Source organism: Garra rufa, chromosome 17 (assembly GCF_049309525.1).
Source record: "Garra rufa chromosome 17, GarRuf1.0, whole genome shotgun sequence".
Classification (NCBI taxonomy): Eukaryota; Metazoa; Chordata; class Actinopteri; order Cypriniformes; family Cyprinidae; genus Garra; species Garra rufa.
In genome coordinates, this window is record NC_133377.1 from 29,844,016 (window position 1) to 29,908,045 (window position 64,030).

The 64,030-nt window shown below is 36.1% G+C and overlaps 5 protein-coding genes across 7 annotated transcripts; 4 read left to right on the top strand and 1 right to left on the bottom strand.

Moving 5' to 3' along the window:
* Positions 1-252: 252 nt before the first annotated feature.
* ngly1 (N-glycanase 1) lies at positions 253-7,329 on the bottom strand. Its single transcript, XM_073822019.1, has 11 exons — positions 7,176-7,329; positions 6,863-6,977; positions 6,521-6,760; positions 5,763-5,925; positions 4,629-4,848; positions 3,996-4,117; positions 3,662-3,918; positions 3,404-3,580; positions 2,821-3,009; positions 1,593-1,770; positions 253-1,427 (listed from the first exon to the last, which is right to left on the bottom strand). Exons 1-11 carry the CDS (start codon positions 7,274-7,276, stop codon positions 1,252-1,254), a joined length of 1,938 nt encoding a protein of 645 aa, XP_073678120.1. The 5' UTR covers positions 7,277-7,329; the 3' UTR covers positions 253-1,251.
* Positions 7,330-8,739: 1,410 nt separating this feature from the next.
* On the top strand, positions 8,740-12,138 carry nutf2l (nuclear transport factor 2, like). Of its 3 annotated transcripts, none has more exons than XM_073822269.1 (5): positions 8,740-8,787; positions 8,954-9,121; positions 9,288-9,359; positions 9,446-9,544; positions 11,798-12,138. In XM_073822269.1, the coding sequence occupies exons 2-5, from the start codon at positions 9,023-9,025 to the stop codon at positions 11,912-11,914; spliced, it is 387 nt and encodes a 128-aa protein (XP_073678370.1). In that variant the 5' UTR covers positions 8,740-8,787; positions 8,954-9,022; the 3' UTR covers positions 11,915-12,138. The 3 variants fall into 3 exon arrangements, with proteins under 3 accessions (XP_073678370.1, XP_073678369.1, XP_073678371.1); XM_073822268.1 differs by having other exon boundaries at positions 8,764-8,809; XM_073822270.1 differs by having other exon boundaries at positions 8,768-8,819.
* A 2,110-nt stretch (positions 12,139-14,248) lies between these two features.
* On the top strand, positions 14,249-21,090 carry adnp2b (ADNP homeobox 2b). Its single transcript, XM_073821974.1, has 4 exons — positions 14,249-14,554; positions 17,189-17,306; positions 17,437-17,529; positions 17,623-21,090. Exons 2-4 carry the CDS (start codon positions 17,199-17,201, stop codon positions 20,269-20,271), a joined length of 2,850 nt encoding a protein of 949 aa, XP_073678075.1. The 5' UTR covers positions 14,249-14,554; positions 17,189-17,198; the 3' UTR covers positions 20,272-21,090.
* A 1,226-nt stretch (positions 21,091-22,316) lies between these two features.
* On the top strand, positions 22,317-24,647 carry txnl4a (thioredoxin-like 4A). Its single transcript, XM_073821975.1, has 4 exons — positions 22,317-22,438; positions 22,676-22,852; positions 22,970-23,073; positions 24,250-24,647. Exons 2-4 carry the CDS (start codon positions 22,700-22,702, stop codon positions 24,419-24,421), a joined length of 429 nt encoding a protein of 142 aa, XP_073678076.1. The 5' UTR covers positions 22,317-22,438; positions 22,676-22,699; the 3' UTR covers positions 24,422-24,647.
* Positions 24,648-29,741: 5,094 nt separating this feature from the next.
* On the top strand, positions 29,742-40,326 carry cndp2 (carnosine dipeptidase 2). Its single transcript, XM_073821740.1, has 12 exons — positions 29,742-29,840; positions 30,184-30,285; positions 30,452-30,595; positions 31,854-32,016; positions 32,765-32,853; positions 34,121-34,321; positions 34,871-34,955; positions 35,246-35,406; positions 37,044-37,208; positions 37,319-37,460; positions 39,310-39,457; positions 39,673-40,326. Exons 2-12 carry the CDS (start codon positions 30,226-30,228, stop codon positions 39,737-39,739), a joined length of 1,425 nt encoding a protein of 474 aa, XP_073677841.1. The 5' UTR covers positions 29,742-29,840; positions 30,184-30,225; the 3' UTR covers positions 39,740-40,326.
* The last annotated feature ends 23,704 nt before the right edge of the window (positions 40,327-64,030 follow it).

The window sequence follows — 64,030 nt, forward strand, 5'->3', positions numbered from 1 at the left end:
GAACAGGGTCATTTCTATAAATTCAACTATTATTTTCTCTTGTGGACTATATGTAGATGTCTTTTATGTGAAATATCTTATTCAGGTCAGTACTAAATAATAAACAACATGCATTATGCAGATTCTGCAAGGTGTATGTAAACTTTTGACTTCAACTGCTTTGCTGGCTTGAGGGCAAGTACATTTTCAGTTTTTTGGGGGGTGACTATTCCCTTAGTCCAACTATAAGGTAATAAAGAGTTCATACACAACTGAAGAATTAAATAATTTAATGTATGGCTAAAAGGTCATATCATTACACTTATGAACAGGAAAGTATGATGTACAGTCAGTATGATGTATAACAGAGATGTTTAAAACTCTATAAAAAACTCTAAAATCTAGTTTAGGAACACTGCAGTATTCTTCATTTCCAAATCTGGTCACATCTAAAATCACATTTATTTGACATGTTACAATACAGTTCAGTTGAGTTTTTATAATCGACCAGCTTTCCAGAGTAATTCACAGTAAAATATTTCTGGCTAGTGGACGACAAATAAAAGAGTAAATCCACAAAATGGCATATAGTAAGAAGACATGCTTGGCTTTAAAGGGATAGTTCACCCAAACATGAAAACTCTGTCATTAATTACTCATCCTCATGTCGTTTCAAACCCGTAAGACCTTTGTTCATCCTCAGAACACAAATTAAGATATTTTTCATGAAATCGGAGGGCTTTCTGACCCTGCATAGCAATGCGACTGAAACGTTCAAACGGCCAAGAAAGGTAGTAAGGACATTGTTAAAATAGTTCATGTGACATCAGTGGTTCAACCTTAATGTTATGAAAACAAACCATTTTCTTTTGTTCTGTGTCAGTCTTTGACACACATTGAGGAGAGTACAATGATTCTCGTAGCGTCATAAAATTAAAGTTGTACCACTGACGTCACATGGACTATTTTAACAATGTTCCTGCTACCTTTCGGGCCTTGAACATTTAAGTTGTGTTGCTGTCTATGCAGGGTCAAAAAGCTCTTGGATTTTATCAAAAATATCTTAATTTGTGTTCCGAAAATAAACAAAGGTCTTACAAGTTACATGGAACGACATGAGGGTGAGTAATTAATGACAGAATTTTCATTTTTGGGTGAACTACGCCTTTAAAAGAAAAACCCTTGATTGCAGGGTTGCATCTAAAAGAAAAACTAAAAGCTTACCCATGATGAAAAATGTCCTAATGAGTACTTGCAAGAGCTGTGTACATGCTAAGACTCTTCCATCTCAACCAAAATTTCAAATAGAACTTTCTCCTCGTCTTTTAAACTCTGTCTGAAGAGCTGAGCATGTTGCCATGACGCTTCACCCTCTCCTCCTGTGAGCTCCGCCTCCACAATCAGCTCTTTGCCTCCGGACAGACTTGAAGAGGAGTGCAGTTCACCATCTGTGAAAACAAACCGATTACTAATATTATAATCAAGCTTAATTAGTGGCAATCATGTTACATTTAAAAAGCCATTTCAGAAATGAGCTCTTGAAGCACAGAGAGTAGTGATTCATCCTGGTACACAAAGCACAGAGCTGATGCATCAAACAGTGAGACTCATACCTCCAGGGAACTCTACGGTGGTCTCGGCAGAACGTAAACTCCAGCGCACGCTGCCTGAATGGAAGGTCTGGCTGAAGGCTCGGACCGAAGCGGACTTTATCTTCATTCCTACTGGAGCGCAGTTAAATCTCCAGCTTATCTTCCCAAAGGAGGAGCCCTCTGTTCGTGCCAAATACACCTACAATCACAGAACCAGCACTGTAAGTACTGCATTTAAACGCTAGTAAATATTTTTAAAGGGATAGTTTACTTAAAAATGAAATTTCTGTCACTAATTACTCACCGTCATGTCGTTCCAAAACTGTAAGACCTTCATTCATCTTCAGAACACAAATTAAGGTATTTTTGTTGAAATCTGAGCACTTTCTGACCCTGCATGAACAGCAACCCAACTGACATGTTCAAGGCCCAGAAAGGTGGAAGAAATTGTTGAATAAAGTTATTGTTGTTTTTTGCCCACAAAAAGTATTCTAGTAGCTTCATAACATTACGGTTGAACCACTAATGTCACATGGACTATTTTATTAATGGTCCTTAATACCTTTTAGTCCTTGAATGTGTCAGCTGTGTCATCAAAAAATATCTTTGTGTTCTGAAGATGAATGAAGGTCTCACAGGTTTGGAAGGACATGAAGGTGAGTAATTAATGATAGATTTTTTTTTATGGGTGTACTATCCCTTTAAGGGGACAATGGCTAAAATGATACAAAGGCCTTCAAGTAGAAATGCACTAAAGACTTACATTTAATGGCCTATTCACAACCATTCAAAACTTTAGGGTCAGTTAGTTTTTAATACTTTAATTTAGCAAAGTCAAATTACTTTCATTACGAAGTTTAAGTTAAAAGTGACAGTAAAGATTCATAATGTTACAAACGGATACCATTTCAAACAAATGATGTTCCTTTCAACTTTCAATTCACTAAAGAATCCTGAAAAAAATGTGTCATGGTTTCTATAAAAATAAGCAAAATAAGTAACGACTGCTGAAAACTCAGCCTTAAAACTCAACAAGTGATACTACCAGATTAATATTAAACAAAATTATAAATCAAAATAATAATTTAATTTAAAAAATATGATAATCAAGAAATGAAATGTAACATCAAATATGCCTTTTTTTTAAATAAGTAAAATTAGACATAAAAACAAAACAATGTATCACTAATATTGGTTATATAAAGAGAGGTAGTTTCTTCAAAAAAATAAACGACTAAATGAAACAAACCATCTGCCAGTCATGCTCTTCTTTCCTGAACACATTTTCTGTCTTCCAAGCACCTCTCTGCCATCCTGGGATAGTCTCTTGGCCATTGCTCCGTCTGAAGTAACAGTTTTTGGTCATGTTGTAGCAAATGTGGAATAACTTGTTTTGCTTTTCAGATTCTGAAGGAATGAAGACATGTTCCTGTTCATCCTGGAAGGAACCATGCATAAAAAATATGTTTATGTTCCAAGAAGATATTTTGTACATTTTCTTCCATAAATATATCAAAACTTAATTTTTGATTAGTAATATGCATCGCTAAGAACTTAATTTGGACAACTTTATGTCCTCAATATTTAGATTTTTTTTGCACCCTCAGATTTCAGATTTTCAAATAGTTGTATCTCGGACAATATTGTCCTATCCTAACAAACCGTACATTAATGGAAAGCTTATTTATTCAGCTTTCAGATGATGCATTAATCTCTCAATTAATAAATATTGACCCTTATGACTGGTTTTGTGGTCACATATAATAATATAAAATATCTCCAATGGCATAATCAGTAAAAAAAAAAAAATGTTTTATAGATGATCATCTCACCCCTTTAGTGTCACTTCCGTCAGTCTCCCCTCGAGCCACCCTCCAAGCCAGAGATCCTGAGATGCGCCCTCCCAGCTCTCCAGATGTCGGAGTCTTGGGAGAAATAAACTCCACCAGCTCCACCAGCAGTCTTTGCAACAGCTGCTGCTTCCTCTCTGCTCCTAGAGACTGCTGCCTCTACAGGTATGAAATGGTAATGACAGTCAGAACCATTTATTTGAAGGAATAATGAAAGGTGCTGCACTTTGGATGACGTACCGTAGCGTTGAGTCCATTAAGCGTATGAAGCAGCCATGTGTCCTGTACCTGTGTGCGTCTGGAAAGGACCTCTGGGTGTTTACAGGAGTACCTCCATGTCACATCCACAACCTGATCCTTAGAGAACGCCAGGATGTAGGAGAGTTTCTTCCCCCAGCCGATTTCATACAGTAGGGGTTTATCGCATGTGTTCTCACAAGAGTCACAGTGTAGCCAGCGATGCTGTGATTGAGAATAGACCTCGGTCCACACGTGATCTGAAAGCAGGACAAAACTGAGTGTTTCTATTCACTAATTATATCATTGTGATACAGTAATGCTGTATGATTTGTACCTGTGCTGTCCCAGATATATCTGGCCTCGAGGCCTAAGGCTCGGCAGAGCAGCGTGAAACAGTTGGCCCATTCTCCACAACGCCCTCTCCTGGTCTCCAGAAGCTTCTCTGGGTGATTATACCTGGAAAAAGAAATGTGCAACCATATTGACATGAATAACATTGCTCTTTCAGAGTCACATGGACTACTTTTGTCATTTTTTGTCCTTTTGTCTGAAACTGGATAAAGGAACAGGAAAGAAAGTCATACAGGTTTGCAGTGACATAAGGGTGAGTAAATGATGACAACATTTTGGGTGAACTATTCCTCTATGCCAATTTTTTAAAGGGAAAAGTCTGTCATCAATTACTCAACCTTATGTCGTTCCAAACCTGTAAGACCTTTGTTCATATTTGGAACACAACTGAAGATATTTTTGATGAATTCTGAGAGCTTTCTGAACCTGCATAGACAGCAACTTCCATGTTCAAGGCCCACAAAGATTTTTCATCAAAAATATCTTAATTTGTAAATAGAAGATGAACAAAGGTCTTGCGGTCTTGGAACAACATGAGGGTGAGTAATTAATGATACGATTTTCATTTTTGGGTGAAACTTGGAACTTGCTGATAGTAATGAAAAAGCAGATGTACCTTGGGAATCTAGTGGAGAGTTGGCAGGTGTGACAGTAATGGTTTTCTACACGGCCTGCATCCCAGCGTAGGTCATCATTTGAGGGAGGGAGGGATCCAGAAGCCTGGGTTGCACCTCCACATTGGCTACATGGCAGATTGTCCACCCAGGAAAAGAAGTCCCCTTTGAACCACTGCAACAGCTCTAGAACTAACATGTCCTCCTCACTTAGACTGCATGCTGAAAGTGGAACACAACACAAACACATGAGTCTGGAGTATTCATATCATCCAGGTTTGTTTAAAAATTTTAAATGAGGGGAAAAAATTCAGCAGGCATTACTGCAGTCTTTAGTTCTACAAGATCCTTCAGAAATCATTCTAATATGCTGATTTGGTGCTCAAGAAACATTTTTTCTTCTTATTAAAGGGATAGTTCACCCAAAAGTTCTGTCATAATTACTCACCCTCATGTCGTTCCAAACCAATAAGACCTTTGTTTATCTTCAGAACACAAATTAAGATATTTTTAATGAAATCCGAAAGATTTCTGACCCTGCACAGACAGCAACACAACTGACACGTTCAAGGCCCAGAAAGGTAGTAAGGACATTGTTAAAATTGTCCATGTGACATCAGTGATTCAATCGTAATTGTATGAAGCTACAAGAATACTTATTGTGCAAAAAGAAAACAAAAATAACTTTATTTAACAATTTCTTCTCTTCAGTGTCAGTCTTCACCCTGTGCTCATGAGAGCACCAATGAAAGCACGTCAAATTTCATCAAAAATATTTTAATTTGTGTTCTGAAGATGAACGAAGGTCTTATGTGTTTGGAACAACTTGAGGGTGAGTAATTAATGACAGAATTTTAATTTTTGGGTGAACTATTCCTTTAATATTTAAAAAGCAGTTGAGCTAATTAATATTTTTCTGGAAATCATACATTTTTTTAGGATTCTTTGAGGAATAAAATGTTTAAAAGAACAGCATTTATTTTAAATATAAACTTTTGTAACTTTAAAAATGTCTTTTGATCCATTTAATGCATCCTTGCTGAATAAAAGACTTCAAAATCACATTCTAAAGAATATCAAAATGTATTTATGTAAAACTATCAAACTGATGTAAAATGATAGGATTTCTTACTAACCTGGATCCGCATCCTTGGCATGTTTCAAGCGCTCTTTAGCCCTGGATCTCAGCAGTTCATGAGGTACGCACTTCAGAGCTTTCTGCTGCAATTCAGGGCTCTCGTATATCAACACATGTTGAAAGTTTGACTGCAGAGTCCTAAGAAATGTCACGCTGCTTGACTAATATAGCAGAAAACAAAAAGAGAAAGGTGAAAAGAGTATGAAAATGCTACAGTCAAACAATTTATTTTTCATATTATTAAAGGGATAGTTCACCCAAAAAGAAAACTCAGTCAATAATGTCGTTCCAAACCCGTAAGACTATCGTTCATCTTCAAACATAAATTAAGATATTTCTAGATGAAATCTGAGAGCTTTCTGACCCTATAGACAGCAACGCAAATACCATGTTCAAGGCCCAGAAGGGTGGTAAGAACATTATTAAAATAGTCCATGTGACATCAGTGGTTCAACTTTAATTTTATGAAGACAGTATTACGATGCATGATTTTATCAAAAATATCTTTATTTGTGTTCTGAAGGTGAACGAAGGACTTACAAAATAAGGTGGACATGAAGGTGAGTATTTAATGACAGAATTTTCATTTTTGGGTGAACTATCCCATTAATTTCCCTATTTTAACTGGAAGTGCAGAAAACTTAAGCTATAAACTAAAAATCAAATTTTTGATATTCTTAAAAAAAACAAAACACTCAAATAAGACCTTAAGACCTATAAAAAAAACTGAGTAGTAGGACGAATAAAAAGACTTACGGTGAATGGCAAAGCAGCTGGTGCAGGTGTAGGGACAGCAGTGGTAGAAGCACAGCTTGCAGAAGAAGCAGAAGGTAGTGGTGGTGGTGGGGCAGAACTTGGAGGAACTCTAGCACTTTGTTGGCTGGATGCAGCTTTGCTTGCACCAAGTCTCTGGTCCCTCTCAGTGGCAATTGTCTCCCGCACCTGCCTCAACTTCTCCACAGATGCTGACTTAGGAAACACCAGGTGGGTTTCAGCCTAACATGGACACAGTAAAAGCACATCTGACATGTTATGCTTTGAAGCCATTAAGGTGTATATATCTACATAAATAAACACAGTCAAATGCAAGGCACCAACCTCCTCAAATCCCATCTCAAAGAGACATTCAACTGCTCCTTTGATAGGTAGAAGCTTGGTGGAAAATGTTGGGTTTCCGATACGAATTGATCTGTATTTATCCTCATTTGGGTTTCTACAAAACATAGAAATGCGATAGAAATAATATGCAGTCTAGGTTTCGCGTACAATATCATGAGTGTAAAATAAGGAATTTAAAAAACAATATGGTTATACACTGTCTGGTGGACAGCAATCCCACATACAGAACAGACATTCAGGCATAACAACATTCCACCGGCTCTCTGGAATGTCTCCGGAACACTTCACCTACCTAAGAATATTGTCCGCGTATGTAATGAGCAATTTAGAAACATCCAGAAACACTTCCGTGGGATTTTCACACAAAGCAGTGACTCCTTGAGACCCAGACATGATTATGCATTTAACTTCTACAGCAGCAGTAAACACATCCGTGAGACAACACGTAGCCGACTTCTACTGAAAGTTGCGAATTCATAGCTGTCCGTATTGTGCCTGGTACATATATTCTATAAAGAAATACTGTCGTTTATATTAATTAGATTTTTAATTTTTCATACAACTGTAAAATACACAAAGGACTTTGAACATATTTTAAGAACACGTTTTGGCCCTAATCGAGCCGCCTGCATGAAATTATAGATGGACAGGCGATCCCAGAGCCCAAGCGACTTCAGAAATGATGGTAAAGTCTAGAAGGGATACAGCTATGGCTACTGGGCATGCGCACATCAGTCTAACGTTATTTTTGTCACACTGTACAACAATAATACTTTTTTTGTATTATAGTAAGGGCTAAGTTTAGGGTTGGGGTAGGTGTAGACGTTAATAAAACACAATCTAATAGGTAGAACAATTAATTTCATTGTTAGTTTCCGGTCTGAGCTGTATACCCTCTAGCCACAACCACTTTTATTATGCCATCATTTCTGGTTGTGGCTAGAGGGTATACAGCTCAGACCGGAAACTAACAATGAAATTAATTGTTCTACCTATTAGATTGTGTTTTATTAACGTCTACACCTACCCCAACCCTAAGTCCTTACCGGTCAACGCTCTTTTAGTTCTCTTTTATTAATTTACTATAGTTACAATGTGTTTGACATAAAAACACAAGACAAGGCGTACATTTCACATGATATAAACATATAACACAATCATTATAAAAATCGTACAGTATATTGAAATAATCTATATATCAATAATCTTACAAATGTAACCTATAATAATTACAATACAAAAATAAAAATGGATAAAAATGAAATACACTGTCAAATCCAATATTTAGCTGTGCTTGTGCAAATAAAGCAGCTATATAAATGTGTATTAGCAAAAGACAACGGATAGACATTAAATGGAAAATGTTTACATGGGTGAACTATTGAATAGACATGAATAAATATGTACAATAATGAACAGAACATATAATAATGATGATACACGCTCGGTTTGATGGTTTATTTATTTATGCTTCTACAAACATACAAAATGCTCCAATATTGTTTGAGGTTCCAAAAAAATTGTTAAAATTAGTTGGATTTATGTGTAAATCCATTTGCTTTTTTGTTGTTTTAGGTCTATAATATTATTAATTTTATATTACTATGAAGTCAAGTGAAATCTTTATTTTTGTTTGCATTGCATAAAATTATTTATACTTTAACAAAACATTAAAGTTCTTTTTATTGTGAGTTATCAATTGTCTTTTGTCCGTTTATGTTTATATGCATATAATTGTTGTGCATTCGTCTCGTATGACCCAAAAGAAATCATCCAGAATGATTCCTAACATCTGAATTCATCTGATTCACATACTCTCCTAAAAGCTGATCTCAGATCTGCCGTTGACTTTTCCATCGCTGCTTCTTGTTCCGGCCAATAAGGCGCGAAGCTACTCAACCCAGGTAGTGTTGCCGTCACATTGAGGTAGTTATTTGTAAGTTTTAAAATAATATCTACAGCAAGAATATTTTACACACAACATTATATAGAATGACAATTTAATAAAATAGTGGTGTACATTCGTTTAACTTTGTGATCAGACAGTTGATTCCCAGTGTTTGTTTGCAGATTCGACTACACGTGGAAATTGGTGTGTTCAAACTTGCACCGGATCTTTCAAAAAACACGGCGAAAACAATGGCGGAGAAACCGATGTGGGAGCAAATCGGCAGTGGATTCGTACAACACTATTATCAGCAGTTTGATACAGACCGCGTGAAGCTCGCCGATTTGTATGTAAGTTAAGTGGAATATTGCGAGTAAAATGACTGTCAGTGAACGCGAGTTTAGGTTCCGAACCCCGCCTTTATAGTGTTTTAGTTGTAGAATATTGTGTCTGTTGTGTTTTAGTACTTCATTCTATACTTGTCTATCTGATTATGTTACATTTTTCTTTCTCTAGACTGAGGCTTCCTGTTTGACATGGGAAGGGGAGGGATTTCAAGGGAAGACTGCAATTATGACCAAACTAAGTGTAAGTTAACTTCTTTTACATTTGTCATTACTGTCATGTACAGATTGTCTTCCTGATTATGTCTAATGGAATGTGTCTGTTCGCAGAGCCTTCCCTTTCAGACCATTCAGCACATTATCACCGCTCAGGACCATCACCCCACTCCAGACAGCTGTGTCATGAGTATGGTTATGGGCCAGCTCAAAGTAAGACCACATTTAATAAAACAGCACTGTTTCATCAGACAGCTGTCAAAATGTAGATTTAATTAGTAGACTTATACACTTTTGTTTAAGGAAAATTATGCTTTAACTGAAATTCACCCTCAGGCCATCCTAAATGTAGATGAGTTTGTTTCTTCATCGGAACAGATTTGCAGAAACTTTGCAGTGAATTGGTGCTGTCAGAATGACAGTTCACACTGCTGATAAAAACATCACAAGTAATCCACATTCCCCCAGTCTATCAACTAATGTCTTATTAAATGAAAAGCTGTGTTTGTAAGAAAACATTTTAATTAAGACACTTAATGATGAAAAATGAGCCCTCTATCTGCAATATTACTTTCTCCAGTGAAAAAAAAAATGTCATAAATTACGTACAGATCAAGCACTGTTTACAAGTAAAAAACAGTCCACAACTATTCTGAGGAAATATGTTAGTGTTTTTTTTTTTTTATATGAGAGGACAACTTGTTCACTGGAGGAAACGTTATTATGGATTATTGACTGGTATTTTGACCAGAAGCCATAATTTAAAGTTAAAATGACTCAAAGACATAAAATGATCGACAAGCATTACTACAATACCAATCTTTTTTTAGATTTTTAATGTTTTTCAAATGAGTCTCTTCTGCTCTCCAAGCCTGCAATTTTTTGGTCCGAAGTACAGTAAAAAAGTAGTCATTTAAAATAACTGCTTTTTATTTGAATGCATTTTAAAATGTAATTTATTCCTGTGATCAAAGCTACATCTTCAGCATCTTTACTTCAGTCTTCAGTGTCATATGATCTTTCAGAAATTATTCTAATATGCTATTTTGCTGTTCAAGGAACATTTTTTATTTCATTTTTATTGTTATCAATATTTAAAACAGTTGAGTAAATTTTTCTCAAGGTTCTTTGATGAATACAAGGATCCAAAGATCAAAATTAGTCTGAAATAAAAAGCTTTTGTAACGTTATACACTATACCATTCAAAAGTTTGGAGTCAGTGTATATATATACATATATATATATATATGTATGTATGTATGTATATATATATATATATATATATATATTTGTGTGTGTGTACTGTGTATATATCCCTGCTTCTGCTGAATTATTTTTATCCACGGTGGGGATAAAACGTCCCGCTAAGCCGCTCCTACGTCCCGATCTAAATCAAATTATTTGCGATACGTGCTTTAAAGTCATCTGAATCAAATGATTCGCCATACGCGCTTTGAAGTTGAACGTTCAATCAAATGATTCGCGATCCGATTGGAGTGCTGGAAACAGTGAATCTTTTTGCAACGCAGTGATTTACTGATTCAGAGTTTCCAAAAAGCTCTGTTGATACTTTGCTCACCTTCCCTATTAAATGTATTCGTTGTTTGAAATTAAATCATTACTATTAATAGGCCTACTTTATGATGTTTTGATTAAATTGTGATCACATAATACATCTTTCGTCATATTAAAAACATTACATGACCTGACACTCATTATCTGGTTCTTATCTGGTTCTTGCCTAAAACGACGGGTATATAATGCGCGTTATTAACAGATTACACTAACAGTTTGGTCAACCTCTGCCTTTGGAGAGAGAAAAAAAAAAGTTTTCAAAAGCATCCCCCCTCTGTTTTTTTTTTTTTTTTTTTTTTTCACAAATCGCACCCTATATATGTATATGTATGTATTATAGAAATGAACATTTTCATCTAGCAAGGATACTTTAAATTGATCAAAAGTGATGATAAAAACATTGTTCCAAGAGATTTCTATTACAGATACATTCTGTTATGAACTTTCTATGCATCAAAGAAACTTGGGAAAAAAATCTACTGAGGTGTTTTCAACATCATAATAATAAGAAATGTTTTTTGAGCAGCAAATCAGAATATTAAAATGATTTCTGAAGGATCATGTGCCTGGAATAATGATGCTTAAAATTCAGCTTTGAAATCACAGAAATAAGTTCAATTTTAACATTCAAATAGAAAACGTATTTTGAATACTAAAAATATTTCAAAATGTTACTGTTTTTGCTGTAATTTGAATCAAATAAATTCAGGCTTGGTTAGCAGCTGTTTGGACTCATTCTGACAGCATCCATTCACTGCAGTAGATCCATTAACCAGCAAGTGATTTAAATCTGATAAATAAACTCATCTACATCTAGGATGGCCAAAGGTGACTACATTAAAAAAATATATGTTTAGATTAACTATCCTTTTATTTATATATTTCTACAGGCTGATCAAGACCAAGTTATGGGCTTTCAACAAGTCTTCTTGCTGAAGAATGTAGATAACAAATGGGTCTGCACCAACGACATGTTCCGATTAGCTCTTCATAACTTTGGAGCATAGTATGTAGTATTTACAGTCCATGCAACTTTTGTATTTGGAGTATGGTTTCTCGTTTCACATTCCGAACAGTTTTCATCCAAGGATCTTGGAAGTTCATGATCATCTCCAGATAAGGAAAAAGTCATGTTTAAACAACTGATTATAATAATCGAAATTTGTATGTTGTGGCATGCACTGTTTGAAATGAACTTCAGTTTGATAATAAATCTCTTGTTACAACAGTCCATCTTTTGAATACCTGTGGTTCATTGTTTTCTATTTGAATGTATTTTAAAATGTAATTTAATCCGGTGATTTCAAAGCTAAATTTTTAGCATCATTGTAATATTCTGATTTCTGCTAAAAAAAAACTTATGTTGAAAACAGTTTAGTAGATTTTTTGCAAGTTTCTTTAATGCATAGAAAATTCAGAAGAACAGCATTTATCTGAAATAAAAATATTTTGTAACAATGTCTTTATCATCACTTTTGATACATTTAAAGCATTCTTGCTAAATAAAATGATACATTTTTATAATTTCTTGAAATGTCTTTGTTCCTGATTTATGATCATGTAAATAATAAAAACAGATATTACATAAGTGAAACTGTCAAGACCATAATAAAAGTATGAAAACGATTAGAAAATGGCATCAGGGAAAGAAATTTTTGTCAGATGATAAGATTATACAGTCATGACAGTATTTACCTCAGAGGGTCATTTAAGTTCATATGAAAACATTTGTATTTCTGATTGGTCAATACAGTAGAGTCAAGTGAAGTGAATTACAGTACTGAAGTCAATACAAGTGGTTTATTGTCATTTATGTGTTGTCTGCCAGAGGAAGAAACTAAATACTGTGTCTGTGGAAATGTTTTTTTTTTTTTTTTACATTCAACAGTTTTAAGACCCACAATTTAAATTTCAAACACAGACAAATACGTACAAATTAAAAACCTAGCTATAAACTAGCTGCTGTTTATTTTACTGCACAGCACCCATAGAGGGCGTTTGTGTTTTAAGTGGTCAGTTTGCGACAATTTGTTCAGTTGTTGGTCAAATCAAATGGTGTTTTGCAATATGAACACTGTATTTATATACACAGCAAAATACAGCAAAAAAAAAAACGTATTCACATGTTTATCCACCTTATTTTTTAATGTAGAAGTAAGCCATTTTCTGTGAATGTGCGAGACTTGCGTTTCATTATCCGCTTTACGAAAATAACGAGAAAAATAAAGTGCAGCAAATGGTAAAAGCTAAAAATAGCTGGACGCGAGCTAGCTCTTACAGGAAAAATAAGGTGGATATTCTCACTTTCATTCATATTCATAAAAATGCATGTAGCACAAGTTTAGTATGCTTTCGCCATTTAATTTATGGACTATATCTTGTGGCGGAAGGATGACACTTGAAGTTGCTTAACATTTAAATGAAAATTTGCCTCCAATAATATAACTACTTATTTTTCGAAAAACATTAGCTGATTTTCTAAAACATTAAAAATGAAAATTGTATCATATATAACAAAATCGCACAACGTGCTAGCTTAGCACTATTTTAGCCACTGTGAACATTACAAAATTTAAATTAAAATAAATTAAATAATCAACAGTGTCTAAGAAAGTCAGCCACTTTTCATCAGTCATTACCTGGCAACTCTTAGAAAACTACACACAGAGTCTCCAATATAAAGAACAATCTGCAAACTAAATTAGAAAACGTTGTTATAAAACATATGGCGCATGTTACGATGATCGCAATCAATATTTGAAACAATATTGAATCGCTGAATAAAAATAAAACCCCATGAAAATTTGCTGGAATTTGCATTATTTATAAATATTTTTATATTGGATTGAAATTATTAAATTGGAAAAAAAAAATGCGAATAAATTTGTTGCAATCCAAACAAAAAAGCTTCACATGGATAATGTAATGTAACAGTTTGCCATCAATAAAAAAAAAACATTTGAAATGTTAGAAATTTCATGCACCGTCACTGCAAGTAGCTATAAGCCGTTTTGTAATATGCCTTTGCTAGTATAAATTACTTGTTACCCATTGGATGAAGACTAGTGGTGTGATATGACTTCAGCAACAAGACCCCTCCCATCTTGTGCCGTTGCTCAGCAACCAGCTGACTGCCCAAGGTGCCATCTAGTGTCTGTGCCTATGAATTACATGTAAGTGCGCCCCCTCGTGACCAGTCCACATTTAAGAAAATGCCTCATTATGAAGAGTACTTAAAAGATTGAAACTAACCACAACCGGTCTAGGTCCAACTTAAAAGTTAGACTTACCACGCCACGTGATTACCACTGAAAACCGGCAGGAGTGATATACAAGAAAGTTTTTCCATTTCAAGCATGCTGAAATGCGATTGGCCAGGCGCGCAGTATGATAATTATGCCCTGACGTCACTTCCCAGTTGTTCAATGCGCCATTTTCTCGACTCTAAACGGCAAGCACAATAAATGAGTCCTACTTGCAAATATTAATAAATACTCTTCTTTGCTGGTTTCCGTAGTTGAGGGCGCAGAATTATTGTTTCAACATCCTACACCGCTTCCACAGCTTCTCTCGTCGGTTTTGGCAAGCACGCGGATTGGTGAAAGTAGCTAAATCCCCTCCCTGAGTCGGTGTGGCGCTGAAAAAAGGTAATGTCCTCACAATTAGATAGCAGTGGGAACATTAGCTTTTGCGTACAGTTGTTGCGGGTTCGGTGTGATCAGGAAGTAGAACGAAGCCCATTAGTCCAGAGCGGCGAAGAGGTTACTTTATGACATCACTGCGTTATTTCGAACCGCGCGTTCTTGGATGGAATCAGTTGTTTTGTGAAATCATTCCTGTCGAATTCATATCGATGTGGGGCGCTTAATGCATGGCATTTGGCTAGTTTAGAGTTACGTTAGACTATTGTTCCGTCTGCTTTGGCGGGCGTGGGTATGTTTTGTCAGCGGTTGCGGCTCATGCTTGCGATAAATAAATAATTACAGCTTGAATTCGATATGCATTTTGGCGCTCATATGATATGATATGATAATGCAAACGTGTGCGATCGAAAGTGCTTCATTTGATTGATGGATGCTAAGATTTGACATTTTGTATTTAGTTCACAATGCGTAGATGTAGGTTTAGCATGCATGTCTGTTTCCAGCATTCGTGTAGATATTACACGAGGTAGAGATGTGTTGTATAATTTGCTGTAGTACTGAATTCATCAGATGTTGTTGGTATTATAATCACTGCACGTTCAACAGGCAAAGATGTGAAGCACTTATGACCTGCCAGCAACATTATAACTCTTTTCACAACAAATTAAAAATAATTAAATTTTACATAAAGAGAATGAAGAACGTTTATTGTTCTTAGCACTTTTTAAAATGACAAATTCTTATTAATGCGAAAATCTAATTTTCATTATTTGAATAACTGTAATGGAGATGTGATAACCATCCAGGGTCAGAAAATAATTAGGTCAAAAGGGACTTCGGTTGATATTTTAATTTGGAGGAAACGGACAACATATTTATTTAGAGTGAGACATCGATTTGAATACTTACGTTAAAGAAAGAATACATAGAAATAATAGATAATTATGTATACATATATCACACACACATGTAAAAGGGAGAATGTGTATCTGTCATACAAATGTCACAAAAATGATAATAGATATTTTGGGATGAAATGTAACAGACATACAGTGTCCAAAATTATTACAACACTAGTGTTTTCACCACCTTAAAATGGTTTTAAGTCAGTTATTTCTGTCTTTTGGTGAAGTGTGTCAGTAGGAAATATCCGTTTACATTTCACATTTTGCCATTAATTGTAATAATCCAGTGAGATTTTTTTTTTGTTACCTGAAAGCTACCTGAAAATCTATGCGCAAGTGCATGTTGGGCAAAAGCTGCTTTAAACAGAATAGATGGTTGATTTAAATTAGTTGATAGAAGTTAATTGATAAAGAAAGCCACTTTATGACATTATTTTTGACAGCATCCTCATTTTACAGCATTTTTACACAAGTGCCTAAAACAGTACTGTAGCTTTGCAGGTAGGTTTCTTGAAGCATCTTGGAGACGTTGTCACAGTTCTTCTGGATTTGGCCTGTCTCAGTTTGTTCTGTTTCTTCATGTCATTCCAGACAGCCTGGCTGTTGTCAGACTCCTTGTGCAAACAAAAATTTCACTGGATTATTACAATTAATGGCAAAATGAGTGTTTGGAAATGTACACTGGTATACTGACACACTACAGCAAAATATAGAAATAACTGACTTAACCATTTTTTAGCTGGTGAAAATACTAGTGTTGTAATAATTTTGGCCACCACTGTATTTTCATGAAATTAAACTGCTCCTAAATTATGAACATTGTGCTGTTTTCATATTACAACAAGTAGATATTTAGATGGGGTTTAATATACTGATATACTATATAATTTACTAATATACATATTTTTAGCTGCATGTTGTAGCATAGAAATAGACATTTGTTAAAACTGGAAACCTTTTAAAGAAATATGTGCATGTGTATAAATGAATGCAGTCAAACAATATGTAATGATATATACTATGTAACGGATTAGTGACGGCATTATAAAGTTTTTTTATTTGTTTATTTAAACCTGAATTGAATGACCAGATATTTTGCAAGGAACGTATTTGGATCCATTGCTCGGTCACTAGTCAGTATCCGGTATATATCTCTTGGTTTCCATAGTAATGATGTGGGTGTTAACATGGTGCCCAAAGAGTTGCAACAAAAACTCAAAATGGCAAGCTGCAAAGGTTTGGAGGTGCGCTAGGGACATGTTTCTACCAGTAATCAGAGAATACTTAACTGTCCCTAGCAATCATTTTGACCAGATAGTTAAAACATATTTATAACTACTGTTGCCGGTCAGTGTCTTGTGATTTTTTTTTTTTTTTTTTTTTTTAGATTAAGTACAGGTTAAAATGCATTTCCAAAAAATTAATTTTGTACAATTTGGAGTTTGTGTGTGTTTTCTGTTCATTCAGTCTGTAAAAACTACAGTGACGTGAGACAGCAAGGCCAAACAATTCCCCCTTTCTTTCCTTTTTTTTTTTTTTTTTTTTTGCCTATGTTAGCAAAAAGTGATTGGTTTAGAAATGTTGTACATACACCTAAATATGCCACTCAGCATTATTGTAGTCTTGCATAAGTATAAAACTAATTTCAATACTCTTTTTAAATTAAAGAGAAATCAAATCAAAATAATTACATCATCCAAGTGGAAAAAAACAAAAAGTGATTATCTTTCAGGTGTAGGACCATGTACCAGTTTCCAGTCAGAGGGTTGGAGAAGATCCGCAGAACAAGGCGAAAAGTGAAAAACATTCTTGGAGAATTTGGACTTGAAGAATGTCTTAATTTGGGCCAGGTATGTTTGTTTGACAGCGTACAATTGAAAATAAAATACACTACAACTGAAATCCCATGTGTAGGAAAATTGCCTTTTACTTGAAATTTCTTTACATTTTAAAATTTTATTTATCTTTTTTGTTTATCAGGAACTCCAGGAATTTTACCCAGGAGACAATGTTTTTGATGCCACAGACTGGCCCAGTTTATCCGATGGGTATGACGGCCGGTGGAAAAAGAAGGTGAACTTAAAGTGTCACTTTAGTAAATTATTTTAGCTTTACTGAACAAAAACTGTATATTAACTGGCTGAAATTGTAACTTTCCATCCTCAGTGGGAATATCGGACGAGAGGATTGTGCTGCACCTTATGTGAGTTCTCTACTAGGTCCTGGCATGCCTACAAAACCCACATTCAACGCTACCATGATGAAGAAGAACGTCTGTGCAAGCTTTCAGCATGCACTGCGTGCCCATTCATAGCCCACCCCAGAGTGGTCTCAAGGCACCTCAAGTTGTTCCATGTTGAGGAAGTTCCATTAGAAACTCCGACTGTGGCTCTCCCTCAGCTGCCTGCGAGGGCTGTGAACGGCACCGTGTTTCAGTGCCGAAGATGCCATATACAAGATACTCTTTTGTATAGCGTGAAAAAGCATGTTCTTCTTTATCACTACACTTCCACGTTGAATAAATACGCTGGGCAGAGATCAGAGCGGGAACTTCTGTCCATAGGAGACAGGTCTCAGAAATTCTACTGCAAAAAGTGTTACGTGTCAGCGGAGACATCCGAACACTTGCTGTATCATCTTCTAACCTCAGAAAAGCACAAGGAGCTGGATATTCATATCAGAGCTCTGATTTTTGAAGCTGATAGTAAGAAGCAGTACCCTGCTCTAGCACCGAAAACACAAAGCACTCCACCTGTCTTGATGATGAAAGATCAGCCAGCGGTGACTTCTACCCTGGCCGCTGGTGGAATGAAAGGACCGGAAAATTGTGGTTCTGCAGTCATTGCTCCCCCTGGAAGTAGCCAGGCCTTTCTCCCAAGTCAAGCTTCTGCTCTGGTTCAGCTCGCAAGCGCTGAGGCCAAGGGTTTACTGAGGCCTGGAGTCCCGCTGACTTTTCAGAACCCCCAAATTACCAGACCTGCCATGCCTCCTGTTCCTAGCGGCATTCCTCCCAGCCAGATGTCTGTCAGAGTAGGCCTACCTAGTCAGTCACAACTGCAGCCCGTTTCCCGACAAATTGTCTTACCACCAGGTGTTCGCCTTAATGTACCTGCTGTCAGGCCACCGGCACCTCAGTCCCTCGCTGCTAATCCAAGAATGCCCGTAAATCAACCCGCTTCTGGAGGCACCATGATAACCTCTCAATCACTTCTGAGCCATTTGGTCCCCACTGGCAACAAAGTGGACGGCTTGCCAACCTACACTCTGGCACCTTTGCAGGTCCTATCGGTCCAAGGAAATAACTCCCAAGGAGGCAGCAAACCACCCTTGCCTGTATCCCAGAACAGCCTACCTGTTCAGCAAAACAAACCAAACAGCTCTTTGTCAGCCCCCAAGCAAACCAAGAAGTGGATCACATGTCCTATTTGTAACGAACTCTTCCCGTCTGATATCTACGAGTCGCATCCAGAGGTTCACAAAGAGGCGGCTAAACTGCCCAAGGTTGGTCTAGCAGCTCGTGCTCCGTTCTTGAAGAAGATGCCAGACAAGACAGTGAAATGCCTGACATGCAAAATCTTGATTTCAGAAAAGGGAGTTTTCGAACACCTGCTTCATGGGATGAACTGCTTATTCTGTTCGGGGCTCTTCTACTCCATCAAGCAGCTTGTCGACCATATTCAGAATGAACATAATGTGAACCGAAAGAGCAACTGTGACTTCATGAGGCGTGAATACCGACTCTATACTGATGATTCTGGGAATCTGCTTTTCCCCTACTTCGACATCAGGACCACAGCTCCTAAGCTAATCATGGGTGAAAAGGAGCTCAACCTTGCCTTGGTCACAAGCTCCCTCGATCTGATCTTTGTGAAGATGTTGCCCAACAATCCTCTGGGTATTGGCAACGTGTCCTCTCCGTGCAACATGCCCACACCCAAGCCTGACAGCACGGAGTGCCCCTTCTGTTCGGAGAAGCTTCTAAACAAGGAATGCTACCAAATGCATCTCAAAGAGAAGCATTTCATTGTGCCGACTCTGCATGCTATACTGAAAACCCCATCATACCGATGCCTCTACTGTGGGGGAGTGTACACTGGGAAAACCACCACCAAGGCCATCATTGTCCACTTGGCTAAATGCCGCAGTGTACCGAAGAGTCTCAAGGATAGTGATAAACTGAATTTAGGATTAGCTGTTACTCCCAGAGCAAACCGAGCAGTTGTGTCGTACCCGGCTCATCCGAAACAAATCACCGGCCCAACTCCAACTTCAGTTCAAGCCTCTGTTCCTGCCACACATCCACCAGAATCGCCAGCAGAAATGCAGAGCAAGTTGCGCCTGGAAATAGCCTTCAAGGAAGCTATGGAGGCCAATAGGAAAGAGCGGGAGGAACGCCTGGCAAGGAAGAGGAAACTCGAGCGAGATCGGTTGGCTGGTCTGACCCTCCCATTACCTGAAATAGTAATCGATCCTTCTGTGCAATTAGCATTGGATCCTGCTGGAATGGAGTTCCGCTCCTTTGAAGATCGTCGTGAGTTTGTCAATAAGTACTTCAATACACAACCTTACCCGCTCAAGAAGGAGATCCTTGCCCTGAGTAGCCGTTTAATGCTTAACAAAACTGACGTCGCTTGCCAGATTGGCTCCAAGCGTACCAGGTGTCTGAAGAACATCCAGAAAACCAAGGCTGTGGTACTTTTAGGCTTCAACATGGCAGAGCTGATGAAATTGAAGCACAGTCTCTACATCCCAGAGATTGAGCCGGAGAAGATAACCACTGCGGCAGACGTGGAGATGGAGGACCTCCAAGAGTAGCTTCACATTAGAAAAGGAGGACTTGAATGCAAATTGTATGGAGAGCCTAAACCGTTACGTGTTCCTTGAAACAATGCAAAATATTTTCCATTTTCACCGAGACTAGTGTTAAACTGTTAACCAAGTAGAACTTGAGAGATTGAAATGAGCGAAAATGTGTTTGATGTTTGGCTGCTGTTCATAAACGTGTGTGAATGCTTGTTTTGTTTCATATTAATCATTTTAAAGAAAGTATACATCCATTAGTTTTCACTGAGGCATCGCTTCAAGCAAGGTTCATGTAAAAGTAGATGTTTGTAGCCCATTTATAGTTCTAGGGTTGAAAACGTTTGTGTGAATTATACTTTTCCTATTTGCCAAATGTCATAAACTATTTTTTGTGACATACTCTTTATATATTTGTTGGAATGTAAGAGTTTATGAAGTTTCCCGTTTCCATTTTGTTTTAGACCATGTATCTGACCATGTATTTCTGTTAATCAGTTCCATTTATTGTTAAATTTCTATTTTGCTTGCCTTATACTTTTATAAATATGGTATATTCAAATTGTTTTGATCAGATTTTTTGGCCAAAAACTTTTCCTTGTATGATTTAAATTAATGCTGCATCCTCTCAATTGATACTTACTAAAGTATGGAGGTTTGCAGAGGAATTTGATTTGGTTCCAGTTCATTTCAATTGTATATTGATTGTGAGCATCATAATTTCTTGTAGACTCATGGGTTCCTATTTTATTTCCCCTGTTCAGTATTCAATATAGTAAACAATAACATCTAAGCTTACGAAATAAAAGCTGTGTAAATAAATTAGAGCATATATACATACAAGTGCACTTCTTTCAATGCATGTATGTTTATGTGTAATGATGTCCATTTTTGAATCTCAAACTTAATTGTCATTATCCAAGAGCAAAATGTAAAGTTAACCAGTATGGAGTTTATTTAAACTAGTATTTAGTATCTATTTACATCTTATTTGAACAATTACAGATCTAAAATGTTCTTAATATTTTAACACATTTGCTTGCTGACATTCTTCAAACTTCTAGTTAAATTCAAAGAGTATTCTGTAATAAGATATATGACTACACAACCCCTCTATGGATATGTTTTGACTTGTAAATATATAAGTTGTTAATATTTACGTGTCCATAGACTTTTTTTTATTTATTTTAGATTAAAATGTAAATAAATGCATACGGGAAAGTCTGCATCTTAGATCTTGGTATACACTTGATTGAAATGTCTGGTCTTATATATCACATGATTTTACTTTCCTTCATACATTAATACACCTACATTGAAAAAAAAAAAGTTTAAAAAGCCCATAGCCAAAATTAATTTTTCCATTTTTAATCACCTTTTTACTTGAAATTTTAAAAGTATAAACATTACATATTTTCTCAATTAAAATGAGTACAGCAAAAAAGTATTTAGCATTGTTTCTTTGCCATAAAAACCATCACCACAAAATCAGTCATAAGTAGCACAGGTATATTTGTAGCAGTAGCCAAAAATACATTGTATGGGTCAAAATTATTGATTTTTCTTTTATGCCAAAATCATTAGGATATTAAGTAAAGATATTAAGTTTACTAAATATATTTCGTAAATTTCCTCCAGTAAATATATCAAAACTTAATTTTTGATTAGTAATATGCATTGCAAAAAACTTAATTTAGCCAACTTTAAAGGTGCTTTTCTCAATATTTAGATTTTTTTTTTTGTACCCTCAGATTCCAGATTTTCAAATAGTTGTATCTCGGCCAAATATTTAACAATGGAAAGCTTACTTATTCAGCTTTCGGATGATGTATAAATCTGTTTCAAAAAATGGACCCTTATGACTGGTTTTGTGGTCCAGGCTCACATTTGTTTGTGATTAAGGGCAAATATATGAAGTTGACGCACCTTAAATCTAATTCCTTTATACATTCGAATAATTTAAACGCTTTAACTTTGAATCTCTGTAAGTTTGATTGAAAAATTTCCAGTTGTAGACTTAGCAGCTTTCTCCAATCCAGCAGAGGGCGATAATGACATCTGTTTACACGCATTGTCCACTAGCCGCCGTCGTTGCAGTGCTAAAAACAGTGCTAAACTGTTATACATCTACTAAACTGATAAAACACTTAATCTACACGCCACAGTTAATTTCAGTTCTGAGGTAAGGATTGCATTTTCTTTCAAAGGCCTTTATTTCTTTTTCATTGCTCTATTATTTCACTGAAGAAAACTTATTTTGGCGCCTGCTGTTATTTTCTAGAATTCAGAGATAAAACTAACGAGAAACCAACGTGTAAAATGTAAACAATTATTTGTCATATTTTATAACGTTTGAACAGTTTATTAACCCAGTTAACGAGCAAATGAATTTGACAACAATCTATTTTGTCCTTTTTAGAAGTGTGTTTGTATATCCCTCAAAATGTCGTACATGCTCCCTCATCTTCACAATGGCTGGCAAGTGGACCAGGCTATTTTATCAGAGGAAGACCGTGTGATTGTTATACGATTTGGCCACGATTGGGACCCTACTTGTATGAAAATGGATGAAGTGTTGTACAGTATCGCCGAAAAGGTATTACATTGTCTTAATATTCAACCACTGACCTGAACGTGAACACGTCAGCTAATATTCATGAATATCTATAAGTCTATCGATGTTTTATGTTTCTAACATCACGTGTTTTTTCAGGTGAAGAATTTTGCAGTCATTTATCTTGTGGACATCACAGAAGTGCCAGATTTCAACAAGATGTACGAGTTGTATGATCCTTGCACAGTCATGTTCTTTTTCAGGTAAGTCTTCAGGTAGTATAATGACTACAATGAGTCAGTTTATTCACTGTATTCGCCCAAGTCAGTCAGCAATTCAACATATGATCATTTAAAGGAGAAGTTCACTTCCAGAATAAAAACTTACTGGTAGTTTACTCAACACCATGTCATCCAAGATATTCATGACTTTCTTTCTTCAGTCAAGAAGAAATTAAGGGTTTTGAGGTAAACATTCTAGGATTTTTCTCCATATAGTGGACTGCAATAAGGATCAATGGGCTGAAGGTCTATATTGCAGTTTCAAGGCAGCTTCAAAGGGCTCTATGCCATCCCAGCCAAGTAATAATTTTCTAAGAAAAACACAAATTTATATACTTTTTTTTTAACCACAAATGCTCATCTTGCACTAGTTCGACGTAGTGTTTACAAAGCAAATGTGCAAAGAAAGTCAAACACACTTTACATAAAAAGGTAAAACAATGATGTTGGATGATTTTGAAGTTGGAAGAGAAAATTCGATTTTTGAAAATTTAAGTTTTCCGCCCTTCCCTACCTTTTTCAGCCAAAGTACACAGATGAAGAACTAACTGCTTATGACTTTTCTAATGTGATTACGCAATGCGTGTAAGCTAGTGTAAGATGAGAATTTGTGGTTAAAAAGTATAGAAATGTACTTTTTTTTTTTTTTTTAAGGAAAAGACAGATCATTTTGCTAGATAAGACCCTTATTCCTCAGCTGGGATCGTGTAGAGCCCTTTGAAGCTGCATTGAAATTGCAATTTGGACCTTCAACCCAGTTGGCCACCATTGAAGTCCACTATATGGAGAAAATTCCTGGAATGTTTTCCTCAAAAACAAAATGTCTTAATTTATTTTTGACTGAAGATGACATGAGGGAGAGTAAGTTATCAGGAAATGTTCATTCTGGAAGTGAACTTGAATTTTCTTATCATTTACTCTCTCATATCTGTTCTCATATATGGAACATTCTAGATTTCTTGCTTGCTTTTTTCCCCCTAAAAGCACAGAATGTGGAGTTGTCACCCCCTAGTGGTGAACTGTACAAATTCTTTACTATTGTGGATTAACAAGATCTGATTTACCATCAGTCATGTTAACATTTCCGTAATGGTTGTACTAGTTTTACAGTGCATGTTTCTGCTAATACTTGTTTCTGATTTTCCTTGTATATCTCAGGAACAAGCACATCATGATTGATCTTGGAACTGGTAACAACAACAAGATAAACTGGACCATGGAAGACAAGCAGGAGATGATAGACATTGTTGAGACCGTCTACAGGGGGGCGAGAAAAGGACGAGGTCTCGTAGTGTCCCCTAAAGATTACTCTACCAAATACAGATACTGATCTCTGTGCTCTTATTTAGTCTTTGCAATTGTTTTTCTCATCATCAACATTGGAAAAGATCTGAGCATTCAGCGATATGGTCAATTGGACTATTTAATGGCCTTGTTTTGGATTTTCATCTTTTATATAGTAATGTGTTACACTGTTGCATTTTTGGTCACCAGTCTTTTATAATTTTGTCCATCTGAAAATGCTACTGTATATTAAATTAATGAATATGCATTGATTGTGTTTCTGGTGTTTGTGTTTCTAAACTCTAATTTACAATGGCAGTACTAATTATTAGGTTTATCCATATTAAATTTGTCAGAATTAAATCAGATTAGACTAAATGAACTAAATTTGTTATTAAGCACAAGCAAGAGTAAGAGTCAAAACTGGCAATGTAGCTGGTAATTGAACTACCAGTCAAATTTTTTTTTTATGTATTTAAAGAAGTCTCTTCTGCTGACCATTAATTTGATCCAAAGTACAGCAAAAACAGTAAAAGTCTGAAATAATAGTTTTACTATTTAAAATAACAGTTTTCTATTTGAATATGTTTTTAAAATGTAATTTATTCCTGAGATCAAAGCTAAATTTTCATAAATTATTCTAATATGCTGATTTGCTGTTCAAGAAACATTTTTTTTTTATTATGATTATCAATATTTAAAACAGCTGAGTACATTTTTCAAGATTCTTTGATCCAAAGATCGGCACTGATCTGAAATAAAAAGCTTTTGTAACGTTATACATTATACCATTCAAAAGCTTGGAGTCAATATAATTTTTCTTTGAGAGGAAATTATAGAAATTAATACTTAACGATAAAGAAATGTATGATGTTACAAAAGATTTCTATTTCAGATAAATGCTGTTTTTCTGAACTTTCTATTCATCAAAGAAACCTGAAAAAGTTTACTCAGCTGTTCAACTTAATAAGAATGTTTTTTGAGCAGCAAATCAGAATATTTTCTGAAGGGTCATGTGATGGAGTAATGTTGCTAAAAATTCAGCTTTTGAAATCACAGGAATAAATTATATATATATAAATTTTATATATATTTATGATTTAGATGTAGTTGTGTCTGATGTCTATCAGCCTTTGTTTAATTGTGACAATGAAATCCTTTCCATCAAGTTTGCCATGACCCGACACACGGATCCACACCTGATGATCAGTAAGTACCTTTGAATACATAACAGTACAGTTTAATTAAAACAAAGATGCAGTGGCTAGTTACAGTATCTTTTAGGTCTAACTATTTTCATTACCTTTTTGCCTTCACTAAACAAGTGCTAAACAAGTGTTGTTCTACCAGTTTTCGAGACTGTCTTTTAAAAGAAATACACATGCACCATGTTTTTTTTTTTATTAATTTAATGCAGTATTTTAATGTTTTAAAGCTTTCAGGTTCACTTTGCTTTTTACAGTTTTAGAGAATAGAGGGTTTGGACTTATGTCACGATTTGGTCAGTTACTTGGATGCGTGGCTATACTGGCGATACTCTGATGTAAACAACAGCATGGATTGCACAGTAAATGTACGACTAAATACGTTGTACTGCTAATTTATGCTGTCTAAACCATGGAAAAAACATGTGGAAGCTGCTATGTCATATAGAGAAGGACTTATTAAGTAGAAAAGGGCGCAATATTTTGACAAACTTAATAGGTGAGATACATACGAGCAGTATTAAGATATTAACCTAATATTTCACCTACCTCACTGGAAATGATAAGAACAAACATGAAAGTTGTCAAGATTGATCTGGAAATCCTGGTTCAGTTTGGCCAACGCCTTTTGTTCCTCAGACAGTATTTTGCACTCATCTCCTAGATTTGTAATAACTTTTGGTAGTCTATAGTACTCAAAATGCTTTTCCCAGTCTGACCAATTAGTACACCCCAAAACACGACAATAGTTGACCGTTTTCAGCAGTTCAGTGGCATTGTTTATGTTCAGTGCAAACCCACTATATGAAACATGCCATTTGCTAGCTTTTTGCAGTCCAATAAAATATTCTATGCATTTCAGTACTGTCTTAATTGTAAATAAACTAGCTTGATGATATTGCAAACTCTGTTCCCTTTTTTTTTTTTCTAAATTGTTTTCAAATGATTAATTTACAGAAAGAAGAAGTGGAGATTCAGTCACACAGAATCAGTGCAGATGCATCAGAAGACGTCATGGGTCATCACAGCCTTTGAGGATCCATTTTAAGGACTGCTATGTTCACTATTGCGTAGGAGATTCTTTTTGCTCTAGAATAACATATATGTCTTTGATGTATGGTCATATTAGGGAAATGTCTGTTGTGGAAAAACCTATAATTTCATTTGCGTGGATAATTTATGCATTCATTGGCAAATGTATGTGGATGGATGTTGCTTTGATTATTGATTAGCAGTATCTGTGGCCACTGGGAATAATTTAAACTTTTTCTTCAGTACACCTAAAATTTGCATACTATTAGTTTGCATAATATTGTCTTAAAGTGCTTATATTAATTATATACAAAAATGTTGCTATGTATTAGATCTGTAAAATAAAATAAAAAATCATGCAGATATTATGGGTTTACTGAGTTTCCATGAGGATATAATGTTACCCACACGATAATGCAGATTATTGTGGGAAAAAATATATTTGGTCATTTTATGTTACAGCGCTGTTTTCAACCACCGTTTAAATGGCTTTTTATCTCGTTAGACTCAGGGCAGAATATATACCAATATTCCAGTTGGCTTTGGCTGGTGTTTTTCTGATATTCCGTCAGTTCCTCATGTACCAGTTGTGTCTCCAACTGAAACACTTAACAACCAACAGTCGACTCGAAATGACCAAACACCTGTGACTGATGCTTATGTAGAAAGTGTTTCTAAAATTACAACTGTTCCAGAAATTTCTTGCCTAACACCCATTCCAGGTGAAGAAGATATACCATCTGAAAGCATTTCCCCAGTAGATACTTACACTGGTAATGCAAGTGGCTTTGGATGGGGATTTGCTGACATGCCGTCAGTTTCATTTGTACCAGTTGTAACTCCAACTGAAACGATTACCGGGCAAAAGTCGACTCGCATTGTTGGAACGACCACAATTCCTCTAAATAACCAAACAGCTGTGACTGATGCTTATGTAGAAAGTGCTTCTAAAATTACAGCTGTTCCAGAAATGACTTTCCTAACACCCATGTCAGGTGAAGATATACCATCTGAAAGCCTTTCCCCAGTAGATGCTTACACTGGTAATGCAGTTGGCTTTGGATGGGAGTTCTCTAATATCCCGCCAGTTTCCTACCAACCAGAAGAACCAGCTAAAAACTGATACACCACTTCCTTAGCTGTCATTTCTAATGAAGAGATGCTGATTTGAACCACTTGTAGTATTGGAAAGAGTCCCACTATAAGTTTTAGAATCTTTGATTCCAGTAAGAGTAATACAGGTGTGCTTATGTACAACAGCAATAATTGTCCCTGTCCTTGACTCTAGCTAGTGTTTTTTTCTGCAGTGTTTGTCTTGAACTCTAATATTGCCTTAAAACTATTAAATTGTTTGTATATATGTGATCATGTCATCTTAAATTGCTTGTATAATGTCTTTTAAATGTGATTGTCCTATGTACACTGTGATTTTGTATTGGTTTCTTTAGAGATTTAATGTAGTAAAATGATTTTTCTATTAAATAGGTTTAAACATGCTTGCATTTGCTCTGCGCATTTGTAAATTACCTAAGGTTTTCACCTAAGAAGAAAATGCTTTTACCTTGTCAGTTTATCCCAATACAGTCAAAAAGAAAAGTTTACATACACTTTGCATAATCTGCAAAATGTTAATTATTTTACCAATCAGACAAAATGCATGCTATTTTTTTAGTACTGACCTGTATAAGATATTTAGCATAAAATGTTTACATATAGTCTACAGGAGAAAATAATATAATTAAATAAAATTAAAAATAATTGAATTTTGAAGTTGAATTTATAAAAATTACCCCGTTCAAAAGTTTACATACACTTGATTCTTAATACTGTGTTTTTACCTGAATGATCAACATCTGTTTTTTGTTTGTTTAGTGATAGTTGTTCATGAGTCAATTGTTTGTCTTGAACAGGTAAACTTCCTGCTGTTCTTCAGAAAATTCCTTCAGATTCCACAAATTTGGGTTTTCAGCATTTTTTGTGTATTTGAACCCTTTCCGACTGTATGATTTTCGAGATCCATCTTTTCACACTGAGGGCAACCGAGGGACTCATATGCAACTATTACAGAAGGTTGAAACGCTCACTGTGGCTTCAGATGGAAAAACGATGCATTAAGAGCCAGGGGTGTAAACTTTTGAACAAAATTAAGATGTGTACATTTATTTTGCCTAAATATCATATTTGTTCATTTAGTACTACCCTTCAGAAGCTACAGAAGATACTTACATGTTTCCCAGAAGATAAAATAAGTTGAATTTATCTTCAAATTCATAAAGTTTTCACCCCCCAGCTCTTAATGCATCGTGTTTTCTTCAGGAGCGTCAGTGAGTGTTTGAACCTTCTGTAATAGTTGCATATGAGTCTCTCAGTTGTCTTCAATGTGAAAAGGATGTCAAAATCATACAGTCATTGTTGGAAAGGGTTCAAATACACAAAGATGCTGAAAAACCCAAGAATTTGTGGGAGCTTAAGGATTTTTCTGAAGAACAGCAGGCAGTTCAACTGTTAAGGACAAACAAGGGACTCATGAACAACTATCACTAAACAAAAAAACACAGCTGTGGATTAACAACACAGTATTAAGAATCAAGTGAATGTAAACTTTTGACAGGGTAATTTTTATCAGTTCAACTATTATTTTCTATATGTATTTTTTTTATTTTTTACGTAAAATATTCTATTCAGGATAATAGTAAATAAAAAAATTACATTTTGTATGATCCCTCTTATTTTGGTAAAATAATTAACATTTTGCAGATTCTGCATAGTGTATGTAAACTTTTGTCTTTAACTGTACATATCTTAAGATATGCAGAGTTGACTGCAGTTCATATCTGAATTTATTTTTAAAAGTAACATTAATTGTTCGGATGATATCAACCGATGGCAACATTTTTGTTGAAGCCATGTTGTTTTCCTTAGAAATAAATTTTTTTTTAATTTAAATTGTTTTGAAAAGGTTAAAATGTTTTTCTTGAAAAGTGATAAATACCACTTGGTTTCATTTATTATTATCTAATGCAGTGTTGCTTAAATGTGAAATTAGTTTCTAAGGCCACTGCACAGTACGTAAAAGCCTCTGCCTCATTCAGACCTTTATTTTGAAAGCCATTAATCTTGTCTGAACTCATGAGTTGCTGCTGATGGCGTGCTTCACACCACTGTTCCTAAGAAACAGAGATCGGTTCAATATCAGTTAACTTCAAGAGGCAGAATTGGTTTTACTCCGTAAGTATACAGTTGTATTTGGAGTTGTTAGCCACTGCTAGCTATACTTGATGAATTTCAGTGAACGACTTATTACTTACGGGTTTTATTAGTAAGCAAAGTATTTATAGTTATTATTATTATTATAAATAAAGTTAAAGCGATGGTTGAGATTGACAGAATACGGTTGTGTACCACATGTTTTTAAACAACAGTTAATGTTACATTGTGTCCTGTTATACTCTTAGCCCTTGTACACCGATAGGGGGAATGATTTTGTCAGCAGTTACAGAATTGGGAGGAGTTAATTTTCCGCTTTGGAAGACAAAAATCCTTATTACACGTCAATCTTCCTTTCTTTTAGGTCAGTTCTTCTGTCACTGAGTGATTGAATCACGGTGCAGCAATGTCTTACCTTCCAACTCTCTTTAAATACGTCGATGAACACCAGGACGAGTATGTTGAGGTATTGAGATTTTCTTTAATAACGATACATTTTATTATATTATAACCTAAGATAGTTTTGGTTTTTAAATTTCATGTTTTGTTTATTGATGTACTTAAATACATGTTTTTTTTTAATGTTTGATGACTTTACTGTTATTTGACACAAATATATTTTGTGTTTGAAGCGCCTGGCACAATGGGTTGCTGTACAGAGTGTGTCTGCCTGGCCAGAGAAGCGAGGAGAAATCAAGAAGATGATGGAGATGGCAGCCAAAGACATTGAGAGACTTGGGGGAACTGTGGAGATGGTTGACATTGGCATGCAGAAGGTGTTTTATTGTCCTCAAAATTAACAGTTAATATGAATATCCTGTCTGACTTTGAAATTTTTAGTGATAACAGCCCTAAACCGAAACATTACAAGCTGCTTCCTGATTTCATTTTTGAGGTTAACTGTGTGACTGCATGTGTCTCGTGCCCTGTACAATTGCAGTTACATAGAATACTGTGAATGTGCTAAAGTTAAAAGAATGGTTCCACCCAATATTTCGTCATTATCTGATGTAGTTCCAAAATCCAAATGCTATATGTGAGCCTGGACCATAAAACCAGTCATCAGTCATAATTTAAATAAATATCTGAATAAATAAGTTTTCCATAGATTTATGGTTTGTTAGGATAGGACAAGATTTGGTCAAGATACAACTATTTGAAAATCTGAGGGTGCAAAAAATCTAAATATTGAGAAAAATCGCCTTTAAAGTTGTCCAAAAGTTCTTAAAAAATTAAGTTTATGGTAAAAATTTTACAAAACATCTTCATGGAAAATGATCTTTACTTAATATCCTAATGATTTTTGGCATAAAAGAAAAAATCGAAAATTTTTGACCCATATAATGTATTTTTGGCTATTGCTACAAATATAACCATGCTACTTAAAGGAGTAATTCACTTTCAGAACAAAAATGTACAGATAATGTACTCACCACCTTGTCTTTCTTTAGTCGTAAGGAAATTATGTTTTTTGAGGAAAACATTTCAGGATTTCTCTCCATATAATGGACTTTTATGGTGCCCCTGAGTTTGAACTTCCAAAATGCAGCTTAAAATGGCTCTAAACGATCACAGCCGAGGAAAGAAGGGTCTTATCTAGCAAAACTATTGGTTATTTTCTAAAAAAAAATTACAGTTTATATACTTTTTAACCTCAAATGCTCGTCTTGTCTAGCTTTGTGTGCACTCTGTGTAGAGATTAAAAAGTATATCAATTGTAAATGTTTTTAGAAAATAACCGATCGTTTTGAGAAGACCCAGAGAAGACCCTAGAGAAGACCCTTCTTCCTTTGAAGCTGCATTTAAACTGCATTTTGGAAGTTCACCAATCAGGGGCACCATAGACGTCCATTATATGGAGAGAAATTCTCAAAAACTGAAATGTTTTCCTCAAAAAACATCATTTCTTCACGACTGAAGAAAGAAAGACATGAACATCTTGGATGACAAGTGGGCGAATACATTATCTGCAAGTTAACATTCATACATAATTTTAAATTTCTCATGCATTGCCTTTTTCTTGTTTTAATTTAGTTGCCAAGTGGCGAAGAGATCCCTCTTCCTCCAGTAGTTCTGGGCAGACTTGGCTCAGACCCAGGCAAGAAGACTGTGTGCATTTACGGCCACTTGGATGTACAGCCAGCCAACATTGAAGATGGCTGGGACTCACCGCCCTTCACTCTGGTGGAAAAAGACGGTATGATTGTGCACGCACAAGTCATTGTTTTTTTTTTTTAAAAGGTGTCGGTAATGTTCTCTTGGGGTTGAGGAGACTGGTGCTAGCATCAATTTATTAATGAAGCCTTTGAGTGTATGGAAGAAACCTGTTAAGGCCAAATGAGGTTCTACAATTGATTTGCTTTTTGTGCAATACTCTGCAAGTAGTGCTTCCTCCAGGTAATATTTCACATTCGATTTGGCTAAAATTAGTCACCACTAGCATTTTTTTAAACATTTTTTTTGTCCTGCTTGCATGTGGCTGTTGACACAAAAAAGGAAGAAATCTCACCGACTCAGCATGTTACATTTGTGTCCCTCCAGCCCAAAGAGATTTCAAGACAAATCCTATTGTCTCTTTTTGCTGAGATAGATCTGACGCTTGAGCATAGCCTTGTGACCTGTCAGCTGATGTTTTTTTTTTTTTTTTTCACGCTGAGACAAATTGATATTCATCTTAAACAAAAAGAAGTATTAATTTACCTCCATCATCAACTAGATCCAAATTTCAGGATTCTCTAAAAAATTTTTTCTGTATTAATATTCTAGTAATCTGTTACAACTGGCATGAAGTTATAGTTTTTGTTAAAATAATATGAAGGCCACGTATCTGTGAGGGTTTTATATGCACTTTGATATGTACTGAGATTGTAGATGGAAATGCATTATAATCATTACAGTTTATGACATTTTATTTGACTCTGTGTCATGCTTCATTTAATTGTCAGGTAAAATGTACGGACGTGGATCTACCGATGATAAAGGCCCTGTTTTGGCCTGGTTCAACATCATTGAGGCCTATCAGAAGATTGGACAGGTGCAAGCCCTATACTTTCTTTCTAGTGATTCTGTGTGCTTACTTATTAAGCCTGTAACTCCAGTGCAAAGTCCTCATGTATTTCCAACAGTATGACCGTATCAGCAAAAAGATGCTAGAAGTTTAGCATTGCCTGCGTTACTGCGTTAATAGAACTTTAAATTTAAACAGTACAGAAAGTAAATTAAAAACTGCAGTTGCATGTGCACCTAGTGTGATTGAAGCTGTGAGGAACTACTGAGCTTAACACTGCATATCATTGTGTTAAAAATCAATTCACATTGCATACAGTCCTCCCTTTATCCAGCGATTACATCAGTTTCTCAATCATTATCACCTGAGTGAACTGTCATTGCTTTTAAAGCACCTCGTTTACAGGCTCTAACTGACAGCCGAACAGTCTAAAGGTTGTTTTGTGATCTTTGATCATTTTAAAACGTCTTGTGTCAAGCTAATTTAATTAGATTTAATTTAATTAACTGTGAGCCTAATTGTAATGTTATGCAGTGTTTCTATGATACATGGCAAACACTAAAAATAGGAGTACTTATTCTTTGAGGTTTTGAAGTTTTTGTATAATGAAATTTTTGTAAAGAAATACTTGTTTTCACAATTTATATAAACTAATCTATAGATTTACAGTCAAAGTCAAGAGGGATCATACAAAATGCATGTTATTTTTTTTAGTGAGTTGTTGTTTTTTTGTTTAGTGAGTTTTTCCGTAATCCTCTTGTTTGTCCTGAACAGTTAAACTGCCCGCTGTTCTTTAGAAAAATCCTTTAGGTCCCACAAATTCTTTGTTTTTTTTAGCATTTTTGTGTATCTGAACTATTTCCATCAATGACTGTATGATTTTGAGATCCATCTTTTCACACTGAAGACAACTGAGGGACTCATATGCTACTATTACAGAAGGTTGAAATGCTCAATGATGGTTCAGAAGGATGCATTAAGAGAATTTGAAGATTAGGGTAAATGTTACTTATTTTGTCTTCTGGAAAACATGTAAGTATCTTCTGTAGCTTCTGAAGGGCAGTACTAGAAAAAAAAATATATATATTTGGGCAAAATAAGAAAAATGTACTCATTTTCATTCTGTTCAAACGTTTACACCTCTGGCTCTTAATGCATTGTTTTTCCTTCTGAAGCATCAGTGAGTGTTTCAACCTGTATATTCACTGAAAAAAAAACATTGTAAAAACATTTGAATGGAGTGTGTTTCATTTGATGGATTTTTGCACTAAAAACTAAATTCACTTAATCACAGGATCTGCCCATCAATATAAAGTTCTGCTTTGAGGGAATGGAGGAGTCTGGGTCTGAAGGACTGGACGACCTTGTTTTCTCTCGCAAAGATACTTTCTTTAAGGATGTGGACTACGTCTGCATTTCTGATAACTACTGGCTCGGGAAGACCAAGCCATGCATTACCTATGGCTTGAGAGGAATCTGCTACTTCTTTGTTGAGGTGGGAGTTCATTTGTTACTTTAGTGTCAAAAGAAACTTAAGATTTAAAGCAGTGGTTAAACAGTGGTATTTAAAGTCTGTGTAAAGCAATATTAAATATGTATTCTGTGTTATCATCCACCCAGTCAAATTTGAATGATGGAAAAAAAATAATGTAAGTTGCCAAAATTTTGAAAAAATAAGCAGTATTCTCTGCATTCAAGTGCTGGGGTCGTGTCTGCTGTCTGTGCTGAAACCACGCCCACTCACAGGAAAACTCCTGTCTCTCTCAACTGTCAAATACCGCTACAACCTGAATGGATGCTCCCTCTAGCAGTTTAATTTAAATATTTTGTAAATTATCGCAGCCAGGTATGAATTTATGTGACGAAGGCATAGCTAGCAAACTGTTGGCTGTAGTAACTAATGGTAAATAACAGTAACTTGCAATTGAGCGGGTTAACCACTGATGGTAATGTGCTCTAGTTATTATAGTGTTAGGTCCAGTCATCATTGAGACATCATTTCTTTCATGTCTGATTAATTCATGAGCATTTTTTATGTTTTCAGGTGGAATGCTGTGACAAAGATCTTCACTCTGGCGTGTTTGGAGGATCCGTTCATGAAGCCATGACTGACCTCATAGCTCTGATGGGTGAGTATATTTCTTTGATAGTAAGAGGATCCGTAGGTTGGTCATAAAAATGTTCAGAATGATGGGAATTTCCTTGTTTGTGCTTAATTACACTGGGATATCTGTTTTTATTTGCATCTGTTGACCTTTGAATGTTGCCTGCCTGTTTAGAGTTGTCAATGATTTCCTCTGGATCAACTTACCTTGCAATTTGATGAACCTTAACAAAAAAAAATATTGGTGTTTGTTGATATGTACCATTATTATTTTTGATATGCTTTGAAGGTGTATTAAGTATTTTGTATTTTTAGGGTCTTTGGTGAATAACAAGGGGAAAATTGAAGTACCAGGGATGTACGACCAAGTGGCTAAATTGACTGATGAAGAGAAGAACCTCTACGAAAAGATTGAGTTTGACTTGGAAGAATACGCCAAAGATGTTGGAGCAGGCAAACTGCTGCATGACACTAAGGTAAATCACCCATCTTAAATCACCCATTCCACATTTTTAGTGTCAGCTTTGTTTGTTGATTCAAAACAGTATTATTATCATTAATCAACATCTTAAAATGAAATAAACATTAACTGAAATGAAATAAAATAGAAAAAAACCTTAAACTTAATTTCAGGTAGATGCTAAGGCTACATTTCTCATTTTTAGTTAAACTAAAATTAAATGTTAAAAAAAATATATATATATATATATATTTTAAAAAATTATAATTAATTAATTAAAAAATATATAAAAAAAAAAATATATATATATATAAAAAATAAAAATTTCAACATTTTACTAAAACAACTAAAATTAAAAATGAGACACAATAACAATGATTCAATATATATACAGGTTGCAGTCCTTCAGGAATGACGTAGAAGACTCCCCTTGTGGTTGTTCGTGGTTAAGGTTTATTTAATAGTTATGAGTAAAATCTCACGAGAGGCACTAGTAACAATAAAATTATTATTTATTGGTTACAATACAAAGCAGTTAAATGCAAAAATAAAATAAAAAATCAGCTAAGCTATTTGTTATATAATCAAACTTTTCAACAGCAATATTGGAGATGCTGTTAAGCGTCCCTCGTTAGGGAATCAGGTGTCCTCTACGCTTAATGCAGTCAGCATCTGAAGAGTGGTTTACTCCTCAGACCTTTTATACAACTTTTTGGGTAATTACCATTACACATCAATTAATCATCATATTAGTCATCAATTCCTCAATGTCCTGTATGTTCCAATCTTCCTGCTGTAGGCGTATCAGTCTCTGCAAGTCATTCTTAATGAGACGGTGGTCCTTCCTTTGTCTCTTACGTTGTTGTCTGCATCTAGCACTCATCCGTTTCCTCTTCAAGGTCTTCATCAGCTTCAGCTCTGCTTGGGGTTGCAACATGCTCTCTTCACCCCTGTGTACCCTCTTGTTAACCTTTGTGGTTGATTACACAGTAATAACTCATAAGCATGTCTTACACAATTGTTTCTTACTCATCCTTAACACAACAAATTTTGCAATTGCAAGCATCCTTATCTCTAAGCATATGGCATCAACTTATATATATATTATATATATAACTTATATAATATATATATATATATGGGTCAAAATGATCGATTTTTCTTTTATGCCAAGTAAAGATCATGTTCCATGAAGATATTTTGTAAATGTCCTACAGTAAATATATCAAAACTTAATTTTTGATTGGTAATATGCATTGCTAAGAACTTAATTTGGACAACTTTAAAGGCCTTGTCCCTCCCTAACAATCTATAAATCAGTGGAGAGCTTATTTTTTCAGCTTTTAGATAATGTATAAATCTCAATTTAGAAAAAAAAAATGACCCATATGACTGGTTTTGTGGTCCAGGGTCACATATATATTTGAGCATGTTTAAAAATGTTTAAAAAATTGCATTTCTATGAATGCTGATCTAAGTGTTTTACATTCATTGATATGTGTATTTTATATAGTTCACCCAAAAATGAAAATTCTGTCATTAATTATTCACCCTCATTTTGTTACGAACCCGTAAAACCTTCGTTCATCTTTGAAACAGAAATGAACAATTACACTTTTTTTTTTCAATTAACATATTGGTTTGTCTGTGCAGGAGCAAATTCTAATGCATCGATGGAGATACCCCTCTCTTTCTTTGCATGGCATAGAGGGAGCATTCTATGAGGCAGGAGCCAAAACTGTAATTCCCCGTAAAGTCAATGGAAAGTTCTCTATTCGCCTGGTCCCTGATATGGATCCCAAAGTGGTGGAGAAACAGGTTTGAAGTTGTTTTATCATATACAATCACAGAGAGTCACCTGCGTACTTTACAGTCATGTTTGTTGCGCTACAGACACGCTTGTGCTGACACGTACTGCTTATCTACAGGTAATTACCCATGTGGAGAAGAAGTTTGCGCAACTGCAAAGTCCCAACAAACTGAAAGTGTACATGGGACATGGAGCCAAGGCCTGGGTGTCTGACTTTAACCATCCTCATTACATGGCTGGCAGAAAGGCCATGAAGACTGGTAAGAAACAACATATCGTGGCCTTGGAATTGTAAAGTTCTATCTGACGTTTTTGTCAAAGTTGAGTTATTCACATTCTTATTCTGTGACAACATATTAACGTTATGTGATGTTTCTTTTGTACGCTGTGTACATTTTTGGCCTTTTTTTAAAGAAAACAAAAAGGGTTATACCTCTAGAAGTGTATGAAACCCAAAAACTTTGAAGCTTAATATCTCAAAACTGCTCAGAATGCAGATATAACCTTATAATTCCAAGGTGATGATATGGTTTAACTTTAGATGCAAGATTGCTAAGATACTATAGACCTTTTTCCTGAGTAAATGATGAGCGCCGCCATTACGAATTCTAACGTCAGATTGAATGCTTTTCTGTTCCGGTTTCCATAGGAACCCATTCAAATAGCGTCCATCTGTTTTTAATGTAGCCAGAGCCATATAGAAAGTTTCTCTATGGCTCTGAATGTAGCTAACGTCCGCTGCTTCGTGTCATCTACACACTCATTAAAGTGAGGCACTGACAAATGACGGTCATTGCGACATTGCCAAGTGATGGCGCTATGGAGCCATGTGCTTTTTAAAAACATTTTAATAGGTTTAACATTACTTTATGAGCTCGGAATATACCCTAATTTGACTAGAAACAATGCAGACCGGAAATGCAAAGCATTCTTTCAGTTAAGAGTCGGACTTACTTCCGTGTTCAGGAAAAACGTCTATATGTAGTTTTTGAAAATTTGTGACAAATGAATTCTATAGTAGTGATGGCATAAAAAAAGATTAAAAATAGTAAAAAAAAAACAAAAAAACAACAACATAAATAAATGTCCATTTATAGGATGTAAAACACTCTCCCTCATACATTCATATACATTTTAAACAAAAATTGATATTGATTTTAATAAAGAACATGAATATTTAAAGGGATACTTCACCCAAAAATGAAAATGACCTCATGATTTACTCACCCTCAAACTATCCTAAGTGTATATGACTTTCTTCTTTGAGTCTTCCAAGCTTTATAATGGCAGTGAATGGCTGTTGATATTTTGAAGTCCAATAAAGTGCATCCATCCATCATTAAAAAGTACTCCACACAGCTCTGGGAGGTTAAGCATAACTTAATTCTCACAAGACTAGCATATTCTCACCAGACCTTATGCTATGTCTACATCCTACGTCATCCACTGTAATGGAACTCTCTTGTGAACAGAAGCTACAGATTACGGTTTATGAAGTTTTAAACATGGATATTTTTCTTACACAAATGCATCGATTCACTTCAGAAGGTTTTATTAACCCCCAAAGCCATGTGTAGCACTTTTTATGATGGATGGATGCACTTTATTGCACTTCAAAACCTCAACAGCCATTCACTGCCATTATGAACCTTGGACATGCCAGGGCATGTCTTAATATGAATCCAACTGTATTCGTCTGAAAGAAGATAGTCATATACACCTAGGATGGCTTGAGGATGAGTAAATCATGGTGTTATTTTCATTTTTGGGTGAACTATCTTTAAATCCATGATGTTGGTACCAGTGTATTGATTTTTCTGAAATATCTTCAATAATGATTTCAATACTCTTTTTCACAGTATTAATACACTGATATTAGCTGCACTTTCTTGCAGTCTCTTCTCTCTGACAGAGAGTTCACGCACACCGCTGTGTAATGAGAAACTTTTATGAACCTGTTGTCCAATGAAATGACAATTAATAACATATTTAACTCTTAACTGATTATGCCTTGCATCTGTTTTGTGTCAAAGCAACAATGTAGCTTTTTTCCTTCTAAACACAATTTATTTGTTGTCTAATGTAATTCTCTTCTGTCCCCAATGTTAGTGTTTGGTGTGGAGCCTGATCTCACCCGTGAGGGAGGAAGTATCCCGGTAACTCTCACCTTCCAAGAAGCAACTGGCCAGAATGTCATGCTGCTGCCTCTCGGCTCCTCTGATGACGGAGCTCATTCACAGAATGAGAAACTCAACAGGTAATATTTACGCATGGCTACGACAACCATCTTGTTATAAAGGTGTGGTTATGAAACTACAAATGCTCATGAAAGCAGGTTGTCCTCTGATTGTTCTCATAGGTGAATTTATTTGTGCAGACTTTCTTATCTGATAGATAAGATGCTCTTGGGATGCTTAAAAATATGTTTTGCAGGTTTTTTTCAATATCTTTTCCCCTTTTTTGCCTTGACAGATCTAACTATGTTCAGGGCACCAAGATGTTGGGAGCTTACTTCCATGAAGTATCTCAGCTTAGCTAAATGGAACGTCTGATTCAACGTGACCAGGCTGGTGTATTTTTAATTGTCTGAAGATGTGAATGAAATACTTCATCAAGGTTGCGTCATCCAATTTTTTGTGTTCCAAGGATGGCATTCATTTACTGGTGAGAAAATGTGGTAGTAGTCATTGAGCCAAATGACCTGATGACGATCTGTTTCATGCAATATCATATTTGACATGTAAAAAAAAACTCAATTAATCTTGCTGTCATTTTGCTGCTTGATTCCTCAGTATATAGTCATTTTCAAGAGATGAAATGTTCCACCCAACTCTTTCTTTAAGCCAGTTTCCTCTAAAATGATCCATGAAGCATTATACAATTAAGACAAATAATCATACATTGTTGCTTCAGTCTACCTACAATGTACCTTGTAACTGTAACACTGTAAGTGTGTCTTAATATCCAATTTTCAGATATAGTTCACACTGAAGGAAGTTAGTTTTTGAGTGAACTGCCCCATTAATATGGATTATGACATAATCTGTTATGTGGTGTAATCTGTTTACATATGACAATGCACTCCTATAAAATGCAAATTATCTCATTAAAATTGAACTTTGATTACATATTTTTACTGTCATTCACTGTAGACTGTTCAGTAGGCTGTTTAAAAAACATTTAAAAGCATGCTCCTTTTTTTCAAACTATAGTTACTGAAAGAAATAGTTCCTTGTATAGAACTGGTTAGAAAATGGAACCAAGAACCAAATTGTTTATTCTTAAATCCATCCTGAAAATTATTTTTCACTCTTTGTTTTTAATGATTTGAGTGAATGTGCCAAAGAGGATCCTGTGTTTCAGTGGAAGCAAGAAAATTTGACCTTCTGTACCAACTAAAGTACATGTAGTCAATTTAACAAAAAGTGCATATTTGATTAGTAAGCAAGAAATAGTAAATAATATTACACACACACACACAAAACATTAATATTTTTTAGTGAGGTTGCAGTAAATTGATCAAATACATTTCAAATAAAGGAGATAATCCTGAAAAACAAGTCAGTTTCCACAAAATATTAAGAAGCAGAACTGTTTTTAACATTGATAATAATAGAAATTACTGAGCGCCAAATCAGCATATTAAAATGATTTCTGAAAACTGAAAATTACATTTCAAAATAATTAAATTAGGAAATAGTTACTTTAGATTGTTATAATATTTAACAGTAGTACTGTTTTTACTATAGTTTTAGTCAAACATTAAAAAGTCTTATCAACCCTATACTTTTGAATGATAATATGTGTTTATATTTTTTATGTACATGAGGACTTAAAGTTATAGTTCATCAAAAAATTTAAATTCTGTCATTAATTACTCACCCTCATGTCGTTCCAAAACCATAAGACCTTCATTTATCTTCGGAGCACAAATTAAGATATTTTTGATGAAATCCGAGAGCTTTCTGACCCTCCATAGACAGCAACGCAACATGTTCAAGGCCCAGAAAGTTACCAAGAACATCAACAAAATATTCCATGTGACATCAGTGGTTCAACCTTAATTTTATGAAGCTACGAGAATACATTTTGTACACAAAGAAAACAAAATTAACGACTCTATTCAACAATTTCTTCTCTTCCATTAAAGTCTTCAACACTCGTTCAGTAGAGTACTATCAAAAATACCTTAATTTGTGTTCTGAAGATGAATGAAGGTCTTGGGTTTGCAACGACATGAGGGTGCGTAATTAATGACAGAATTTTCATTTTTGGGTGAACTATCCCTTTAAGCATGAATTTAAATGAGAAACATAGGCCTATATATCTGGGCCAATATATAGTTAAAAATCATTGTAAAAATTATTATTATTTTTATTTTTTGTGCTGGCCCCCTGATAATGAAGAACATCACCTCACCTAAGATAGTGTTTGAGTATATACTCATACACATCTTTTACTCATCCTTTATTTTCACAACAGTGTATTTTTAATAGCAATCAAAGAGTGTAATGCAGTCAAAGTGTTTATTTATGTGTATCCTGATGTCTGATGCTCACAGGTGGACTGACAGCACACTGGTAGATCTGCCCTCTATGAGCGGTAGGTCACATTTATCCCGTACCTCCTCCATTATAGCCCCAGGAACGGTGCAACCACAGCCATGCGAGGTAGATGAATCCAAATGGACAAACTTGTCTGGTGGCGCTATTTTCCCATGACACCCAGTCTCTAAATTTGACCAGACAGCCTATCTCTGCCCTTAAGATTTTTTTTTACGTCTCTCCCTCTCTTCTGCTAGTGTTCGGAACAGTTTCAGTCCATCTGACATTTTTTTTTTTTTTTTTTTTGAGCGCACCATGTTGAAATGCACATCGGCTTTGTGAGAGATCTTGGCCTGTGGCAATGGCTGTCAGTAGGAAGAGTTGCAGAGCAGGAGAATTTGAATAGGAAACTGTTTACCAGGCCTCGCTGTAAGGAGCAGAGCCATATTTCATCAGGTCTTACTGGTTCAAGAATGTCAGACCTCACAGCAAACACAGGTTGTCCTGTCTGTGATCTAAATTTGGCCATGAAACGGATTCGCAGGTTTGATGTTTAACAAGACAAGGCTAGAATGCATTGTTGAGCTTTATTATGCGGAAAATGATCAACAGTCTTTGCAAGCTTGTACCAAAAGCAATACTTGACTCGATTTGTTTGCTTGTAGAGCTATTGCTCTTCTGTATCAACAATTTCTTTGTTTACAAAACTAAGATAACCGTTAAGGTCATTGTTTAAATTTACTCTCATGGGCCAGTAAATAGGCTGTATTGAGGATTTCCCTTGTGAGGGTGAAGTAGTTGTTTTTCCCCCCTCATTTTAGTCACTAGATGGCGACAAATGCTCATGTTATTTTCAGATTTCAATACATGCGGTTTTCAGTGTTTGGCAACCAGGTTACGTGATGTGCGTGCATCTATTTTTGAAGCACTTCTTAAACCATATTCTTTTTTTTTCTTTTTTTTTTTTCTTTTTTTAAAATAAATTAATTACTGTGGTAACAACTTGTTCCAAAATATAACGTTTTAGTACCACACAACTGATATCGAAATTATATCAAAACAGGTAAGAAGCTTTCAAAATCTTGTCATTTTCAATTTCGTTTGTTTATGACAGTTGTGGCGAATGTCAGGCACCACAACGGTTAACCGTTAATGATATTTCTTCTCTCAATAACTGGTGACTACAGCATTTTGGAACAAAATATGGTTAGCAGGGTAAAAACTCTTTGGCTTTGAGGTTGTTCCGAACTTTTGAGTGATGATTTTTCTGCTGACATAACGATAATGCTTCAGGACCGCCAAAACGTTTTTGAGGTAAAGCGTTCGTCTTTAATACGCCATTTAAACATGACACGTGTAACCCTGGAAAACCAGTCACAAGGGTAAATTTTTTGAAATTGAGATTTATACATCATCTGAAAGCTGAATAAATGTATTTTCATTGATGTATGGTTTGTTAGGGTAGGACAATATTTGAACTATTTGAAAAACTGGAATCTGAGGGCGCAAAAAATAAAAATATTGAGAAAATCGCCTTTAAAGTTGTCCAAATGAAGTTCTTAGCAATGCATTACTTATCAAAAATTAAGTTTTGATATATTTACTGTAGGAAATGTACAAAATATCTTTATAGAACATGATTTTCACTTTGGCATAAAAGAAAAATCGATCTTTTGACCCATACAAATGTATTTTTGGCTATACCCGTGCTACTTAAGACCTTTTGTGGTCCAGCGTCACATAATGTATGAATGTAACGTTAAGTGTTTATAGTCTGTTCAGAATTGAATCATGAATGTCTTTTAAATCACAATTCATTTAGCAACCGGATTCCAGTTCGAATTTAAATCGTAGAAAATCGTATTAAAATGAAGTGAAAATCAAAGAAATTCACAGAACTGTATCTATACATTCATTGCCAAGACAAACTTTAAAAACCATGAGTATAGATAGACCTCAATGATGGTTGTGAATTATGGTGGCTGAACACTTCATTTCCCAGAATGCATTACTACAGTATGCTGAATTTGTTTAAAATGCAGTTCCGCAATTTTCACTTCCTCGCTTTACGATTTACATTTTATTTTAGCAACTTTCTGTCAGTTGAAAGGGAATCAGTTTGTCAGTTGTGAAAAAACTCTGGTAGAAGCAACTGTGTCGCATTTGTACATTTACTAAAGTATTGTTTATAATGCAAAGTTGAATTGTATTTCCCATTTTAAACCTCAAACATGTAGACACGCGCTGTGTTTTTGTCTCTCGAACATGAGATGTGCAGAAAAGAAGAGACAGTAAATCAGGATCAGTCTCACCTGCAGCCAGCCTCCATAAAACTGAAGGAGGGAGTTGAGCTCCACTAGTTTTATGAGGTCTGGCTCATTACCAGATTACATTAGCTTGTCTCTCTTACACATTAATAAAAAAATCTTAATTTTTAAGAGTTTTCAGCAGTCTTTGCCCTTTTCCTTTCAGTGAAGTCAAACATTTCCAGCTTACAAAGACTCATCTTGCTGCTGGAGAGGAGCCAGGGCATGTGTCCGTGTTTACCTCGCAGGCACCGGGGCGCACGCTCCTTTCAGACCGATGTCAGATTGGCACGACACATGGTAGGCACTTTAGTAAGTCGCCTCACTGCTTTTCACTGTATCAGATTTATATGGACCGGCATTCGTATCTCCTTGATGTCTCTCTCTCATGTGTTGTCAGTTGCAGCATGCCTCGTAGCACGACTCATTTCAGATATTATTCAGTTCTCTAAAGCCGTTGATCAGCATACTAAATGATGATTTCTGAACAGCCTAACACTCCCCTAACACTCTAATACAATTAGGCCAAGACAGCTTGCCTGGTTATGTTTAATGGGGATGACATCAGAGGAGATAGCAGAGAATGAATAAGTCATTCTTGGTCTCATTTCAAATGTGAAAGATTCATACCAGTAATTTAGATGACAGTATTAATTTAACATGACACTGCATTAATGGTCGATTTTAGATTCACAGAACTCGTTTAAGTGGAATGGACTTCCTTAATTTGATGAGATGTGATGGCAGCGCGATGCCACGTCTCTCTCCATCTCTCTCTCCCTGCGGCATGGCAAGCACACACACATACACAGATATACGCCAAGCTTTAGCTGGTGTCCTCAACACGCATGGTGAGCGTGTGTGTCTGTGTGTGTTTTGAAAAGGGCGCACTTTTTTGTATTGATGGTTGCTGGCTTTTGAGTGAATATTTCTGGAGGTTAAGGCACAGGGATGTGATGTATTCAGTTGGCATCTGTAACTAAAATGCACATCTGCATCATCATAAATCGCAAAGATCATACTGGATCCTAATATAAATCAATGCAAATATACAAGATCCTTCACAAATCATTCTAATATGCTGATTTGGTTCTTTATTTTATCATGATTGCATCTACATTTTGCTATTCTACACAATGAAATTATAAAAAATATGAAACCATTCCCTATTAAAAAAGTAATTGATTTAAAATGCAATTATTTTATACTAGTACAGTTTAGTACAGTTCAAGACAAGTCTATTAACATATTTACTGACATATTGCTTGATTTAAAATGATAAAAAAGTTGTAATTAAACTTTATTTGGAGTACTACCTGTGCGCAATGCACGTTTCTTAATATTAATAATATTTAATGTCACTATTTAAGAGGATTGTATGATCTTTAAATAATATCGGTCTTTAAATGCAAAATCTTTAAAGTGTATCTAAAGTATACTTAAAATACCTCCACTTTAGCACAATCAAATATACTTAAGTATATTTTAGTTAGATTTCAGCACTTATTTCACACAGTAAAGTGCATTAAATACAAAATTAATTACAATTGCAAAGTATTTTTTATTAAGTACATAATATGTAAATGTAATTGTAGCATGGAAAAAAAAAAAAGGTTTACTTAAAATATGTAGCATGAATTCAGTGGTGTTCAAATGTCTTGAGACCATCAGTGGAAAATGCTTCTGTTGTGCATTTTTAACAGAAAATACAAATTTCATTTCAAATTTCATTTCCCATGTTTTTCAGAAATGTGCACTTCCTTTTACTGTTTGATTTGTCGTAACTTTGTTAAAACTGTTTCAAAATACTGAAACTTATTTTCAAGTTTAATTAATTAAAAAAACATATTTTTAATGTGGTCTCAGACTTTTGGTTGCCACTGTCTCCATGTACACAGACAGTTGCTTTGGCGAAATCCCCCAGCGCCCTGCTTTCTGCAACACTCCTTCTCTTATTTTAACTCGCTCCTTTGTACGTGACTGATGATTTCCGGAGATCGTCGTCTCCTGGTTGGTTGCGGAAGCCACAGGTTGATGAAAAAGTTAGGCGTGTTATTGTCTGAGCTGCTGAGTCCCCAATGCGGCCGTGTGTCTCAGAGGCTTCTTAATGACTGGACTCTCCTGCACTCTGCCTCTCTGATGGATGGCAAGCAGGGACGGCCTCTCTTTCATCCCGACAGCCTGACTCGTCTGATTTATTAATGACAATAATTAGGAGTAAACCTCTCTGCAACCAAACCCAGAGTGATTAGCACAGTAACGATGGCGGGGAGGGGTTGTGGATATGGCGATCTGATTAATGTCGGCCATTTTGACCTTTCTGAGCTGGGCTTCTCTGCAGTCTGGGGAGAGATGAGGAGAGAGAGGGCGGCTATCTGTGGTGTCCACTCACAATTAGGTGCTGAATGAATTAGAATGCAAAATGTACCACTCAGGTCATTAGCTGTGCTGTTCACGACATGCTTATTCTATTGGAACGAATCCATTGGTGAGCTTCTGCGTTATTTATATATGACAAAATGGCAGTGGTCACTTTATTCAAGATTTCTCGCAGATTCTCATTCCAGCGGTGTTGTTTATAATTCGATTCAATCTTGTTTTTCTCCTAACGATCTGTATAAATCTCATCTCATCTGCATCTTGCTCGCAAACACTACTGAATTTTACTCCAAGATTACCCTTTAGTCACGTAGCGGTAGCAGACCCTTCTATTTACCTGTTTGAAAACACAAATCATCTCAGGAGATAGACACAGACCCGCTGATAACACGTAGACTCTGTGTGACATTTGATTAACGAATGTAAATGAAGGTCAAGAGTCATTTTGTGTGGCCATCTTCCCTTTGCCGGGCTGTGACAATGAAATCTTTGCAGACACCGGCTCCAGTAATGGCCACATTTAAACCGCAGTCGTTTAAGAGCTTGTACCCAGTACAGCTGCATGTAATGGAGTTGGTCGGAAAGGTCAGAGTCTTTATCTGGGTCAGATTGGAGTCAGTGAAGTCGGCAGCCAATGAATCGGAGACAGGGGAGATCAAAGTAAAAGCCATGTCAAGTAGTGCCGGTGAGCGATCGTGGAGCTGCACTTCCACGACCAGCTTCCAGGTCGGTTTCAGCTTTCGGTTCACTGTGGTTAAGAGATGGGCGACCGATTCGGGATCTGTGATTTGTCAAAGAATGAATGATATTGTATGTGTACTTCACCTTAGTTGTGACCGGAAGCATGACTTGGTTTCTGTAAAACACAAAGTAATATATACAGTGGAGCCAGTTTTTAAGCATATTTCATAAATGAATTGTATTCTGAAGCAGAGCAGTAAAAACTTTAATTCGATATTTGCAAAAGAACTCAAAATCAAAATTAGAGAACACTTACAAATACCTTCAAGTTATTGATGTTAATCAATAACTATAGGACAAACTCTATTTAAATGGCAGCATTCCTCCAATTTTTATTGTAAGATGGCAGCCCAAGGTGACTGAAACCCTTTAAAAGGAGGCAGTACAGATGAAGGCCATTGCAAAAGAAGTTGGTCATTCCAAATCTGTAATTTCTCGAATATTGCAGCTTTACATATCACTGATTACTTCAAGTTCCCCAGAAAGACAAATGGGCAAGACAGTCTAATGCAGAGACACTCAGTGGGGAATTGGTTCAACACTGCAGCTGGAATTGCTTGTCAGTTTGGCGCTGAATAGGGTAGGGATCTGTCTCGGTGGTTTAAGAGAAGTCATACTGAAAGCACTCTGCAGTGACTAAGCCTCTCGTCAGCAGAGAGAATCAAAAAAGTTCTGACCTAAACCCAAGTGAAAATCCCTGGAGAATCTTTCGCAACAAAGTTAATCTATGTAAGAGAGTTGAAAAACAGTGGACCAAGATCACACCAGAGCATTGCGAGAAACTATTGATGTCCTGCGGCCACAGATGTGCTGAAGTCATTCAAAGCATTGGCCTCTACACTTCCTACTAAATTTTGACAGCTGTAACCCTCTAAAATTTTAGTTGTAATTTTCTTTTGTGCTATTGTGGTTCCTGTTCTTTAGTTTTGATAACTGTGTTTTGATCTCCACTGTATTCAAAAGTGTCAGGGGTTAAAGTCAGTGGGGGTTCAATGTCAAGCCACTTTAGCTGAATTGACAAAAAGCAGTTGAAGAATTCCTCTGAATGTCATCTTTTGTGTTGTGCAGAAAAAAGAAAGTCAAAGACTTTCAAAGTTACACTCAAAAACGTATTATTGTATTATTTAAAAGTGGTGTTCATTTTAATGAAAGATGGCAAAAAAATGCACAAAAAAGCATTTTGAGTTTCAAATTTTAAAACAAGGACATTTTCTGGTTGTTTTTGTGAAATATGTCCATAGTAAATGTGATGAGGGGCACTTGCGTGAACTTTTAGTTTAAAAGTCATTGCCAAAACAGTCAGTTTGAAAACAATATTGTATTTATTCATTAAATGCAGTGAATAAATACATTTAAGTGTCTAGATAGGTTCTGTGCCCGCTCAGTGATGTTGGCAAGTGGCGGAAACACTTTTCCCCAGTAGTTTTGCTTAGTTCCAACCGGAAACGAAGTTGAATTCAAGGCCGATCGTCCTGTCAATGAGTTGGCTGCATTTGAAAAACGCTCTCTCCATGTAGGTCATGTAATGAAACTTCTCGTCCCTCGCAGCATTCTGCTGCCCAAGTCTAATTTGTCCTCATTAAAAGTCCCCCTGCCTCGTGTTATTATTTTCCTGCCCCATCTCCTAAAACACAAGGAACTGATTGAACGTGGGGTAAAGTCGGTCATCATGACATGACCTGCAGAAACAGCAGAAAGAGTGCGACGGCTGACCCCGGCAAACTGCCTGCCTGCACATATTGCACAATCCTTCATATTTAATGGGGAAACACGAGCCTGTGATTTTGTCTGCATTCTCTCTAGTGTCTGCTGCTCGGGGTGGAGTGAAGCCACTTAATGAGAATCCCCTGTTCTCCTCCATCATTTTTAAACAGGCAGTGCACTCAGCAGCCTTGCCTTCCCTCTAAGGACCCCCCCGCCCGCCCCCCTCCCCAACATGCTGTGCTCGTTTTTGTAAGCGCTAAATTATGTATCAGCTCCTTAAATGCTGTGAAACATTGGTTTAATATGGAGTAAACTTGTTTTCCATAATTCCACGCTCAAATTAGGCCAGGATACTCAACTTTGTTGGAAGCCGTCGATTTGCTTATTTTGTCTTTTAGAAACATTTACATCAGACAGGAACGTAGGGAAGTGCAATTATTGCGGGTTTTTTTTTTTTTTTTTGCTTTTTTCTTACGTTATCCTTTATCATTTATATGGTAATAAAGTCTTACGGAGTTCATAAGAGGATGGATGGGGAAACAGAGTGTGTTGCTTGATCTTCCACTTGGCGTTTCCTCATTTAGATTAAACTCCGCCGCCATCAGTAACGCTTTACCCCCAACAATAATGTCCCTCCGTCGACACGTGAGGCCTGTCCCTGACAGCAAACCGACATCTTGACTCGCCTCATCCCGCCGCAGCCAGCTCTTAACACAACTGCTATTGTTCAACGTCCTCCGCAGCCGTAATATCTTCTAATCCTCAAATAGAGCGGAGTTAAAACTACAAGCTCCAAACTATTTTTACTTGCCTCACTAGTTGTGGCAGATGAGAAGGGATCTCTGCGTAGATGATTATATTGTCATCCCCTGATCTTTACTGCTGGAGTAATTGTAAATCATTGCTTCATGGCACGTCAGAGGTTGTCGGTAGCAGGCAATTAAATGGCACAATATAATAGAGCAAATTATTGCCTGTCAGATTTTGAACAACACAGTTGGTATTTGAATTACACTTAATCATTACATGCATTAGAAAGCTCATTGGAATCCTGCTTAGGACTGAACATGAGCCATTGCATTATTTAAACCTCTAATTGTGAAAGCCATTTATTTGTGGTTACTGTACAACAAAAAGAGTCTCACCAAGCGGGCCGGCTTTAAAAGCTCGATATATCCAAATCAACGTCCTCAGACGCATAAACCAAATTGGCCAAAATGGGCAATTTCGCCGGGGTGGAGAAACATTTAGCCATGCAAAGTGTTTTGTAATTTCAGACTGCGAGGATGAATATTAAATATTTACTTTTAGCCAGGCCCAAGCCAGGTCCCCTTTTTTGCATAATTCATTAGGCAAAACAGATGAGGTTATAATTTGTCTAGACGCCACGTATCTGTTTCTCAGGGGTTTCTCGGCCCTCCCCGCTCACGCAACCGGATTCTTCAACGATGACAAAACGTCAAAATTGCGGGACGGTAGTCTTTTAAATTTGCGGCGAACTTTAACAAAGAAATAGTTTCGCAACCTGAGCGCAGATATGGTGGATAAACGAATAATCAATTTCAGTTTCGCCTTCCCGGCGCCGCTAATTATCGGTAGCGTATTATTCATATTCTTTCACAACATAGGCGGAAGTTGCTTCGCACAATCTGCCACGAGGGCCAGAACAGACACCCTGTATTAACGAGACTTAAGTACTGTTGTCATGGCCGTGCCGCCGGCTCATAGATTGTAATTATTGGTTAGCGCTATACTGTGATGCGTATGGGTTGAATAACAATATTAATGATGTTAAAAAGGATATCAGTTTTACAGGTCTGCGTAAATACGGCACGGCTTTCTGTTATGACTGCTGTGAAAAAGTTCATCTGTTGCTTTGTCGCGGGGGTCCTCGGTCGCCCCGGCGCGGCATACTGAGATCTTTTTCGGGCCCTTCCTGTTGTTGTCAAGCCGTCTCTGCCCTGTCTGTCATATCATATCGGCTCGCCACTCCCACCCCGTTGAAAGTGGCGCTTTGGCTCATGTTACTCCAGAAGTCAGTTCCTCCAGAAACATCTGTTTCTTTTCAGAGGGAGGAGAGACAAATAGGCCCATTGTCACCCCTGTATCTGTACTCATATCGAGTCCTTTGGCTTTTCGGACAGGTTGGAATTATCGAGGGAGGGTGAAAGGCAAATAGCCCTATAGCTCAATCACCATTGTTTGGAATCAGTCAGTGGTAATATTAGTGTTGCCCAGAACACAATTACTCAATAGCGGCGTCTTTAACGTCGTCTTGAATTTATCCTCTTGACAGATCCGGAGACTGATAATTTAATGCAAGTTATGATTAAAATCCCCTTACTGTCAAGCCCTTTGGAACAAATAACAAATACCTCTGTTTGGAAAAATGACAGTTTTAAAAATAAATGAAATTACACGTTAGAGCCGGCGCGGGGAGGGGCGCACGGGAATTTATTGAGCTACGAGACGTTGCGCGGGAGATTTAGGATTCGTGCTCGGGAGGGGGGCGGGAGAAGTTAATGACTGATTAACAACAGCAATTAAAAGATGAGGAAAAGGTATATAATTAAAATGGAAGTTCTTGCTTGTCAAGTGCGCGCGTGTCATCCATTGTGCGGCTCGTCGAAAAGCCGGAGGAAAAAGAAACCGGTACTTAATTCCAGGCTTTGGCATCGAGGAAGGGCGTTGATCGCGTGCCCGCGGACGCTTTTCTGAAGGCTGTAACTCAGCTGAAAGTGAGGCCGTGTCATTAGAAGTTCAAAGCCGTGCATCTTGTGTTGACAGTCATCGGCAGCGAATATTTGGCAGTCGGGAGTAATTTCACTTAATTAATGGGATGCATATTTGATGGGGGGAATGAAATATTCAAGCTCAGCAAAGTGGAAAAAAGGAAAGATTTAGTGCCGAGTAAAAAGGTGGAGGGATGTAATTTGTGCATTCACTTCAGAGGCTACCGGGGAATAGAGATAGAAAGATGCAAGGAGGTGAGGAGGAAATATGTGAGGGAATTCACAAGATAAACAGCGCAAAAGATAAAACGCAAAGGAAATGGGTACGGCGGAGGAGAATGGAAAAAGAAAAATGGCACGAGTGCGTACCGCCGCGAATATGAACTCGGAAAGATGCAGATTTTATAACGCTGCCACAACGTTAACTCTGCTCTTCGTCTGCTAACACAAGTAAACAAGCATGCAAGACTTTGATTTGATTGCAAACTGGAAGAACATGGCATATTAGCAGCTGCAACTGACTTCTTATACATGATGAACCTCATAAACAAGACACCACCTCAATACAATACAGTAAATAGACTACATTTCAAATATATACATATAATCGCTTCTGCTTCATGCATTTATTTCAATGGTCTTGAGTTTGTCAAACACACACAACTCTTGTATAATATGTGCATTGTTTTTCATTATTGTATAATTATTAAATGAAGTAGTATTTAATTGAAATATTAAATATTAAGTAATATTAATAATAATACTGATGATAGTGTATTCAGTGGTTTTAAACATTTTAGTCTTTTATTTAAATTTAATATTATTTCAATTAACAATCAACTTGATAATACAGTGACTGATTTGACTGTACTACACATCGACTATTCTTCATTACACCACCCAATACTAAAAAGATATACTAAAGCCTCTTATTCATCATCATTTTTTTTTTCAAAGAAACATTTAATTGCCACAGTCCTCTGTGTGTTCGGTTTCAAATGCTGCCCGCCACATTTGGAGTAACAGCGAAGAAGGGAAATGGAGAGCTCCCTACTAATGACTTGAGGGCTTTCTGCTTATTGTGTGTTCAAAAGCCAATGAGCTAATGTGTAGCACTCAGCCAGCAGAGTTCCACTGCTCTCTCAACCCAAGAGACTCCACGGGCCGGGATAATTGGCCAAGGCTTGTCTTCCCTTTTTTTAATTGAGACTCGTTATTTACATGAATTTAAGTTCTTTGCTCGAAACATTAAGGCGAGGAACATCTTTCAAGAATGCGGCTAATTGAAGTTTTCCCCCCTTCTTTCTGTGTGTCAGGGCAGAACAAGAAACTGAAATAAATGATAAGGCAAGGAGATGAAATTGTCCCCTTTAAAATTTGCAATTATTTCCCAATTAAGGCCAGCTTGGATAGAGATGTTGGTGCTGTGGGCTTGTTTGGGTGCTTTTGGACAGTAGATGGCGTTAGCTTTCTTTTCAATGCAGCAGCAAGAGCTGGTCTTTCAGTGCCGTATGGCGTCATCGTCAAAGTACGCTAATTTGATCTGAATGTCAGAGCAAGAATTTCACCCGGGCGGTTCAACAAAAATTAAAAAAGATGTTTGACTGCTTTCATTTATACTTTTTCTTTCCTCATTGAGCATATTAACTCAAGTGTTGATGACGCACAACTCAAGAGACATCATTTACACACTATGGGGTGTTTTGCGTTGGATCCTTTGGGCCATTCGGAGGCTAGGCGATGGTCCCAGGGGTGCCCCGTGGCACTATGTCCAGGGACCTTGTATGTAGAAGTGAGAGGAGGAGGAGGAAAAAGAAAAAAAAGAAAGACAGAGGAGAATAGGGTGTCGGGAGGGCAATTACGGCAAGGACAAAGCACATGTAATAGGAACTCCCCTTATAGAGCACCTTAATTAAAAGAAGACTTACACTGCGAGAGCAGCACCGCTGCAATTAACAAGCACTGATGATAATGAGGGTGTAAGATCTGTGAGGTGTGTCTGCGTGTGATGTGTGAAGTTTGAATCTTTGCCACTTTTAGCCAGGTGTCCTTTTGCTGTCCAGGTGATCTTGAAATAGACTGACATTTGGTCGCTGTCTGCCGTTGGAACATCTGTTTTTCTGCTGTACGCTTGTGTTCGTATTTGTCTGTTTGTGAAAAGCACTGAGAAACGGTGTGGAGACGAGTCACACGTTGTTGTTCATTACAGATGTTTTTAAATAAATTATTGAAGAGATTGTGAACTGAAACAGTGATTTCTGCATTTTTGTGCATTACAAAAACAAATTCGATAATTAAAACAGCAAATATATTTTTTTTACATATATTTCTATACTTTGCAAATTGCAGTTTTGCAAAATAATGATCAGAATTGAAGCCAACTCACAATTTCTGTTCTTCATATGCAAAGATCTGCTACTGTTTTACCCTGAGAAGGCATTTGATAGCATTTATAATTTTTTATATTTAATTTTTTTTAAATATAATTTGCAAATACTTTTTGAGCTTGTTAAATATTTGTACTTTTTTATTTTTAGGATTGAAGCCGAATCACAATTTCTACATTTTGTTTTAAATTCTTTATCTGTTCTTTATATGCAAAAATCTGCTGTTTTACCCTGAGAAGGCATTTGATAGCATCCCACAGCACACACACACACACACACACACACACACACACACCAGCCAGATCTGATAAGGAACACACAAGGGCCTATTCAAATCATTATGTGTTGGGGAAGAATAGAAGCAAGTAAACATTAGGTCTGATAACTCTACAGATGGCAGGGGCAGGAGAAAAAAAAAACTGCCCTGGAAAACAAGCTTAAAATTGGATTATTATTTAAAATAAATAATAAATCAATCGGACTATTGTGGTTAGTCATTAAAATGTAAAAAAAAAAAATTACATTTTAAGACATGAAATTAAATGTAGAACTTAAATAGCATTTTCTCCTAAAATGTACTCCAGTGATCTTTAAAAAACATTTTTTACACACTCTTAAAAATAAAGGTGCTTCACGATACCATAGAAGAACCTTTTTTGTCTAAATGGTTCCTTAAAGAACCTTTAACATCAGAAGAACCTTTCTGTTTCACAAAAGGTTCTTTGTGGGGAAAGATTATAAAAAGGAAAGAAAGAGATGGTTCTTTAAAGAACCTTTGACTGAATGGTTCTTTGTGGAACCAATAATGGTTCTTTTATGGAATCACTGTGAGAAACCTTCTAAAACACCTTTGTTTTTAAGAGTGTACTTACAAATTTAAAATTTACATTTTCTAATATAGAATTGCATTAATTATCAATTGTAATATTTGTATTTTATTGCCCGTATTTTCTAATATATGTTTTAGAAACACAATAATTTAATAACGTTCCAGTCATTTTTTGTTCAGTCTCATTATTGCCTTTTTATTATACAAAATATTCAAAAATATTCTGTTTTGATTGGGCTTTGAGCTTTAATGAAATGTAAAATCGTTGGCTACAGTGACATTATAAGGACTATGACTGATTTTTGCCCCACCCACTGTGCAGATCTATTAAAATGAATTAGTGTAATGAGCGAACACCTAGCCAATGAATGACATTTTGTGTAGATAACATTAATTATGCATACGTTTGAGAAATTAGCATACATCTAATTGCATTTTATTACATGTATCAGATACATTAAATTGCCAAATATTGTTTCATAGCAGCCAGGGAAAAGAAAAGAATGCTTGCATGTAAAACATAAAACATATTTGTGATTGAAAAGTTTTATGAGCTTGAATGAATGAACTTGTGACAACGTGATCTCTTCACATAGTCTGTGAGTCTGTTCCATGTGCCACATTTCTTCGCTGCTTGATGTAGCCAACTGGCCGAACGCTAGTCAATGCCATCGTGTGTGTGTGTTTGAACGTCTCCTCCCGTTGGGGAACCTATAAATAGTGACACCTTGTATAAAGGGATGTGGCAGAGAAAGTTTCCCCGTTGGAGAGGAGAGGGCCAGGTTGTGCCTCTCTCTCAAAGCGTGATTGAATTTGTCGTGAAGGAGTGTCACACTTAATCACATGTTTATGGACAAAGGTTAGCAGGCTCTCTTTCTCCGTTTGGCTCTCCATCTCTCCCTGCGTGCTTTCATCTCAAAGCTTTATTGCTATAAATTATTTCAGTTTTTGACCTTAATTTTTCGTGGTTAGGAGCTTGTGGCCGCAAAGCAATTACAGCAGTCTCCCCTTTTCTATCTGCTGTCTTCCCTCTCAATGGAGTCGAGGCAGGCGACGGGAACGGCTGTTTTTCAGGGATTCATATTTCTGATAACTTCTCCCTCTTTGCTTCGCTTCTCCCTTCTTCTTCTTCTTCTTCTTCATCAGCCAGCCGAAGTGATGATGCTTTGAGGACATAATTAAACATATCGTTCAAAACATATACTCTGTGCATCCTTGAATTATCACCGTCATTAAAATCGTACAAATATGGAAATATGATTGCCAGGGGCGGATAAATCAATGATCAGCCAGGCTTCCAAATCCAATAAATATGCGGAGTTAAATACTTAAATATGCAAATTGCATGCACACGATTTGCATATGGTAGTATTTAAGGGGAATGTCTGGGGCTGTAAAAAATGGTCGAGGTATAGTGAACGAGAACTGGAGAGAGGGGAAGGGAGAAGGATTGCGAGGACACAAGCAATGAATTTTCTTGTTTGTTTTTTTTTTTTAAGAAAAAATCAAACTTGGACAGACTGATTTTGACGATTTTTGAAGAATGTTATCAGCATCAATATGCTTTTGTACAAAAGAGCTTGTGCTTTAGGATGTCTGAAAAATGCCTTGGAGAAATGTGAATAATTAAAGCATAATTATTCCTCCTCATTCATCTCTTAATCCAGAGACAGATTTAGGGGAAGGAATTTATAATTGTTCCTTTTTTTTCATCTGGTGTCCTGTGTTGTCACGTTATTATGAAGCAAGGTCACATTGAAGCGTGTGACCTCACAATGTTTCATAAAACAATCCTTTATTGAATTTGAGAAATGCAGAAAAAAACAAAAAACAAAATCAGTGATTTAGAGGAGATCTGAAACTCCTGTCTGTGATTAAATCTTTAATCTTCATATTTATTTTTGGAGGATGAAGTTGCAATATGCACAACAGCAGAGGGTGCAGTTTTTATCTGGATTCTGTCACAGATCTGGACTCGAGGGGATGGCCGGCCGGCCGTGATTCTGCAGGGATAGTTCCCTTAATGCAATTTTTCAGTTTTCTACATTTTACATTTCTCAATGTCATCACACCACATAAAACACATTTAATTTAGTTGAATAATAAATCCTCTTGCGAGCGAATGCTCATTGATTGATGTTTGATATGAGAATTTACATTAGTTAATTTGATTTTCATTTTCAGAACGCACACTTGGCTCACAGCATAAATAATATGTGTGATTTAACAAGCAGGGAAATGTATTAAAATCTCTCGAGAGATGAATTTGGAAATTCATCCGACAGTCCCAGACAAGTGATTTGGCCAGCGGTGACGCGCTGGAAGCCAGCACGCGAGAGACGTCCAAATGTAAAAAGGCCCACCCAAACAAAATGTAGCTCCTAAACGCTGAGGAGTCAGGGAGCAGGAATCAATGGCAGCGGTGGTGTGGATATGTTCAGGGGCGAGTTGACATGGTCGGGTTAAACAGAGACGAGATCCTCATCAGGAAAATCAATGTTGTTGTAGGATGTGACCCACACGGTCTTGGAGTGAGCGAGTCACATTACTCTACCTTGCCCCGAGTGTGTGTGCGTGTGGCGCCCGCAATATTGACCAAGCCGAGAAGAGAATGACACTATCACTGTGCATACTGATGACAATTGGTGTTACACACAGAGAGCGGCGAATCTTGTTAAAGCACTTCTCTGTTTAACACTGGAGCTGTAATTATCCAGATTATCAATGCTTTGCGCCTCAGCCTTTTTTTTCCCTCACAAATCAGAAGGAAACTTTATGAATTCACTATTAAAATATCACCAGCTTCAGCTTCCTTGTCATGTGTTTTAGGTTTGTGAGCACATGCTTGGTACAAGTTTTCATATGTAAAATTTGTATATTTCTTGTTTAAAATGGACCCAAAATTGGAAATGATCATTTATTAGTATGTTAAATAAAACAAAAAAATAAACTCATATTATTAAATGTACACCTTTTGATTATTGCTTATAATAATCAAAAGTAATTATGTGTCTGATCTTAAATTTACAATTTACAACATTTACAGGTTTTTTTTTTTTTTAAGCAAACCATATATTAATTTTTAAACAATAGTTGAGTTAAATAAAATTATTTAGAAGGCTAGGGTAAACATTTAGCCCAACTGCTGGGTTGTTTTTAACCCAGCATTTTATATATAATACAGGCTGCATTTATTTAATCAAAAATACAGTCATATTGTGAAATAGTATTACAATTTAAAATAATATTTTAATATATTTAAAATGTGGTTTATTCCTGTGATGGCAAAGCTGAATTTTCAGACTTTAGTCTTCACTGTCACATGATCCTTTAGATATCATTCTACAGATGTCAACATTTTGTATTATCACCGTTGAAAACATTTTTTTGCATACATATTTTCAGAATTTAAATAGAAAACATGTAAGCAGACCTCTTTTTTAAAATAGTGTTAGTGTATTTACTGTCACAGACTTACTAACTTTTTAATGTTATTTTATATATAAATATATGAATATTTATATATAAAAAGTTTGGGATCAGTAAGATTTTTAATGTTTTTAAAAAAGGTCTCTTATGCTCATCAAAGTTCCGTTTATTTGATCAAAAATACAGAAAAAAAAACCAATTCAAAATAAGTTTTTTTTATTATTTTAATATACTTTTAAAATATGATTTATTTCTGCAAAGCTGAATTTTCATCAGCCATTACTCTAGTCTTCAGTGTCACATGATCCTTCAGAAATCATTCTAATATACTGATTTATTACTTTTATTGTCAATGTTGGAAACAGTGCTGCTTAATACTGTCATATTTTTTTCAAGAGACTTTGATGAATAAAAAGTTAAAAAAGAACAGCATTTATTCAAATATAGAAATCTTTTCTAACAATATAAGTCTTTACTATCACTTTTGATCAATTTAACACATCCTTGCTGAATGAAAGTATTAATTTCTTTCAAAGAAAGAAAGAAAAAAATTACTGACCCTAAACTTTGAACGAGGTGTTTATTGTTACAAAAGTTTTCTATCTTAAATAAATGCTGTTTTTTTTAAATGTTTTATTTATTGAAGAACCCTGAAAAAAGTATCACAGGTTCCAAAAAATATTAAGCAGCACTGTTTCCAACACTTATAATAAATCAGCATATTAGAATGATTTCTAAAGGATCATGTGACACTGAAGACTGGAGTAATGATGCTGAAAATTTAGCTTTGCATCACAGGAATAAATTATATTTTAAAGTATAATAAAATAGAAAACCACTGTTTTAAATTGCATATATATTGCACAATATTACAGTTTTTTCTGTATTTTTAATCAAATACATGCAGCCTTGACAAGTAGAAAAGTCTCCTTTAAAAAGCATTAAAAATCTTACTAATGCCAAACACTGTCAATGTTTTAAATGTTAAATTAAATGTTTTTATTTTTTATTTTTTTTTAAACATTTTTCATCTAGAGGTGGAGTTATGGTTTATGTCTTTACAGGCTGCATGAAAAACGACGACTATATTAAAACATTAAATAACGACTATATAAATGATTATATAACATGTCCAGTCTAGTATGATTCATTAACAAATGGCTCTTATGAGATGATTCTTTTTAGTGAATCAGTGAATTCTGATTCCCGAACAAATGACTCTTATGAGTTGGTTCTTTTAATGAATCATTCAAACAGTTTGAATCAGTTTCAAGAATACCATTCTGCACTGAATCAATTAGGTAATTATTGACTGACTCACTAGTAGATAACAGTAATTTTCATCAATATTATACTGTATGTACATATACAGCATATATAGTAAAGGAGAAGGGTGGTAATTATTAATAATGTTATAATTAAAAAAAAAATTGGAGTGGCTTTATATAAAATCAATAGTTGTACTCATTTAGATAGCTAAAGTGTATGTTTGTGTGTCTAAGAGAAGCTGTGTAGAAGAAATGTATCTGTTCTATTTCTCTACACCTGTCAGTGGTCTTCCGTCCCAAATTTCAAAATGTCCGCAATCATATAATAAAATGTAATGATAATTGTATATCTGTGCAGTGTTACGCCACGGTACCACGGAGGCTGACGGGAAAGAGTGTGAGAAAAATGGACTCTGGAAGATGTTTTCCCCTGGTTTTTACAACCCTTGGCCCTCCTTCACATCCCTGCACTTATTTATTCCTTTTTCCTCGGCTTGAAAACGTCAAGGATGAAAGAGAGTGTGACATCACCGCTTTGATAATTGGCGTCTAATATTTCTGGGGGACAGCTATTTGTGGAGAAACTCTTAAAAGTGGGGAAAAGTATGTGCCAATGTTACACTGGCATCTGATTCTGATTTGGTGTTTGATCCCCAAACCTATTTTGCGCGCTTAGGTTGTAAACAGTAAAAATACAAGTAAATGAATATTAATAAGAGGCCAGAAAACCTCGAGAGACCAGGCAGCTGCGTTTTAAAAGTTCTTGTTGTTCTTCTCGTGCATCGGCATTCGCATATATTAAATTAACGACGCAACGGAATCAAATACGGTACTTTTTGAAATACGCTTTTTGTCACCGATCTGAAACGTCCGTTCTTGTTACTTGTTTTTCTGGGAAACAGTATATAAATCAGTATGCCACTTACCTGAGGACAAGGGGACCATAAAGCTGAATATTTGCATTCAAAAGTGTAACTTTCCCCAAATAATTTCAATGGGGATAATTTGAATTTATGGAGAAACACTCAGCACTGAATTGCAAAGTTGCTCGTAATGAAATCATCCAGCGGTAGAGACGGTGGGAGCCGCTCCTGCACACAGTAGGTGGGGGTAGTTATAGAGGTGCAGGTGGGGGATGGAGGTACTCATAGTGCCCTGTGGAGGCATTAGTGTGGACGGGTCATTACATCAGGGATGGGAGAGGAGAACACACACCACTGAGCAGCCCATGTCATTTACTGAGGCCATCAGGGCCCATAGCACACTATAACATTCACTGCTTCATTTCCCTCGAGCTATCGCTCTTTTTTTTTTTTCTTCTTCTTCACACTTTTTTTTTTAAAATGAAGGGATGTAGATGTTCAGAGAGAGAGAGAGAGAGATTGCAAGTCACACAGGGAACATTTTCAGTTCAGTTGGATCTTTTTGGGAAAATGCGTCGGAATTCAGTTTGTTTAGGTCCAGCGCAAATATATTTTCCGTATAATTGTGTAGACGGCATCAACTAATGGTTTCGTTCGAGGAAAACACATTTTTTGCACTTTCTACTTTGTATTAGACTGCGCGTGCAGTTCCTCTGAAAGTTTTTGAAGAAATTATTCACGTTCCATTACACCGTTCGTTTGTTTTCTTTACCTTTTTTTGTGTTTAAATCTATTTCTCGGAGAACGTCTGAAATAAAACATTATGACAGTTGATGGTGACCCTTTTATCAAGGAAGTACATGTCAAAAATACAAATATCTTCAGTTACACACATACCCATCTAGTGCTTATTTTAATTCTTTTCCTGAATACCAGAAGCAGACTTTATTAATACACTATTAAAACTCTGTTCAGGCACAATAAAATATCACCACCTTCTGATCCCTTTTAGTAAATTTATTACAATGATGTTATATATTCAGGGTTGCACATTAGTTTTTCAGCCTGGTTCTCATAATAGCGCCTGGAGATTTGGTGTGACCCACACATATCTTTATTTGCTTTATTTGGACAGCTGTCTTCAATACACACATATTGTAACAAATTCAAGTTTTCAAACTTAAAAACAGCAAGCTTCCATTTTGGTGGGTAACAGTAAAATTTAGAAATATGTGTACTATTTACATAAACTGTTTTCTATTTGAATATATTTCAAAATGTAATTTATTTCTGTGATTCCAAAGCTGATTTTTTAACATCATTACTCCGGTCACATGGTCTTTCAGAAATCATTCTAAAATTCTGATTTGCTGCTCAAAAAACAATTATTATTATTATTATTATTATTTTGAAAACAGCTGTGTGGAATTTGTTTTAGGTTTCTTTTGACGAGTAGAAAGTTTAGAAGAACAGCATTTATCTGAAATAGAAATCTTTTGCAACATTATAAATGTATTTGTCATCACTTTTGATCAATTTAAAGCATCCTTGCTAAATAAAATTTTAAATTTCTATAGTTTCTTTCCCAAAAAAGTATATTGACTCCAAGCTTTCGAATAGTATATAGTGTTACAAAAGCTTTTTATTTCAGATAAATGCTGATCGTTTGCTTTTTTCTATTCATAAAAGAATCCTGAAAAAATGTACTCAACTGTTTTAAATATTGCTGATAATAATAATAATAATACATATTTCTTGAGCAGCAAATCAGCATATTAGAATGATTTCTGAAGGATCATGTGAGTCTGTAGACTGGAATAATGATGCTGGAAATTCAGCTTTGGTCATAGGAATAAATTACTTTTTAAAATGTATTCAAATAGAAAGCAGTTATTTTAAGTAGTAAATATATAAAAAAAATTTTTACAGTTTTTGCTGTAGTTTGAACCAAATAAATGCAGGCTGGGTGAGCAAAAGAGACTAAAAATCTTACCGTTCAAAAATGTTTGACTGGTAGTGTAGATACTCTACCATTCGAAAGTTTAGTGTTTGTGTGATTTTAGTAATGCTTTTGTCTCTTACACTCATCAAGACTGCAATTATTTGATCAAATATTGTAAAATACGCAACATTAAGATAGTCGACTGTGACCCTTTTTGCCAAAGAAATAGAGGACGGCCATCCAAACATAAAAACCTTCAGCTACACGCGTCCCCTTAATCAAGTACTTATTTTAATTCATTTCCTTGCAGGGTTTTATTAGTATGCTAGCTGTTGGCTAAATGATTATGACAAGGCTGTGTTTTCTCCGATTCTGCCAAGATAAAAATACACAGGAAAGCCCAGCAACCCAGCTTAAAAACCTGTCTCCGGTATTCCTACAGGGAGATGACCTTGGTCATTAAGGACATTCACAGTTTTGTTTAGGAATGAAATGACAGAAAACAGAAAAATATGAAGTGCCTCCTTGAGAGGAATCGTTTGTTGTTGGCTAAATTATGCAGCACATCATTATTTGGTGGCATTACTATTATGAGCTGTTTATGTCTCTGACCTTAATTTTTGCTCTGCTTTGGTGTAATGTAAGCAATTCTCTCTCTCCCGCTCCAGCCTAGACTGCAAAAGCAGTCTCGTTTGCATTTAAGTATGATGGTTTGATTGTTTTAAAGAATAATGCAGGGTACTACAACAATCCTAAATCAATAAAGTCCTCACCATAATCAACACAGGACGAATGCAAGTGCATAAAATGTAAAACAAAGCATTTTATGTGGCAAATATAGCGGCTGCTGGCGGGTACGGCCTCTCGCTCCTCTTTCTATCTGTGCATTCAGGTTGTGAATGGCTCCGGGACTGGCGAGTCTGCAGAGATGCAGCCAAGCGCTCGGCCGGCTGAATTTGTTTGACTCAGGTAATTGAAAGTGTTTTAAACTATTATAGCAACTTGAGGGCTTGTTTAAGTGTCGAGCTGTCCGTCAAACGTACACGGGTGGAAAGCATTGGCCTGTCACCCTGTCAGTCACGGGAAACGAGAAGTGTCGGCCTAATGGATTTCTTCAGGCGGACGTCGGCGCGGCGGCAGAAGTAAAATCAATGTGTTGTCATGTGTGAGAGCGGAGCATCAAACAGGCAGGTGAATTGGAACTGTAGTTTAGTTGTAACGTCTACATTTGCGGGGAGGCGGCCGGAGACAGACAGATGCTGCGTGGCTGGAGCTGAGAGACCATGGAAGGCCTCTTGTTATGATTGCCAGCGTGAGAGGGGTGCCTGACCTGTTTCTTTCTTTCTGTTTTTTTGCGGGCTCTGCGTCCTGTGGCTCTTTCCCCTGCTGTTTGATGGTGCGCGGCCGGCTACCGTGTGTGTTTATGTCATCACGCTACTGGGAGAGCGTAAGGGAGTGTGTTTACAGACTGAACACTTAGAGCTGAGCGACGCTGCGGTGCTGCTGATTAATTGTAGTGATGATCTGAACTCACACATTCAAATCTGGGTTGTCTGGTTTGTTTACTTTATAGCAGCAGTACTGTGGCCACATTTAGGAGCTGTAGTGCCTCTATAGTAAAGGCAAAGTAATTGAAAAAGTGCCTGGTGAAAAAACATGACAACTCTGCATTTTAAAAATACTGTGCATTATGCTTATAACCATAT

What these genes read in the sequence shown, in the direction of transcription:
- ngly1 (XM_073822019.1), bottom strand. Translation starts at nt 7,276, where the DNA reads ATGTCTGGGTCTCAAGGAGTCACTGCTTTGTGTGAAAATCCCACGGAA. An exon ending in CAGCTGCTTTGCCATTCACC is followed by an intron (nt 5,926 to 6,520) that starts GTAAGTCTTTTT and finishes CTGCTATATTAG; the next exon opens with TCAAGCAGCGTGACATTTCT. An exon ending in ATATATCTGGGACAGCACAG is followed by an intron (nt 3,919 to 3,995) that starts GTACAAATCATA and finishes TCCTGCTTTCAG; the next exon opens with ATCACGTGTGGACCGAGGTC.
- nutf2l (XM_073822269.1), top strand. Translation starts at nt 9,023, where the DNA reads ATGGCGGAGAAACCGATGTGGGAGCAAATCGGCAGTGGATTCGTACAA. An exon ending in TGAAGCTCGCCGATTTGTAT is followed by an intron (nt 9,122 to 9,287) that starts GTAAGTTAAGTG and finishes TTCTTTCTCTAG; the next exon opens with ACTGAGGCTTCCTGTTTGAC. An exon ending in TGGTTATGGGCCAGCTCAAA is followed by an intron (nt 9,545 to 11,797) that starts GTAAGACCACAT and finishes ATATTTCTACAG; the next exon opens with GCTGATCAAGACCAAGTTAT.
- adnp2b (XM_073821974.1), top strand. Translation starts at nt 17,199, where the DNA reads ATGTACCAGTTTCCAGTCAGAGGGTTGGAGAAGATCCGCAGAACAAGG. An exon ending in AATGTCTTAATTTGGGCCAG is followed by an intron (nt 17,307 to 17,436) that starts GTATGTTTGTTT and finishes TTTGTTTATCAG; the next exon opens with GAACTCCAGGAATTTTACCC. An exon ending in ACGGCCGGTGGAAAAAGAAG is followed by an intron (nt 17,530 to 17,622) that starts GTGAACTTAAAG and finishes TTCCATCCTCAG; the next exon opens with TGGGAATATCGGACGAGAGG.
- txnl4a (XM_073821975.1), top strand. Translation starts at nt 22,700, where the DNA reads ATGTCGTACATGCTCCCTCATCTTCACAATGGCTGGCAAGTGGACCAG. An exon ending in TGTACAGTATCGCCGAAAAG is followed by an intron (nt 22,853 to 22,969) that starts GTATTACATTGT and finishes GTGTTTTTTCAG; the next exon opens with GTGAAGAATTTTGCAGTCAT. An exon ending in ACAGTCATGTTCTTTTTCAG is followed by an intron (nt 23,074 to 24,249) that starts GTAAGTCTTCAG and finishes TGTATATCTCAG; the next exon opens with GAACAAGCACATCATGATTG.
- cndp2 (XM_073821740.1), top strand. Translation starts at nt 30,226, where the DNA reads ATGTCTTACCTTCCAACTCTCTTTAAATACGTCGATGAACACCAGGAC. An exon ending in ACCAGGACGAGTATGTTGAG is followed by an intron (nt 30,286 to 30,451) that starts GTATTGAGATTT and finishes TTGTGTTTGAAG; the next exon opens with CGCCTGGCACAATGGGTTGC. An exon ending in AACTGCTGCATGACACTAAG is followed by an intron (nt 35,407 to 37,043) that starts GTAAATCACCCA and finishes TTGTCTGTGCAG; the next exon opens with GAGCAAATTCTAATGCATCG.